Raw genomic sequence first — 72,089 nt, 5'->3', positions numbered from 1 at the left:
TCCATATTTAACATAAACCTTTCTCAATTTTCTACAAAATGTATGTCATTAATTTAAACGAACAATTCTAATGGCATACCCAAAAATCGCTGGTGCACCTAGAATTACAACCCCGAATGTGACCCAAACAACCACCTCGTTTGGCATGTTAAGCCAAGTGGCAGTCACATTCCGAACTCAGTCACAACAATGATTGTTGCCCTTATAACTCATTCAACTCTCTCGTACCCAACGAAATCGAGAAATAAAGCATAGAAATGAGAAAAGGAGGCCAACAAAAATGCAAGCTATAAGAAAATATAAAAGGTATGCGACTCCTCTTGACATTTCAAATTTATAATTGGTGGCAAAAATTGCAGCTGAGGTAGAAATGATGTAACCTCCCATCACTAAGTTTTTTTCGAATTTGTCTTCATGGTCATCATTAGATGGAATCCTATTGTTAGGCAGAGCCCCATTGATAGGTGGAGCCCTCCTTGGTAGAGAGAAGACTACAATTTGAGTTGTTCAAGGGGAGACTACAGTTGGAGTTGGCGGAGGAGTTGGCAGAGGGGAGACTACAAATGGAGTTGTTAGATGGGTGACTATAGGTGGAATTGTCGAGCGAGAGACTGTAGGTGGAGTTGCTAGAGAGGAGACTACAGTTGGAGTTTTCAAAAGGGGAGACTACAGATGGAGTTGTTATAGGGAAGACTACAAGTGGAGTTGGGTTCATAGGTGCACCATTTAGAATTTGATTCAGAACTTCAATCCAATGCTCTTGACGAGACACTGGGTCATAGACCCTAAATTGAATGGAATTGTATCATAAGACCATAAAAAATGAACCTAGACCCCACATACGTTATCACCAACCAGCAAAAATCCTAGCCAACAGGAACAAAAGCTTGTATTCAACACCTAGGGCTTTAATGTTAGTGGTGGTATGGTGGTCTATAGGTTATTTCTTGGTTGGTTTACGAGCGAATGAGAGAGACGACATGACTAGGGTGACTAGGGTTTTCAATGGCATCATGGTATGGTTTGACTAGGTTTTCAATGGCGTCGTGGTTTGTAGGTTCTTTCTTTGTTGGTTTACAAGCGAATGAAAGAGACGAGATGACTGGTGCAACTAAGGTTCTTAGTGGCATCGTGGTCTGTCGATTCCTCTTCTTTGTTTCTTTTAGCGAATGAGAGAAAGACCAAAAGGTTGTATCGGGTTTCTATGCAACCACTAAACAATTCTCCTTGTACACAGATTTCGCTACATATCCTAAGGTTTTACTTTTCAGGATTCAAAGCATCAAAAAAATCCATTTTACCCTTTGACCGTTATATTTAAAGATTTTTTTTAATCAAAATATTATTACTTGGCAATCATGTTGATGTCGTATGATAAGAGCACAAATAAATAGGAAACAAAGCCACAAAATAAAAATTGAGTGCTTAATCTGACTTTCTTTGTTGGAAAGGAACGCTGCAAAGATACAGAGATGTCACAATGTCGAACCCCGTCACAACAATGGTAGTTGCCTTGATAACCCATTTAGCTCTCCCATACCCAGTGAGACCGAGAAATAAAGCATAGAATTGAGAGAAGGGGCCGACAAAAGTGCAAGTTATAAGAAAATACAAAAGGTATGACGCTTCTCTTACATTTCAGATTTACAATTAGTGGCCAAAACTACAACCGAGGTAGAAATGATGTAACCTCCCATCGATAAGAATTTTTTTGAATTTGTCTTCATAGACATCATTAGGTGGAGCCCCACTGATAGGTGGAGCCCTCTTTGGTAGAGAAAAGACTACAATATGCGCTAGTGAAGAGGAGACTATAGTTGGAGTTGGCGGAGGAGTTGGTTACTATAGGTGGAGTTGTCAAAGGGATACAGGAGGCCGACAAAAATGCAAGCTACAAAAAATACAAAACGTATGCCACTTTTCTATACATTTCAGATTTACAATTGCTAGCCAAAACTGTAGCCGAGGTAGAAATGATGTAACCTCCCATCACAAAGACTTTTATGAATTTGTCTTCATAGTCATCATTAGGTGGAGCTCTCCTTGGCAGAGAGAAATCTATAATTTGAGTTGTTGAAGGGGAGACTGTAGTTGGAGTTGGCGGAGGAGGTTATAAGGGAACAGGTAAAGTTCTCAATGGGTGACTATAGGTGGAATTGTCGAAAGGGAGACTATAGGTGGAGTTGTCGAAGGGGAGACTACAGGTGGAGTTGCCAGAAATGAGATTACAGTTGGAGTTGTCGAAGGAAGACAGGTAGAGTTGTCGGATGGGTGACTATAAGTGGAATTGTCTAAGGGGAGACTATAAATGGAGTTGTCGAAGGGGAGATTGCTGGTGGAGTTGCCAGAAGAGAGACTACAAGTGGAGTTGTGAAAGGGAGACTGCAGGTGAAGTTGCCAGAGGGTAGACTACAGGTGGAGTTGGGTTCACAGGTGTACCGTCTAGAATTTGATTCAAAATTTTAATCCAGTGGTCTTGATGAGACTTTGGGTTGTAGACCCTAAATCAAACGGAGTCGTATCATTAGACTATAAAAAATGAACCTACCAAGTCAAGATTTACCAAATCAAAATTTTGATCAAGAATACGTACCCTTTCGATCCTGAGTGATACTTTTATACCAAAGGAACCTTACTGCCATTTGATTTAAGATTAACGTTTTTTAACGAATGAACCTTACTGCTAGGGGTGAGCATGAGTAGCGGGTAGAAATGAAACCGGAACCAGAACCAGCACTGTACGGGTAGGTTCCGGTTCCATTTTATTGGAACTGACATTGTGCGGTTCCGGTTTCGGTTCCGATTCTTATGTGTGGAGGAACCGGAACCGAAACCTGTAAAAAGAACCTGAAACGGGTACCTTGCTTGGAACTTATAGCGGGTACCCGATTTGGAACCTGTTTGGAACCGATTGTTGGAACCTGTTTTGGAACCTATTTTGGAACCTGTTTTGGAACTTGGGTTCCAATGAAATATTTGTGAATAATGGGGGGTTTCATTATTTTACATATAAAAAATTTAAAATAGAAAAAGTTAAAATTTTAGAATAACCTAATTAAATAAATATACAATATTACTTATTACATATAAACTACACCATATTAAAAACTTTAATATATTATAATATATTAATATTAAAGTTTTGATTAATTAAGTATATAATTGGAATTAGGATCCAATTAAAAGTGTTTTAATGTTATTAAAAGAATCATTTTTGAATAAAATAGTATATTTGATTGAATAATAATATATTTAGTTATTTACTTCAATTATCAAGTTCTAATTATATCTATCGTAAATTAGCAATTAATTAATTATATATGATAAATTGATAAACATTAATAAATTTAATTACTAGTTAAATATCATACTTAATCAATTATAACATTACATTATAGTTAAATGATTACTTAATTAATTATAATTTTATAACATTACTTAATTGATTTATAGTATAATTAGGTACGTACTTAATTAATTATAATATCTCATTACAAACATAGTACAATACTTAATTAAATGATTAAAAATTTAATTAATTATAATATTACATTAAAGATTTATAGTATGAATACTTAATTCACTAAACATTACATTATAGTATGATCACATAATTATTATATATTACATAATAATGATTACTTAATTGATTATGACATATATTATAAACATGTAATTACTAATTTATTACATAAACATTAGCATAATACTTAATTAAATGATTAGATATTTAATAATATAACATTACATTATAAATTTACAGTATGATTACTTAATTAATTGTAACATTAATTAAATAATTACTGTTAATTATAATATTCTATTATAAACAAATTAATTATAATATATATTAAAGATTTATAGTATGATTACTAATCATTGTAACATTTCATTATTTATGAACATAATTAATTATAACATTACATAATTAAATGATTATTTAATTGATTATAACATTATATTATAAACATACATTATAAACAAATGATACTTAATTAAATGATTAGAAATTTAATTAATTAAGCATTACATTATAAATAATTACTAATTAAATTAAACATTATTACTTAATTAATTATAGCATTACATAGTTAAATAATTACTTAATTAGTTATAAATTTATAACATTACATTATAAACATTAGTAATTTACTATATTATTACATACTTAATTAATTATTAAAAATTTATTAATTATAAACATACATTATAGAATTGTAGTATGATTACTTAATCAATTATAACATTTCATTATAGATTTATAGTATGATTACTTAATTAATTATAATATTCCATTATAGATTTATAGTATGATTACTTAATCAATTATAACATTTATTATAAACATAATATTAATTAAATGATTAGAAATTTAATTAATTACAATATTAACTTATAGATTATAGTATGATTACTTAATTCATTATACATTACATTTAGTATGATCACATAATTAATTTAACATTATATAATTAAATTATTCTTAATTGATTATAACATTATATTTAAACATTAGTAATTTACTACATAAACTTAGCACAATACTTAATTAAATGATTAGAAATTTAATTAATTATAACATATTAACATTACATTATAAATTTATAGTACGATTACTTATAATTGACATTACATTATAAATAATGATTACTTAATTAAATTATTACGTAATTAATTATAACATTATTAATTACATATATTATGTACACTTAATTAATTATAGCATTACATAGTTAACTGATTACTTAATTAGTTATAAATTTATAACATTACATTATAAACATTATTAATTTACTACGTTAGTCATTAGTACATTACTTAATTAAATGGTTAAAAAATCTAATATTGTAACATTATATTGTAAATTATAGTATGATTACTTAATTAATTATAATATACATTATAAACATTAGTATAATATTTAATTAAATAATTATAAATTAATTAATTATAAATTATATTATATATGTATAGTATGATTACTTAATTAATTATAACATTACATTATAATTAAATAATTACTTAATTAATTACAATATTATTATATTACATTATAAACATTAACAATTTATAACATTAAATTAACAATTTACAGATGAATAATTGTTTGTGTCTTGGTTTTGATTAAGAAAATTTATGTGAATTGTGATGAATTGATTGAATTCAAGTGTTACCTAAAGATTAGAGGATTTATGAGTTACATTGGACACAAATGAATGAGTAATCAAAATTTGTTAGGGGTGTATTTGTAAACTTTTAAGGTATTTTTGTTATTTTTTAAACTAATTAATAATTACTTAATTAATTACAATATTATTATATTACATTATAAACATTAACAATTTATAACATTAAATTAACAATTTACAGATGAATAATTGTTTGTGTCTTAGTTTTGATTGAGAAATTTTATATGAATTTGTGATGAATTGATTGAATTCAAGTGTTACCTAAAGATTAGAGGATTTATGAGTTACATTGGACACAAATGAATGAGTAATCAAAATTTGTTATGGGTGTATTTGTAAACTTTTAAGGTATTTTTGTCATTTTTTAAACTAATAAGGGGGTAATTGATTTTTTATAGGGTACCCGGGAAAGGAACCGGAACCGGAACCTGAATTTTAGGTTCCGGTTCCTTGAATTTAAGAACCTGCACTGTGCGGTTCCGGTTCCGGTTCCTTTTTTTGGGAACCTGCACTGTGCAGTTCCGGTTCCGGTTCCGATTCCGGTTCCCCCGAAAAATACAGGGTACCTGGAATCGCTCACCCCTACTTACTGCCATTTGATCTAAGAGGCAACATTAGATGCTTGAGAGTCTATATAAATTCAAGATCTTGGAAAAATTTGGGAGAGAGATTCATACTTGTTTTCTTGATCTTCCATTACTTGCAGTAACGATGAGTGAGAGAACCCTATCTGGTGTGATTGTGTGCACAATTGACTTAAAATTCAAAATATTTACTAGAACGAAAAGATTTTCCAATTAGAATTAATATGCACCTTTTTAAATTTCTAACAAGCAATATCGAAATATAAAATACGATATTTCCCATTGCCGCCGTCAACAAGCCCTACCCCCACACATACGGCCACACCCAACATGTGTACAACCACCACCTACGCCATCACCACCAAGCAAACATCCCAGCCAAATTAACAAGCCAATATCACAACCCAGTCAACCAGAAAAACCTAGACCCCACATACACCATCACCACCCAACAAACATCCCAGCTAACACGAACAAAAGTTTGTATTCGACACCTAGGGCTTCAATGTCGGCGGTCGTATGATGGTCTATAGATTCTTTCTCTATTGGTTTACGAGCGAATGAGAGAGATGAGATGACTAAGGTGACTAGGGTTTTCAGTGGCGTCGTGGTATGGTTTGATTGGGGTTTTAGTGTCGGGGTGGTCTGTAGGTTTTTTCTATGTTGGTTTACGAGTGAATGAGAGAGACGAGATGACTTGTACGACTATGATTTTCAGTGGCAGCTGTGGTATGGGGTCTGCTAATTCCTCTTCTCTGATCTTTTAGCGAACAAGAGAGACCAAAAGGTAGTATTTGTTTTTCAATGCAACCGCTAAACAATTCTCCTTGCACACAAGTTTCACTACATATCTCAAGGTTTTACTTTTTCATTTAAGGATTCAAAGCATCACAAAAAGGTCGATTTTACCCATTAATCATTATATTTAAAGATTTGTTTTTTACTTAAAAATTTTATTACTTGGCAATCATGTTGATGTCATATGATAAGAGCACAAGTAAATAGGAAAAAAATTCAAAAAATAAAAATTAAGCGCTTAATTTGACTTTCTTTATTGGAAAGGAATGCTACATAGATGCAAAGATGTCACGATGACGAACCTCATCACAACAATGGTAGTTGCCCTGATAACCCGTTCAGCTCTCCCGTACCTAGTGAGACCGAGAAATAAAGCATAGAATTGAGAGAGGGGGCTGACAAAAATGCAAGTTATAAGAAAATACAAAACGTATGACCCTCCTCTTACATTTCAGATTTACAATTAGTGGCTAAAACTGCAACCGAGGTAGAAATGATGTAACATCCCATCATTAAGACTTTTTCGAATTTGTCTTCATAGTCATTATTAGGTGGGGCCCCATTGATAGGTGGTGCCCTTCTTAGCGGAGAGAAGACTACAATTTAAGCTGCCGAAGGGGAGACTGCAATTGAAGTTGGCAGAGGTGAGACAATAAGTAGAGTTTTTGGATGGGTGATTATAGGTGGAATTGTCGAAGGGGAGACTGTAGGTGGAGTTGTTGAAGGAGAGACTATAGTTGAAGTTAGTGGTGGAGTTGGCATATGGGAGACTACAGGTAAAGTTGTCGGATGGGTGACTATAGATGGAATTGTCGAAAGGGAGACTATAGTTGGAGTTGTCAAAGGGGAGATTGCAGGTGGAGTTGCTAGAAGGGAGACTATAGGCGGAGTTGTCGAAGGGAGACTATAGGTGCAATATTAACTTGAAATTCAAAATATTGATTAGAATAGAAAGACTTTCCAGTTAGAATTAATATGCATCCTTCTAAATTTCTAAAATGTAATATCAAAATATAAAAAATGAAATTTCTCACTACCACCATCACCAAGCACCACCCCTAGCCCCACCCCCCATACCCATACCCATACCCATACCCATACCCATACCCCCACCCACAGCCTCACCCAGCATGTTTACAACCACCACCTATGCTAACACCACCCAACAAACATCCCAAGCAACACCAACAAGCCAACATCACTACCCAATCAACAAGAGAAACCTAGCACCCACATACGCCATCACCACCCAACAAATATCCCAGCCAACACTAACAAGCCACCATCACCACCCAGCCACTAACACTAAAACCAACACCAACAACTGCCTAAACCCCTCGCATTTTCAACCCTAACCCTTTTCAAATAGACCATTTTCACACCATTTTTATAAATAAAATTTAAAAAAAAAACAATGTGATGTACTTGGCTACAGACAATGTCGCCATAATCTACTTCTCGTCGACCACTCGCCTTCCTCCAATCGCCAACAGTTCCCTTCTCAAGGACACATTGCCCATGGTTTCAATGGCGTCGTGGTATGGTAGTCTATCAAGTTCTCTTCTTTATTGGTTTATAAGCGAATGAGGGAGACAAAAAGGCTATAATTGACGTCTAGGGTTTCAGTGTCCACGATGGTATGATATTTTGTAGGTTCTTTCCTGGTTGGTTTATGAACAAATAAGAGAGATAAGTTGATTGGGGTGACTAGGGTTTTCAGTGGCGTTGTGGTATGGTTTGACTAGGGTTTCAGTGTCAGGTTGGTCTGTAGGTTCTTTCTCTATTGGTTTACGAGCGAATGGGACAGACGAGATGACTAGTGTGACTAAGTTTTTCAATGGCGGCGGTGGTATGGGGTCTACTGGTTCCTCTTCTTTGTTTTTTTAGTGAACAAGAGAGAGACCAAAAGGCTATATTAGGGTTTCAATGCAAACGCCAAACAATTCTCCTTGCACACAAGTTTTGCATCACAAAAAAATTATTATTCAAAGATTTTTTTCATTACTCAAAAAAATTATTGTTTCGCAATCATGTTGATGTCATATGATAAGAGATAAAATAAATAGGAAAAAAAGATACAAACTAAAAATATAGCACTTAATTTTACTTTCTTCACTAGAAAGGAACGCTGCAAAGATGTAGAGGTGTCACAATTATGAACCCCGTCACAGCAATGGAAGTTGCCCTTATAACTCAATCACCTCTCACATACCCAACGAGATTGAGCAATAAAACATAAAATTGAGAGAGGAGGCTGACGAAAATGCAAGCTATAAGAAAATACAAAAGGTATGACGCTCTTCTTGACATTTCAAATTTACAATTAGTGGTCAAAACTGCAGCCGAGGTAGAAATGATGTAACCTCTCATAACTAAGACGTTTTCGAATTTGTTTTTACAGTCATCATTAGGTGGAGTCCCATTGATATGTAAAGCCTTCATTGGCAAAGAAAAGACTACAATTTGAGTTGCCGTAGGGGAGATTGTAGTTGGAGTTGGCAAAGAGGAGACAACAGGTAGAGTTTTTGGACGGGTGACTATATATAGGTGAAATTGTTAGAAGGGAGATTGTAGGTGGAATTGTCGAAGGTGAGACTGTTGTTGGAGTTAGCACAAAAGTTAGCAGAGGGGGCCTACAAGTAGGGTTGTCGGATGGATGACTATAAGTGGAATTATCGAAGGGGAGACTGTAGGAAGAGTTGTTGAAGGGGAGACTACCGGTGGAGTTACCAGAAAGAGGATTGTAAGTAGAGTTGTGGAAGGGAAAGTGGAGGCTGACAAAAATGCATGCTGCAAGAAAATAGAAAACATATGTTGCTTTTCTTGACATTTCAAATTTACAATTAGTAGTCAAAACTACAGTTGAGGTAGACATGATTTAACCTCCCATCACAAAGACTTTTACGAATTTGTCTTCATAGTCATCATTAGGTGGAGCCCTATTGTTAGGTGGAGTCCTCAATGGCAGAGAGAAGACTATAATTTGAGTTAACGAAAGGGAGATTGCAGTTGGAGTTGGTGGAGGAATTGGCAGAGGGAAGACTATAGTTAGAGTTTTTGGATGGATGACTATAGGTGGAATTGTCGAATGGGAGTCTACAGGTGGAGTCATCGAAGGCGAGATTGCAGGTGAAGTTTCCAAAGGGGAGACTATAGGTGGAGTTGTCGAAGGGAGACAGGAGGCCGACAAAAATGCAAGCTACAAGAAAATACAAAACGTATATCGCTTTTCTATACATTTTTTATTTACAATTTCTAGCCAAAACTGTGAGATAGAAATGATGTAACCTCCCATCACAAAGACTTTTATGAATTTGTCTTCATAGTCATCATTAGGTGGAGTTCCATCATTAGGTGGAGCCATTCTTGGCAGAGAGAAGTCTATAATTTGAGATGTTAAAGGGGAGACTATAGTTGGAGTTGGCGGAGGAGGTTATAGAGGAACAGGTAAAGTTCTCAATGGGTGACTATAGGTGGAATTGTCGAAAGGGAGACTGTAGGTGCAGTTGTTGAAGAGGAGACTACATGTGGAGTTGCCAGAAAGGAGACTACAATTGGAGTTGTCAAAGGAAGAGAGGAGACTGACAAAAATGGAAGCTATAAGAAAATACAAAACGGATGTCACTCCTCTTAACATTTTAGATTTACAAGTGGTGGCCAAAACAATAGCCGAGGTGGAAATGAGTTAACCTCCCATTACTAGGGATTTTTTAAATTTGTTTTCATAGTCATCATTTAGAGGAGCCCCACTGTTAGGTGGAACCCTTCTTGGCAGAAAGAAGACTATAATTCGAGTTGTCAAAGGGGAGACTGCAATTGGAGTTGGCGGAGGAGTTGGCAAAAGGAAGACTATAGGTAGAGTTGTCGGATGCGTGACTATAGGTGGAATTGTAGAAGGGGAGTCTTCAGGTGGAGTTGCTAGAGGGCAAGGTTCCATAAGTGGGTGGAAACAAAAAAGACAAAACAAAAAGTTTAAAGAAGGAAAAATGGAAAGTGGCGGGCCATTACCCTAGAAAAAAAAAAATTCTTTTCTTCCCAGTCTTCACTTGCTGTCTGCCGCTCCAGCCATCTTCTTCTCCCAATCAACTTTGTTGAAAACGTAGCTTGGCACAACTTGACCAACACACAACACACACAACCATATGATGCTAGTTTTTCTAAATCCACCCACTTGCGGAACCCTGCCCACAAATACATTCATAGAGTCATGTCACATACCATTTTCGGGCGGGAAGAAAGTACAAAGGTTGTCAATAAGAGTGAATTTCTGATTTAATTGGTGTGGTCATGGTCCCTCAAATGGGCTAGGCCATGTGACATACCATGGGGTAACCCGTGCTTTCTACTACAAAACTTATTTATTTATTTTTAAAAGCCACGGTTGTGTAAAGTGACATGGGGTACCCTGTGGTGAAGGCTGGACTCTGCAACCTTTTCATCTATCAACATGGCCACGGCTGTGTAAAGTGACACAGAGTACCATGTGTTCTAGTCTGCTCAAAATTGTCTTCTTCTTCTAGCACGTAAGCTTCCCCCAAACTTGATCCTTGTTCTGACGATAACACAACAAAAATAAAAACACAATCAAGCAAAACTAAAATAATTGTAGAAAAGAGAAAGAAACAAAAAAAAAAAAATTTAGTTCTAATTTAGAGTCGTTAGCTTGACTTTCTGCGCTTGATTATTCTGGTTCATGCAATGCCATGGAGATCTTATCTTTTTTCCATCCTCCATCTTCATAATTCTTGAGACGTTGTCCATTCACCTTGAACGTGTCTTTCCCCTCATGGGAAATCTCAATGGCGCCAGAAGGAAATACTTGGGTGACCGTGAAAGGTCTTGACCGTCTGGACCTTAACTTACCTGGAAAAAGTCTGAGTCTAGAATTATATTCGTGATATGCTTGTCAGCTTCCACTCACTTAGAAACATAGTCGACTGCCACAAGGATGTATTTATTAGAAAATGAATTAGGAAAAGGTTCCATAAAGTATATACCCTAAACATCAAATAATTCACATTCAATAATATTGTTCAATGGCATCTCATGTTTCCTAACTATATTCCCTGTTTTTTGGCACCTATCACAAGATGCTACAAAAGCATAAGCAACCTTAAACAATGTAGGCCAGTAAAAACCCACTTGTAGTACCTTTGTAGCTGTCTTGGTTAGCCCAAAGTGGCCACCTACATCTCTGTCATGGCAGTGATGTAGAATGGATGTCATCTCCTCCTCAAGCATGCATCATCGAATACTCTAATCTGCACAAACTTTGAACAAATATGGTTCTTCCCACAAATAATGTTTAACATCAAACAAAAATTTATTTCGTTTGTGAAAAGTAAGATTTAAAGGAAGAACACTTGTGACAATATAATTTGTATACTGTGCATACCATGGAATATATGCATTTAAAATGACAAATAATTGGTCGTTAGGAAACTCCTCTCTTATCAGTATTTCATCTCCTATTTCAGGATTTGTGTCCTCTATCCTAGATAGATGGTCAGCAACCATATTCTCTACACCCTTCTTATCCCTAATTTCTAGGTCAAATTCTTGTAACAACAAAATCCATCTAATTAACCTAGGTTTGGCATCTTTCGTAGCAAGTAAATATTTCAAGGCTGAATGGTCAGTGTAGACAATTACTTTACTCAAAACAAGGTATGAATGAAATTTGTCAAATGCAAATACTACTACTAGGAGTTCATTTTCAGTGGTTGCATAATTTTGTTGAGTCACATTTAAGGTCCGACTAGCATAGTATATAGTTTGGAATACCTTGTTTTGTCTCTGACCGAGGACAACACTAATAGCTACATCACTAGCATCACACATTAGTTCAAATGGAAAACTCCAATCGGGTGCCACCATAATTAGTGCTGTGATAAGCTTCTCCTTTAGAGTGAGGAAGGCTTGCAAACATTCAGCATTAAAATTAAAAGGAGTATCTTTAATTAATAAATTAGATAGAGGCTTTGAAATTTTAGAAAAATCTTTAATAAATCATCTGTAAAATCCTGCGTGTCCAAGGAAACTCCTCACGGCCTTCACTGATGTAGGTAGGGATAATTTTTCAATCACTTCCACCTTTTGTTCTATCCGCTTCAATCCCCTTTTGGGAGATTTTATGAACCAAAACTATTCCTTCCTGCACCATAAAATGACACTTCTCCCAATTTAAAACTAGGTTAGTGTCTTCGCATCTCCGCAAAACTAAAGCCAAATTATTCAAACATGCATCAAAAGAGGAACCAAAAACTGAAAAATCATCCATAAAAATTTCCAAAAATTCCTCTACCATATCATGAAAAATGGACATCATGCATCTTTGAAAAGTGGCAGGTGCATTGCATAAACCAAAAGGCATCCTCTAATATGCAAATGTCCTATAAGGAAAGTGAGAGTGGTTTTCTCCTGATCCTTTGGAGCTATAGCTATTTGGTTATACCCAGAGTACCCATCAAGAAAACAATAAAACTCATGCCCAGCAAGTCGCTCTAACATCTTATCAATAAAGGGTAAAGGGAAGTGGTCTTTCCTAGTGGCATCATTTAATTTTCTATAATCTATGCACACTCTCCAACCTGTGACTATCCTAGTAGGTATCAATTCATTATTTATATTTTTCACCACAGTCATACCTCCTTTTTTCGGTATTTCTTGGATAGGACTTACCCATGAACTATCTGAGATATGATAGATAATACCTGCGTTGAGTAGTTTAATCACCTCTTTCTTTACCACTTCTTGCATGCTTGGGTTGAGTCTCCTCTAATGCTAAATTGTTGGCTTGTAGCTGTCTTCCATGAGAATTTTTTGCATGCAAATCAAAGGACTTATTCCCTTTATGTCAGCTATTGTCCAGCCAAATGCTCATTTATGCTCTTTTAACACCCTTAACAATTTCTCTTCCATCAAACCTGTCAAAGAAGATGAAATAATAACAGGTAAAGAAGAAGACTCATCAAGAAATACATAATTTAAATGAGTAGGTAAGGGTTTCAGTTCATGATTTGGTGGCTCTTCAGTTGAGGGCTTTGTTCGAGACAATATTGGCCTTTCTAATGTTTCAAATTTTTGTCGCACGACCCTTTTATAAGGTGGATTTGCCTCCAAACTCGTTACAATCTCAATTAAGTGCTTATTCTCCCCTCCATCTTCTTTTGAATCAACCAAACAAGCTTCCAATGGATCTTCATACCTGTTATTTTGAAAATACTCACGAACCCAAGGATCAAAAGCATCGACTCTAAAACACGTGTTATCTTCTAAAGGGTATTTCATAGTTTTAAAAACATCAAATGTTACTTTTTCATCTCCTACCCTAAGAATTAACTCACCTCTTTGCACATCAATCAATGCCTTACCTATGGCTAAAAATGGTCGTCCTAGAATGAGAGGTATCTCAACATCTTCTTCCATGTCCAACACAAGAAAATCGACAGGAAAAATAAACTTATCTACCTTGAAAGCACGTCCTCCACTATACCTTTAGGATATTTGATTGATCTCTCAGCCAACTGTAGAGATACTGTGGTGGCCCTTGGTACTCCAAGTCCCAATTTCCTAAAAATAGATAAAGGCATTGGATTAATGCTAGCACCTAAATCACATAAAGCTTTGGAAAATAAGAGTGAACCAATAATGCAAGGTATTGTAAAACTCCCTGGATCTTTTAATTTTGGTGGCAATTTATTTTGCAAAATTGCTGATCATTCTTCCGTGAGTTTAGAGCATCTGCAAATGGAATATTAATGTGCAATTTCTTAAAAATATCTAAAAATTTTGCAAACTGCTGATCAACTTTCTGCTGCTTCAATGCAAGAGGGAAAGGAGGCTGAATCACTATCTTCTTAGGTTCAAACAACTTTTCAGCAATGCTATCTGGTTGCACTTTCAGTGCTTCCTCTCTCTCTTGCTCTTTATGCCCAATTTCCTTGCCACTTTTTAGTGTAATTGCCTTCACATGCTCCTTTGGATTTTTCTCTGTGTCACTAGGCAACATTCCTTGAGCTCTTCCTGATATCAAATTTGCCAACTGCCCCATCTGAGTCTCCAAATTTATGATCGAAGCTTCTTGATTCTGAAATCTTGTTTCACTAGAGCTTACAAACTTCGTCACTAGTTCCTCCAAATTGGGTTTCTTTTCTTGAGGAAAACCCGGAGGTGGTGATTTCACTGCATTTTTATTGCTCCATGAAAAATTCAGGTGATTTTGCCAATCAGGGTTGTAAGTATTGGAGTAGGGATTATTCTGTTGTTACTTGTGAAAATTACCAACATAATTAGCACTTTCAGCCGAATTAGCAAACGGGTTACCTACCTGACATTCATTGCTAGGATGTTCTCCTCCACATAGATCACAACTCATGCTCTTCACTTGCATGACTGGGGCACTCATATTATCCATCTTTTTGTTCAATGCTTCCAATTGAGTGGAAATTGTTGTGATTGCATCCACTCCATATAATCCTAATGCCTTCCTTTGTGGCACTTTATCAGATTGCCATTGGTAACTGTTTGAAGCTATCTCATCCAATAATTCATATGTTGCTTCTGGTGTCTTCTTCACTAAAGTGTCTCTTGAAGCTGCATCAATCATAGAACGGTTAGCAGGAATTAAACCATTGTAGAAAGTTTGTACCTGTAACCAAATTGGTAATCCATGATGCGGGCATTTCCTGAACAACTCTCTATAACGCTCCCATGCTTCATATAATGACTCTCCATCTACCAGCATAAAATTAGTGATATCATTACGCATCCTTGCAGTTTTAGAGGGAGGAAAATATTTAGCTAGAAAGCGTTGAACCAATGCATCCCAAGTTGTAATAGATTCTGTAGGAAAAGAATTTAGCCAATTTTGGCTTTATCTCTTAATGAAAAAGGGAACGGTCTCAATCTAATTGCATCGTCTGTGACACCATTCTGCTTGAATGTATCACATATCTCTAAGAAATTTCCAATGTGAGCATTTGGATCCTCGTGGGCTAAACCACTAAATTAGCAAGCTGACTGAATCATCTAAATAATCGTAGATTTAATTTCAAAGTTATTTGCTGCAATGGCTGGCCTCCTAATGCTAGAAGCAGTGCCACTCAATGACGACATTGCATAATCCATTAAAGAACGTTGGGCTGCATCTTCTTCGAGATTCTCCAAAAGTGGAGGATCCACTTGATTATTATTATTGTCGTCTGTCATGTTCCTTGCTTGCCTTCTTCTCAATGCTCGTATTGTTCTCTCAATTTCTGGATCAAAAGGTTCAAGAATCTCTCATCTTCGTCTAGTGTGTGTCATACACTGAAAAATCTGGAAACAAGAGAACTTGAAAAAAAAAATGATATATATATAAAAAAAATGGAACAAGATCTAAAGTAAAGCTAAACTAATGATTTCAATATTGCCTAACTGCAATCCCCAGCAACAGCGCCAAAAACTTGTCAGCTAATCTCAATTTCTTTAAGCTTTGAATCCCAATTTCATTTCAATGCTCCAATCTACTCAATTAACACCTGAAAATTACAAAAATTCTCCAAATCAATAGCTGACCATTCATATTTCAAACTTAACAAAAACTAACATCAAAACATAGAAAACAAATGAGAAATTAACTAGAAGGCTATAAAAACAAACTTAAAAACACTAAATTTATGCAACTTATCAATAGTCATCATTTAGTGGAGCCCCACTGTTAGGTGGAACCCTTCTTGGCAGAAAGAAGACTATAATTCAAGTTGTCAAAGGGGAGACTGCAGTTGGAGTTGGCAGAGGAGTTGGCAAAAGGAAGACTATAGGTAGAGTTGTCGGATGTGTGACTATAGGTGGAATTGTAGAAGGGAAGTCTCCAGCTGGAGTTGCTAGAGGGTAGACTATAGGTGGAGTTATTGAAGGGAAGATTACAGGTGGAGTTGCCAGAGGGGAACTACAAGTGGAGTTGGCTTCATAGGTGCACCATCTAAAATTTGATTCGGAATTTCAATCAAATGCTCTTTATGAAACTATGTGTCATAGACCCTAAATCAATTGGAGTCATATAATTAGATCATAAAAAATGAACCTACCAAATCAAGATTTTCATCAAGAATACGTACCCCTTCGATTATTAGAGAAACTTTTTTACCAAAGGAACCTTACTGTCACTTTTTTTTTTTTTTTTTTTTTTAGAGAAGAGACGAAGTCACCTGTCCATGAGTTACTTCCTCCCAATTTTATTAATAGGCCTCACTTGTGGCGGAGGAAAACCGCGGTAACAAGCAGGATACCTGGAATTTACAGAAATTCAATAAAAACCATCCCAAATATCAAAATTATAAAGAAAAAACAAAACAAATTAATTTATGAAGTCACCTAGGACTTACTTTCACTTGATTTAAGACTAATCTTTTTTAACAAATGAACCTTATTGTCATTTGATTTCAGAGGCAACATTAGATGCTTGAGAGTCTATATGAATTCAAAATTTGGGAAAAAAATCCATACCTACTTTCTTGATTTTCCATTGCTTGCAATAGCGGTGAGTGAGAGAACCATATCAGGTGAGATTGTGTGCGCAAATTCAAAATATTCACTAGAATGGAAATATTTTCCAATTAGAATTCTTATGCAACCTTATAAATTTCTAACACGCAATATCGGAATATAAAATACGAAATTCCCCACTGCCACCATCAACAAGCACCACCCCTACCCCCCACACCCACACCCACACCCACACCAACATATGTACAACCACCACCTACGCCATCAATACCCAGCAAACATCCAAGCCAACATCACCTCCAGCAAACATCCAAGCCAACATCACCTCCCAGTCAAGCAGACAAACTCAATACCCACATACGCCATCACCACCTAACAGAGTTGCCATGGGGGAGACTATAGGTGGAGTTGTCGAAGGGAGAGAGGAGGCCAACAAAAATGCAAGCTTGACGAGACTCTGGGTCATAAACCCTAAATTGAATGGAGTCATATCATTAAACCATAAAAAATGAACCTACCAAATCAAGATTTTGATCAAGAATACGTACCCTTTGGTTTTCAGCAAAACGTTTTTACCAAAGGAACCTTACTGCCACTTGATTTAAGACTAATCTTTTTTAATAAATGAACTTTACTGCCATTTGATTTAAGAGGCAACATTAGACGTTTGAGAGTCTATATGAATTCAAGATTTGGGAAAAAGATCCATACTTGCTTTCTTGATTTTCCATTGCTTGCAGTAGCGGTGAGTGAGAGAACCATATCTGGTGTGATTGTGTGCACAATTGACTGGAAATTCAAAATATTCACTAAAATGGAAAGATTTTCCAATTAGAATTAATATGCATTCTTCGAAATTTCTAACAAGCAATATCAAAATATAAAATACGAAATTTCCTACTGCCACCATCACCGACTACCACCCCTACCCCCCACACCCACACCCACACCCACACCAATAGCCACACCCAACTTGTGAACAACCATCACCTGCGCCATCATCACCCAGCAAACATCTCAGTCAACACTAATAAGCCAACATCACCACCCAATCAACCAGACAAACCTAGCACCCACATAAGCCATCACCACCAAACAAACCTCCCAACCAACAGGAACAAGCCACCATCACCACCCAATCAACCAAACAAACCCAACACCCATATTTATAAATTATTATTAATTATAATTAATCATTAATTTATTTATTTATTTATTATTTTTTAAAATTAATTAAAAATTTGCTAATCTCTCAAGGTGGAAATAAATTTTCCAGCCCCTAAATGTTACAAAAATCCCCCCTACATAATTGTTTTTGGCCCCCTAAATATAAGAAAAAATTGGGGAGGTGAAAAATAATTTTCCAGACCCATAGGACTAGTCCTAGGGACAGATTTGGGTCTTGAAATTTCTCATGCGCTTGGGATCGGTCCCAGGCCCACGAGCAACTGGTCCCAAATGGGACCAGCCCCGTTGGGATCGGTCCCAATCGGGCCCAAACCCGGGACCAGTCCCAATCAGGCCCAGACCCAGGACCGGTCTGGGCCCGGTTGGGACCGGTCCCTGCCCAGGTCTAGATATATCTCTCGAACATACTCCGACAGTCTCCTTTTTCTTTACCGCTCTTGTCTACTCAAAGTTAGAAAGAAAAATCATTCACCATTTATGAAGTTTTAGGAATTTTTAAGTAAATGCTAAGTTTATAATATGTTAAGAGGAGTATTGGTTATATTTTACCAATCATAATGTTATTATAATTATACATTATATGATTCTATATCAAACACAACTTTTTAAAGACTTGAACATATATTTCTTATAATTTGTTACTGATTGATAATATTTCTGAATTTTTGTGTTTACTTAATTAATTTACTAAAATATTAAAATAAAAGGTAAAATAGATCTTTATTAGTTTTTCTTATCGGTCAACTAGTAAATGTGGTTTCTTACTAATCTTGTTTTGTGGTTACTTTGATGTTTTCCGTTGAATTGATGGTTATTTTGATGGGATCAGTCACAAATTTTGCCTTGTTTGCTGGTTACTTCCTGTTCAATTGACAGAATATTAAAGAATGGTATATTTTTCTGTGTAGGGTATCATTCTAGCGATGATTTCAAGTGAAGAGCTGATTTTAGAAAGATGGAGACATCATGAAGGCAAGGAGATTGAAGTATTCTAGGAATTTACAGTTTTGGCAACATAAATTATTTTCGGGATAACTTTTGAAAGCAGTTAGTTAGACGGGGAAAATATATGAAATTTTTGTAATTTGTGACTACTTGGTTTTACACTTTTGCTTCTCTATTAAATCAACAGTACTATTTTTTTGTCTTTGCACAAAATTTGTGGAAACCTATTTTCTTGGTATTGAATTCCCTATTCTTAATGGGTTTCAATTGACAAAAAATTATATATATATACAGTAAAACCTCTCTATAGTGATACTCTATATAGGAATAAACTCTACATAGTCATAAAAAATTCTAGTCCCAATTTGGAATAGTTATAAATAAGAATAAACTTTACATTGTAATAAGTTATAATTTTTCTAATTCCCGCCTTAAGGAAAGTTGCCTTTACATAGTAATAATTATATGTATATTATAAAAAAAAAAAAATATGTTATGTAAAATTAAAGGTTTAAAATGAAATAAAATATTTATTTATAATTGTTTGGGACAATGATTTATGTTTTAGAGTTGTTATCACATCTTTTACCTTACGAGTACGTAGTAGCTCGTTAGCATGGATACCTTCTTGTTGAAGCCAAAATATTTTTAGTTTCTTAAGCATGTTTAGAGCTTCATGACACAAGACTTTTTGTGTTTCCGTACTATTATCCTTAGGATTATTTCCTTTCTTTTCCTGTCTAATTGCAACAATGATTTCTCCTTTGGTTAAAGTATACACAATTTGTTGCTCATTTGGATAATCGAAGAAGACATTTTTATCCATTCGATTAGTGTAGTGAATTCGTCGAATCTGATCACTCAATTCTATAGTAACTGTTTTGTTCTCCTCATCCACTTCATTTGTAACTTACAATTTATTGACATTAGTGGTCCTAATTTTGCAGCGCTTAAAACCATTGACAATTGTCTGTGGCTTCACATCAATTGACCATACATCAACTGTATTTACAGTTTTATCAATGACACTTATTTTTGTTGGTTCTAAGAAACGATATTTTATCTGTTTCAAAAGTAGGTAATTGAAACGTTATATTGAAATCCTAATATTACTAAAATATGAATTGAAATCCTAATACTGTGCTATTGAAACATGAATTATAAAATAAGAAATCAAAAACAATAATTTTTGTAACTACACCTCCATTAAGTTATAATCTCTTTATAGTAATAAAATTAGTTAGTCCCAACATTATGACTATAGAGAGGTTTTACTGTATATGCACTGCAATTTTACAATTTGGATTCTTATTTTCAAATATTAGTAATGCTAGTACTTTGTTTTATTTGGGTTTAAATTGACAAAATTTAAATATAAATGCCAATTTAGGGTTGCAACAACTATAAGGATAAAATGGTAATTCTATAGGTTTTAATTTTTTAAAAATCCAACGGTAACTTCATACATTGAAAACATTATTTTTGATTGAAAAAAGGACAAATTGGTAATTTAATTTTCATAAAAGTTGAGGGCATACTAGTGATTTCATTTTTAAAGAGTGGGTAATTTGGTAATCGATTTTGTTGAAATGACAAAAAATTATAAAGTCAAATATGTAAGGGTATTTTTGTCTTTTTAATCAAATATTAACAAAAAACACTAATAAAATCTGACGGACGGTGAGAAAATGTCGTTTTGAAACTTAATGGGTGGAAAAGTGTCATTTCGCCAAACCTTAGGGGTGAAAATGTCATTCTCCCTTAAAGAAATAACTCCCTTTTTTTTTAACCGTTTATGAATATTTCAACTAATTCTCCATAAACTTTAAAGTTCACTGCCGAAATTACCCATCTCCAAATTGCTTTACATTTTTTATTCAATGAATCAAAAATATTTCTTTCTTACCACTGTCGCCCTCATTTGTTAAACTTTACTTCTGCTGGCCCCAAATGCAATTTCACGACTCTCCAAATGTTGCTCAAATTGTTTAGCCAAAACTAATGTTTTACAGCTTTGGTTGATGGCCTACAGAATATGAGGTCCAGAAATCATCATGCCCAATAGTCCAATACTTGGGGATGTTCATGTTAAGTTAATATACAGATCAATGAAAGTCGCTTAAAGATCAGAAATAGATAAGAATGTCACAACGAACGTCGGAATCATTGGAATATGACAGTCCCTTCCTAGATAAAGAGAAAGAAAGCAATGAGCAGAAATTTTCAATCCGAAGACCAAAGTAAAACTTCTGTCTGTTCTTCAATCTATGGCCAAAAATTGCCAAACGGTGGATCTTCCTGACAATTATAACAACGGTGGTGAAGCAAAGTAATGAAATAGATGTAAAGTGGAATAAAATGAGCAGGTCGAATTGTTAAAATTAATTCTATGATTCTGTATGCAGCTGGAAAATCCTCTACAGTTCAATACAAATAAATTCACTTCTACATGGAAATAAAATGACACGAAAAAATATGCTAAAACAATTACAATGGCTATTAAAAATTAAAAGCACAGAATTTGCCAGAGCCAAAACCCCTAGGATGTCCAAAAGCAGTGAGAATGATCTGCAAGTTACCTTAATATTCCCTCCCATTGGGGGCAAAATCTAATGAGGTGCAGATAGCCATAACTGGGCTACCAGCTTTCTGGCAAATTACTTTACACAAATATACAGGTATGCAGAGAGAATTGCCTATGGTAAGATGATCAAGTTTTGTAAGTTGCTGATCAATGCTCATGCTTGACGCGTGCTTTTAGTATACCAGGGATCGGTGGTGAGGTTGGAGGCCTACTCGAGGTGTTTGATCGTGGAGGAAGGAGTTGTGACTGGTACATACCTGATGACATGCTAGAACCTTCACCACCATCTACAGGGAAACTAGGTACCATATTATCACTTTGTGGTCTCTCACAAAACTTCATTGCCTTAAGAACATAATTGTCATCGTGGAGTTCAAAAGGGGTGCTGCAATTAGAATAATGAAAATTTTAGGATGAATAAAACAGTAAATTGAGTACAGATAAAAATGATCAACTTGTCAAGCAAGGGGTTATCGCAATGTGAACATGAAGCCTCAACCACCACCCCTCTCCAACCCTTCCTTCCGCTGCATTTCTTTTCAGTTGTTAACCACATGCTACAACATTGGCCTCTTGACGACATTAACTTTAAATGAGAATCACTCAAAACCGCCCTTTATAAGCAGAACAATGAAACTCTTACCTATTAAAGTCAAAGTGCACCAGCTGCATATCTTCTGATATTTCCACTTCAACAGTTGCATGAGGGCGTGTCTATGGTTTCCATATGTCAATGAAGAAAAAGAAAAATGAGAGATATCACAATAAATGCAACTTAACATCTAGGTGATAGCTAAGAGCATGATTGTAGTACAGCAAATAAGTGTACAAAAGAGCCGAAAACTCTAGCTATATGCAATAGACATCAATAAAGTAATATTTTATCTCCCATTTCATTTTAAATTGACACATCTATAATTTATCTAAGTGTGCTCTATAACTGAGACATGAACTGAAGCATACTTAGAGTCTCCACAGTATAGAAGGTAAGGAAAAAAGAAATGAATTAGCAAAGTGGATGTGCATATATACAAAAGCTGATGTCCTTGCAGAACAGCATTCCACTGGCACTAGATTGAATGAGGTTTTTGGGAAACCATAGCCCTTAGTTTATTACATGCTAAAAGTCAATTCATGAATATGTTTTTTCTCTCTATATTGATAAAATAATGTGAAGAAAATTCTACTTCCCCAATTCAGCTTATAGCAATCCATATTTCAGCTTAACCACAAGAGACATAAATCTCACACTGACAATATAAAAATTCATCTCTATTAAATTGCTCTGGGTTACAATACAAACTCTTGTGCAAATATTATTTGTTAAGCAAATCACAGCTTCAAAAGGTTACGGCAAAGTTGAGAATAACTATATGATTGAGGGCAAATCGCAAATCAGCTAAGGCAAAAGTGTACACAACGGAATCGTGCAATTCATATTAATAAGTAGTTGAACTTAAATTTTCTTTACCACAAAAAGAGAACTATATTTTGAACCAATGTTTTAATAACTAACTAGGGGTGAAACCCAGCAAAATGGCCGGGTCCCAGGTTGACCGGTTGAACCAGTTTGACCGACGGGTCAAACCAGTGTCCAAAGGTTTGAAATTCAAAAAAATACTCCTGAAAATTACTATAAGTCCCTAACAGGTTTGAAATCTTGCAAAAACACCCCAAACACCATCGCCAGCGTCGACAACCCAGGTCAAATAGGGCCTGTTTCCAGCAACAACAACACTCTCCATCACCACGAAAACACTCCCCTCAGCCTTCTGACCAAAACCCATCTCACCCCTCCCCCATTTGCTCCGCCAATCACCGGCAACAGGCTACTGTTTTGGCCGATTGATTTTTGCCTTTTCCGGTTGATTCACTCTCCGAAAATCACTCCCTTCACCACCTCTGGACTCACCGGCACTCCCTCTCTAAAAGCTCCAACATAATTCTAGGGTTTAGGGTGAATAGTAAAAAGTGATAACCTGCTCGGCGAAGGCCCCGGGTCCCGATTGAACCGGTCAGGCCGGGTATCAAAACACTGTTTTAAACGCTCAACTATGTTTTCTACATTTAAAAAAAAAAAAAAAAAAAAAAAAAAAAAAATTCTCACTCCCCACTAAGAAAGAGAAATATATGGTTTAAATAGAAATACACAATAGCATATGAAATTACAATTCCAAGATCCACAAATTTTACATCCTTATGCTTTTGGTCTAACAAAGCTATAATGGGTGGAATCAAAATTTTAATCATTTGAATTAATAGAACCGTGGGATAAAAACTACTGGAGTAAAACTCGATACTACATATTTAAGCATTTTTATATACTAAATAATTGTAGACTACAAGAAAAAACCAAAAGTTGCAGAAATGTACGTACAGGTCAAACAGCAGTACATCATGCTAATCTCCCGGATAAGAAAAAAAGATGTGTAGATATAACCTATTTATTATACTATTACAACTGAACCAACAAAAGCAAGAAAGAAAGATATATTAAGATGAAGAAATTGATGATCTTGAATACCATCTAGGAAAATTGTAGTGTGAAACAGTAGTATAGAAAGAGAAGAAAATTGAACAAACAGACCAAAAACTTAGATTAGGAAAAATGCAAAACATCAAGGAAAGAAAATATATTTGAAACTAGAAGACCCCAAAACTACAGTCCAATAAACTTAGTGAGCAGTTACAGCAGTAATCAGAATGACTACTTAAAAGCTAATAGCACTTGTATTAAATGGCAAAACAATACTGCAAGCATTTTTTAAGAGTGAGTGGTCATGAAAAACAACAGAACTTTCATGTACCACAGGAAGTAATCCAAACTTCTGATAAATCTGGCAAGCAAGATTGGAATCTATCAGATGGCGAAACTTAGGTCAAGACTCACCTCTTTAGTATCTCTTCAATACATCTCACATCATGAGTCAATTACTGTTCAAATTTTGTATTCAGGCTAAGCAGCTGTAGACTGAAGACCAGCCAAATTATAGTAATAACTTGTATAGGAATTATTTTAAAAATTCTAGAAACTCATTTGTGGCTAAACTTCAGTAACTGAATTTCTGAGATTTCACTAAGAATGAATCGAACCATGAGACAAGAAACATTGAGAAGCAAATCTACCTGCACAAGAATAAAAGGTAAAGCAACACCACCGCTGGGAGCATCTCCAGAACTGTATAACTGCTCATTCCGTTGTATAAGGTTTTGAAGTCCTACAAACTTGATAAAGGGGTAGATAAGTTAGACCACAGAAACCAAAATTAAATAAAGGTCAGTCAAAACATAAGTCCTCAACCTAACTGCATTCAGCGAACAAGCTCATGCCAGGATTACAATATGGTAACAGACAGAGGAACTAAATAGCAACTCTTACTTGCTCCTCTAGTTCCTGGAGATAAGCAGCTTTCTTTTCAATTCTATTTCTTAGTCCAAGACGCTCAGTCTGCATTTAATACAAAATGAAATTGATAAGCTCATATCTTATTCAGAACAGACCACTCAGAATTTTATTAAATGTACAAGACAACAAAAATAACTACATTCACACCTTTAATTCTTCGATATCATTCAGGCTAGTACGAGGGAGACCCTTCCACTGTATTTCCTTTTTATCCTTTGATATAATATCCATGGCCATGAGTACATTTAGAGCATCATATACCCTTCGTCGAATGTTTTTCTCGTCATATTGTTGCTGTTAAACAAGATATATTACAATATAAGAACACTCACATGGTTAATGCCAATATAAGCAAGCAAATGACATTAAATATCTATCAGCTTGGTTGAAGAATATAAACCTGATCTGGGGATGCTAAACTATTACTAGGATCAGCAAATTCAGCCACAAGTTCATCTGCAACCTGAAAGTACTTTCAACTCTCAGATATAGGCATATATTTATAAAATAATTGGTCTAAAGTAAATAGAGAACAAGGAAGATAGGGGCATAAGAAAGATTGAAACTCGGAAATAACAATTCTGATGCACATATAAAATATTAATCCTCAAAATCTTAAAATTTGAGGGCATAACTTCTTTGAGAAATTGTGTGCTGAGATAAAAAGTAAACAAGTCATATAAAACCTTCGTTTTGACTAAGTTACTGGAATTACGATTAANTTACTATAAGTCCCTAACAGGTTTGAAATCTTGCAAAAACACCCCAAACACCATCGCCAGCGTCGACAACCCAGGTCAAATAGGGCCTGTTTCCAGCAACAACAACACTCTCCATCACCACGAAAACACTCCCCTCAGCCTTCTGACCAAAACCCATCTCACCCCTCCCCCATTTGCTCCGCCAATCACCGGCAACAGGCCGCTGTTTTGGCCGATGGATTTTTGCCTTTTCCGGTTGATTCACTCTCCGAAAATCACCCCCTTCACCACCTTTGGACTCACCGGCACTCCCTCTCCAAAAGCTCCAACATAATTCTAGGGTTTAGGGTGAATAGTAAAAAGTGATAACCTGCTCGGCGAAGGCCCCGGGTCCCGATTGAACCGGTCAGGCCGGGTATCAAAACACTGTTTTAAACGCTCAACTATGTTTTCTACATTTAAAAAAAAAAAAAAAAAAAAAAAAAAAAAAATTCTCACTCCCCACTAAGAAAGAGAAATATATGGTTTAAATAGAAATACACAATAGCATATGAAATTACAATTCCAAGATCCACAAATTTTACATCCTTATGCTTTTGGTCTAACAAAGCTATAATGGGTGGAATCAAAATTTTAATCATTTGAATTAATAGAACCGTGGGATAAAAACTACTGGAGTAAAACTCGATACTACATATTTAAGCATTTTTATATACTAAATAATTGTAGACTACAAGAAAAAACCAAAAGTTGCAGAAATGTACGTACAGGTCAAACAGCAGTACATCATGCTAATCTCCCGGATAAGAAAAAAAGATGTGTAGATATAACCTATTTATTATACTATTACAACTGAACCAACAAAAGCAAGAAAGAAAGATATATTAAGATGAAGAAATTGATGATCTTGAATACCATCTAGGAAAATTGTAGTGTGAAACAGTAGTATAGAAAGAGAAGAAAATTGAACAAACAGACCAAAAACTTAGATTAGGAAAAATGCAAAACATCAAGGAAAGAAAATATATTTGAAACTAGAAGACCCCAAAACTACAGTCCAATAAACTTAGTGAGCAGTTACAGCAGTAATCAGAATGACTACTTAAAAGCTAATAGCACTTGTATTAAATGGCAAAACAATACTGCAAGCATTTTTTAAGAGTGAGTGGTCATGAAAAACAACAGAACTTTCATGTACCACAGGAAGTAATCCAAACTTCTGATAAATCTGGCAAGCAAGATTGGAATCTATCAGATGGCGAAACTTAGGTCAAGACTCACCTCTTTAGTATCTCTTCAATACATCTCACATCATGAGTCAATTACTGTTCAAATTTTGTATTCAGGCTAAGCAGCTGTAGACTGAAGACCAGCCAAATTATATTAATAACTTGTATAGGAATTATTTTAAAAATTCTAGAAACTCATTTGTGGCTAAACTTCAGTAACTGAATTTCTGAGATTTCACTAAGAATGAATGGAACCATGACACAAGAAACATTGAGAAGCAAATCTACCTGCACCAGAATAAAAGGTAAAGCAACACCACCGCTGGGAGCATCTCCAGAACTGTATAACTGCTCATTTCGTTGTATAAGGTTTTGAAGTCCTACAAACTTGATAAAGGGGTAGATAAGTTAGACCACAGAAACCAAAATTAAATAAAGGTCAGTCAAAACATAAGTCCTCAACCTAACTGCATTCAGCGAACAAGCTCATGCCAGGATTACAATATGGTAACAGACAGAGGAACTAAATAGCAACTCTTACTTGCTCCTCTAGTTCCTGGAGATAAGCAGCTTTCTTTTCAATTCTATTTCTTAGTCCAAGACGCTCAGTCTGCATTTAATACAAAATGAAATTGATAAGCTCATATCTTATTCAGAACAGACCACTCAGAATTTTATTAAATGTACAAGACAACAAAAATAACTACATTCACACCTTTAATTCTTCGATATCATTCAGGCTAGTACGAGGGAGACCCTTCCACTGTATTTCCTTTTTATCCTTTGATATAATATCCATGGCCATGAGTACATTTAGAGCATCATATACCCTTCGTCGAATGTTTTTCTCGTCATATTGTTGCTGTTAAACAAGATATATTACAATATTAGAACACTCACATGGTTAATGCCAATATAAGCAAGCAAATGACATTAAATATCTATCAGCTTGGTTGAAGAATATAAACCTGATCTGGGGATGCTAAACTATTACTAGGATCAGCAAATTCAGCCACAAGTTCATCTGCAACCTGAAAGTACTTTCAACTCTCAGATATAGGCATATATTTATAAAATAATTGGTCTAAAGTAAATAGAGAACAAGGAAGATAGGGGCATAAGAAAGATTGAAACTCGGAAATAACAATTCTGATGCACATATAAAATATTAATCCTCAAAATCTTAATATTTGAGAGCATAACTTCTTTGAGAAATTGTGTGCTGAGATAAAAAGTAAACAAGTCATATAAAACCTTAGTTTTGACTAAGTTACTGGAATTACGATTAAAATATGGATGATAAAGGTTAGCCAGCATAAATTGCTATGCTATTCACACAAATATTAGTTAATAGAGGTACACACATAATTTGTATCATCATGGAGCTTAATTGATGAAATGAAAATGCTAATTAAGAAGAGATAATAGGCATAGTTCTAACCCTTACAAGCCCCACACCACCCTTACACGCAAAACTAAAACCCGAAGGACTAGGGGTTCAAGAACCATGAAAACAAGAAACAAAATTGGAAGCATCAACAAAGACATGAGAAATTTTCGAAATTATAACTACCCAACACTGTTACTAGGTCATTGACTTCGAAAAGATTACTCCTATGTTAACAGGAGATTCACAACTATGACATGAATTGAAGCCTATTTCCTACCATAAGACTCTTGTAAATCAGCACAAAGGAAGAAATGAAAACAATATTAACCAATCCAGGTTTCATAACAATAATAATTCAAATGCAAAAGCGGCCCTTGTAAGCACCAAAACTCATCCATGGGACCAAGTAATTCAGATTTTCATCATGTTTTCATACTATAACAAGTAAATACAGTGAAAACCACTCATAGAATAAGCATTAGAAGAACCATTACAAACAGTGAATGCACATAAATGAATCAACTTCAAGAAACCACCTGACCTCATTGTATGTGGTTCTTCCCTTGCTTTCTACTTTCTCACACACTGGAAACAACCAAAGGGAGTTCACAAAATCAGCAAGAAAAGTTATCACTACTCATTCCTCAACAATAATCCCCATCTTAGGAAAGAAAAGCATGAAACCATTATTTCAACATGAAATACTATATGAATAAGCTTCTCAAAAACTAGCACAATTTAATGCATCTTTTATTTTTTTTAGACTGCAATCCCCAGCATGTCAGGATCAAAATTTTATTTTGAATATAATAAATTCAGAAAAAAGGAACAGACAGAAAACGTTAATCAAGCACCTTTCATGCTAAATTGGCGAAGTCCTCTACCACTCTTATCTCCTCCAACCACCCGTTGCCCTCGCTTTTTCTTCTTGCTACTACTTATAAACCAAAAATTAGCAAGAATACATATAGGAAATTAAAACTGTAGCTTCTGAAGAAAAATGAGCCATACTAGAGTGCTACGATAATGGTGCAGTAACTTCAAAAAATTATAACTGACTTTAGTGAAAAAAATCGAAGACAATGCCAGGACTTTCAAAGTGAACTCTCACATTTTACAACCACTTGATCAATTTTTCCGAGCAAACTCAAACTATAATCAAAATTTTGATAAGTAAGAAACTTTATTCAGCAAACAATTCACAATTTACCTCACCAATTAACAATTCAATCATAATAAACACCATGTAAAGATAAAACATCAAACTCAAACTACAGCAAACAACTAACCTATTTCAATACTCATTGCAACAAACCCACAACCCACAATTCCCAAAATAACCCTCAAATACAAAACCCCAATCAAACCCACAACCCAATTCACCAGTCAAACAACTAAAACCCCAACCTCTAACCTCAAAAAAATAAAAACGCACTCAATTACTCACCCAACAGCGCCTTGAGAGCCAGCATCATCCCCATGAATGTCAAGATGGTTCAGCCTCAAAAAAGTATTGTCACTCGCCGGCGTGGCCATACTCTGCGACGGCGACCCCACGCTGCCGCTAGTGGACACCGATTGGCCGGAGACGGTGGTGCCCCACGACCGCGTAGCCCCTCCTCCGCCTCTAGAAGCGGCGGTTGCAGGTGGGTTTCGGTCCCCATCGTCTCTGTGAATAGTATTCCCAGTAACCATAAATACCCAATAAGGAAAAGTAACACAAGTAATTAAATAATTAATTAAAGCAAATTGTGGGTAATTGGGGATGGTGGGTTATGAACATAATTGAGGTTTTGGTTGTTAGTGAGAGTGTGAGGGTTTTGTGAGGGTTGATCTGAGAAATAGAATGAAGATTGGAGCGAAAGAGAGGCGATGGAATTGGAGGGTTCAAGCACGAGAAAAAGAGGGAAAATACTGGCCGAGAGTTGGTTTTATTGTTTAATATTTAGTGGGAAAATTATATATATATATTTTTTTTAATTTGACTTATTTTTATCGGATGTAATTAGAGTTAATTTTAGAAAATAAATTAATATATTTAATAAGTGAAAAAGGGGATTAATTAATATTTAAATTTGTAAAATAAAAGCTGATTAGTAAGGTTGAATGAGTAGAGAGTTAGCAATTAATTAATCAAAAATAATATAATCAAATATGTTTTACGGCAATTATAAGTGAGAATCCTATGGAAAATCTTCTTTGATAAAAAATTATAAAATTTAGAATGATAAATTCCTCATTTAATTAAGTAAAACAATTCATGTCAATTTCTGTAGCGACTCAAGAGTGAATGAATAGCTACAAAATAGATTGACAGAAGAAAAAAAGGAGATTCCATTCATTTTTCCCAGGAAGCTTCAGTTTCACAAAAGTTAAAAAAGAAAAGTGGTTCTGATCTGCAAATACTGTTGACTAATTAAGCATCATTGAAAGTGGGACAAAGAGTGTTTTATTTCAATCATTTTTATCAAGCAAATGCAAATCAAAGAGTGGCATTGTACCTTTAACTTTTAATCTTAATGTTAACCAACACACACAAGAATTCTGTTCCAGTAAGTAACAAACAGATCAAAATGGAAGAAATACTAAACCATTCAAGAACATCAAGTCTCATTGTTTAACATTAAATAATACTCCAACATTACAGGGCTGGTATAAATATGATATCAAATGAAGCTTTGCACAGGCAACAAGTACTAGAAACCAAATTTCATTGAATCTACATTAAAACAGTAATTGTAGAGATGAATTTAATCTAATTAGAGAAACCATCACTAAACATGAAAGTCTACCAGTATCTAACCATAGACAACTAAACCCAAGGAAATATTTCACAACTTAGTTCTAAACTACGGACCAATGATTAGAACTAACCTTGAATCTTTTAGATGAGATGCAAAGCCTTTGATGTCAAATCACGACCTACAAAGATTTGCTTTTTAATTTCACGCTTGCCTCATTCACCCAAAATACGTTTACTTAACTATAAGGATCCAAGACTTGTAAATGGAATGTCAAACTCCTTTGTAACGATGTGAGATATGACATTTGGCATAGTTCCCATTAGCCTTTTACAATTCTATACACCTCCACGCATAGCTCCTCTCAATCCAGATTACACTTGTTAGGTTAAATGTAATCTATTAAGCTTGAAACTTGAAACCACATAACCGAAAAACGTATAGGGGGAATATTGAAAATGGAAACAGAAATTAACTGAAGATGAAATGTATCAATATCACTGGACTTGTTAAAGCATTGACAACAATTTTATGCATGATACATGATTCTTTCCAGAATGCTCATTTTATTGCTCAAAATATTTTCAAATTTGACACAGAATTCTACAGCAAGAAAGCAATCTTAGATGAATCATGTCACTAGCAAACTGATACCGTTACAAAAAAAAAAATGCAGATCTTACTGGTGGTATTTATTTATTCAAGTTTTCAAAGAAACAGCTAGAATTAGAAGCCAAACAATGGCATTGAAGCACCGATCAGAAATTAATACTACAAATGCATTCATAAGGAAACAGACAGCATAGATGAGATGTAAACTGTTACTGTCTGCATTCAACATTGAACACAATCCATGTTTTGTTTACATGTGTACACACAAATCTAAATGAACTATTGTTTTGCCTATCGCCACGTGTGCGAAATATCTATAGCAGCTATCTGAGCTGGACATTAAACAGTTTTNAGCTAGAATTAGAAGCCAAACAATGGCATTGAAGCACCAATCAGAAATTAATACTACAAATGCATTCATAAGGAAACAGACAGCATAGATGAGATGTAAACTGTTACTGTCTGCATTCAACATTGAACACAATCCATGTTTTGTTTACATGTGTACACACAAATCTAAATGAACTATTGTTTTGCCTATCGCCACGTGTGCGAAATATCTATAGCAGCTATCTGAGCTGGACATTAAACAGTTTTCTCGTTTCCAAATTTCAAGGTCAAGCCTCAACAGGTCAATCTTGATTTAGTATGTTAGCATCCCAGTTTCTTAAAAACACATATCATTGAATTCATATTCACTGTTCCAACATGCTAACTCTGAAGATTTCTGGGGTTTGATGATCAGTTCTTCATTTATTTTTAACTGAATCATTACAAAAACCCATAATTTTTTTAATCTCCGACTAATTACCAACATTAAAGCATCTACATCCTTACAACCACGCTGAAGAATAAGACCAAAATTAGACAAATGAACCAAGAACACATTTAGACAACACAGAATAAATAACACTTGGAGAGGAAACAAGAAATGCCAGCTTTAAAACTTTTGATCATCCAATTGACAAGTAAGGCCAGCTTTCCAGCTATGATACGTAAACGGTGCCTCTAAATATATTAAGACCTTCAATTTAATGATTCAATATCCACAATATTCCAACTCTAGAATCCCATATTCATCCTCAAATGCTTCATGTTGCCATCTTTTCCAGTCCAAGTTCGGGCGCTTGTTTCTTTCACAACTAAAAAGCTGAGCGACAATGAAAAAATTAATTTTTCAAGAGCCTAATCGGCCGAGATCAGTGACAGATGTTACAAGCAACATAAGCTATGCCTGGAACTCAATAAGGGTTCCAATGGGTGTGCCACTTCTTCGCCTGGCAATCATCTTGTGCTCAGTTATGTCTGTCATGCTTTTCATTGAACGAGTTTACATGGCCACTGTGATCATGTTTGTAAAATTGATGGGGAGAAAAAGATACACCAAATATAAATTGGAGGAGATGAAAGAAAATCTAGTGCTTAAGAAAGGCTACCCCACTGTGCTGGTTCAGATTCCTATGTATAACGAGAAGGAGGTATTGGTGAAAATGATGCATTAGTATTCTTCCATATTCAGAAATTGTTAGACTAAATTTTTTTTCCTATCTATTCTGTTACATATTTTTTTTTTTTTTTTAAGGTTTACAAGCTCTCCATTGGGGCTGCATGTGGACTTTCATGGCCTTCGGACCGTCTGATAGTCAAGTTCTTGATGATTCGACCAATGAAGTCTTAAGGGTATTTCTTCAACTTTAAGCTCAATTAAATCTAAACACTGCATCAATTTGAGAACTGCAAGTAGCTTTTAGAATTCATGCAGAAACTGGTGGAGCTGGAGTGCCTGAAATGGATAGAAAAAGGTGTGAATGTGAAGTATGAAACTAGGAACAACAGGAATGGTTACAAGACCGGTGCCCTTAAAGAAGGTTTAGAGAAGCAATATGTGAAAGATTGCGAGTTCGTGGTTATACTTGATGCAGATTTCCAGCCTGAGGAGGACTTTCTATGGAGGACCATTCCTTATCTGCTTGAGAACCCAGAGTTGGGTTTAGTTCAAGCCACATGGAAATTCGGTAAGAACAAAATAAAGTCTTTGTCAGCTTCAATAACTGCAGAATATTTACATTTCGGGCATCTGATGAATTCTCTCCAGTAAATGCGGATGAATGTCTTATGACTCGGCTCCAAGAAATGTCACTAGACTATCACTTCAGTGCCGAGCAAGAAGTGGGCTCCTCAACCTTTTTCTTCGGGTTCAATGGTAATTAAATTCAGCCAAAATATTCATTGTCTACCAGCAGAACAGAATCTCAATAATAAAACTCGAGCGTTTGTGGTTACAGGGACAGCAGGCGTTTGGCGAATTCAAGCCATAGAAGATGCTGGTGGATGGAAAGACAGAACCACAGTGGAAGACCTGGATCTTGCAGTCAGGGCTAATCTCAAAGGCTGGCAATTTGTCTTTGTTGGAGACCTAGGGGTGAGTTTCCCATCTCAGAGATTATGTCAAAACTTGTACTTACATCTTCCAGTTTCAACAAATTGTTGATTTTTCTTCTCTGCCTTCTAACCTGCAAGGTCAAAAATACCTAGTACCTTCAAGGCGTATCGCTTTCAATGGCACCGCTGGTCGTGTCGTGTGGCCCCTCTAATCTCTTCAGAAAAATTACCAGAGAAATCATCCTTTGTGAAGTGAGTGTCAAACTCACTCAGCTGGAAAAGAATGACATTTGATTCATGAAAAACTAACTTTTTCAAGGAAAACTCTCACACAGCCCCATCTCTTATGCAGAGGGTCACAATCTGGAAGAGACTGCACCTTATATATGCATTCTTCATAGTGAGGAAGATAATCGCGCACTGGGTCACTTTCTTCTTCTACTGCATAGTTATACCAGCTAGTGTTTTGGTTTCCTGAAATCCAACTCACAAAGCCTATTGCAATATACATTCCAGCCCCCATTACCTTACTTAATGCAGTCTGTACTCCTAGGTACAAGAAATCAGAAGTTTTTTCACCATCATTTATTCTTATTTATGATTTTGTTATGTCATTTCTGTGGGCAGGTCTTTTCATCTAATTGTCTTCTGGATTTTGTTTGAGAGTGTTATGTCTCTGCTTCGAACTAAAGCTGCAATCATAGGCCTCCTGGAAGCAAATCGTGTCAATGAATGGGTTGTAACTGAGAAACTGGGGAATACCATGAAGCAAAGAGCAACATGAAAGCATCAAAGAAGCCAAGATCTCAAGTTGGAGAAAGGTATTTTCCTTTTCTCATCATATGAAAATATAATTCACTACCACCAAATATGGAAAACAAACACATCACTCAAACAAACGTAAGTATGCAATTTGTGATAAATTTAACATGTAGTTTTGGCTTTCTCATTTAAAAAAAAGGATCCATGTATTGGAGGTGATAATGGGGATGTTTATGCTATACTGTGCAATCTACAACCTGCTCTTTGGAAATGACCATTTCTTCGTGTATCTGTTACTGCAAGCTGGGGCATTTTTACAATGGGGTTTGGATACGTAGGGACATTTGTACCTAATTAGAAGAAATTCCAAACCAGGGAAGGAGGGCTAATATACCTTGAACAATACTACTGTTGTATATGCATGTGTATTTAGAATTGTTTTAAAGAGTAATGCTAGACCAACAACACCTTCTCACAACTTTTTCTCACAATTCGCCACATGTCTATTTCCTATTTGTCAACTACAATGATTTCACTTGATAAAATTGCAATTGACAAATAGCAAACTGACACATGGCAGATTGTGAGGGAAAGTTGTGAGAAGGTGTTGTTGGTCTAGCATTTTTGTTTTTTAAAGGATGAAGCATATGAGTATCAACTAAAATAAAAGTGCATATACGTTTTAGGATAATGTACAGGAATTAACTATATCAATATCACATAATTGCACTGCCCATATGGCTTCTCCTTCTAAATTGTGCATAAAAATATTCACCATTTCTATTTTCAGAGAAAGCTTGCTTGGCTAAGAATTGTACACAAAATTAAGCTTCTAAATCGATAATTAATCATGTACACAAAATACNCTAAAATAAAAGTGCATATACGTTTTAGGATAATGTACAGGAATTAACTATATCAATATCACATAATTGCACTGCCCATATGGCTTCCCCTTCTAAATTGTGCATAAAAATATTCCCCATTTCTATTTTCAGAGAAAGCTTGCTTGGCTAAGAATTGTACACAAAATTAAGCTTCTAAATCGATAATTAATCATGTACACAAAATACGTCATAAACGTTTATACTCTTATCGATATAAGAGTATAAACGTTTAATACTCTTATCGATATAAGAGTATAAACGTTTATACTCTTATCCATATAAGAGTATAAATGTTTATCTCTTCTACCAGCAACCACCGTCAACCGCCAGCGTTGGAACGACACACAACAGGCCGGATTTGACCGACGACATCGATCTAGTTGAAAATGACCAGATCTATAGCCAAAGATTTGGCCATTGACAACGGCCATAAATCGAACTTTTTCCTACCAGATACATAGTGGATCTGATAGAAAAAGACCAGATTGACGCACGACCAACTAAATCCAACTGATCATGCGCCATTCCAACAACTGTCGTTGCCGTCCGACAGTGGTGGCCGACTGTCGACAATAGCTTCGATGGGTGGAGGTGTTTTTATTAATTTATAACTTTTACTGTGAAAGGTGTTTAGCTAAATTAACAAATGTAAAGGATTAAAAAATAATCTAAATATTTTTAAAAAAATGTTCTTAAAAAATGTACCAAACTATTGTAATTTTTATCCAACTCTAATATAATTTTCAGGTATTATACTAAACATATTCTCATAATCATATCCTATTTGATTTAATTCTATTTTATCCTATTTAGATAGTTTTTCATGATAACATTTTTTCAAATAACCTATCAAACAAGCCCTGAGTGTTGTGTATTAGGGCTCGGCTCGTTTAGGAACATTGAGTGTTGTGTATTAGGGCTTGACTCGTAAACGAGCCGAGCTCCAGCCTGGGTTTCCAAAGCTCGCCAAGCCCGAGCTCAAGCTCGAGCTCGAGCCTGGGTTTCCAAAGCTCGCCGAGCCCGAGCTCAAGCTCGAGCTTGAGCCTGGGTTTCTGGAGCTCAGTTCATTTTTCACAAGCCAAGCTCGAGCACCATGGTGTTCGGTTTGGCTCGTATACAACCCCAGTAGCAAGCCACCATGAGATCACAAGTCACAACGCAAAAATTGATTTAATTTCACTAATAACTGTACAAGTACATAAATTGGATGAAACCAATAAATAACTATAAATCCACTAAAGCATTGACATCATAAGTACATAATGATCACAAAATAATTCCAATTTTATCACTCTAGCTCATCAAGTTTAATCTCATATTGTTCACCAGAAGAGAGGATTTTTACACCAACCATACCCTTTTGCCATTCAGTATTCCCCACCAAAATCAGCCTTTGAGCATTTATCCGTGCTGCCCGTTTGAACACCCTAAAAGAAAACATATCATAATAAAATATTTTGAACGTTGATCATCATGCCTACAAATGTCTAGCATAAAAAAAGATGGAATTAGTACCATTTAAGCGGTTTGCTCTCCAAGACTAAATCAACACTTTGACCTTTTCCCCTGAGTATTGTTGCAACTGTAGCAGCCGCTCCTTGAAGATTATGATCCAAAGCACACACAATGTTCTCCACCTGGAGGTCGAGTTCTGGTAGAAGGCCCTTCTCCTTAAGCAACTGCAATCCATACCCCCCAAAAAAAAATTATAAGCAAACAAATAAGTAAATATAAACATAAACATAAAAAATATACCCTTTCCTGAGGTTCAAATTTTACAAAACTTCTCATATCACATCAGTATTGATAGAGTTTAAGGGAATAATTTTCACCTATTTCCTTTCTTTATATTTCATTATTATATAGAATCTAAATGAGGGAGAGTAATAACCCTCCAAATTTTCCTTCCAATTACTCTCATCCAAACAAACTGCAAATGTATAATGCACTTCATTGATCATTTACTTAAACATAACTAGAAAAAGAAAAAAAAAATAAACGTAATGATGTAAAGAAATCTTCAACATACTTCTACAATCACCGCATCACCAAATCCAAAGCCACAAGCCGGAATGTCATCACCACCAAAAGTCGAGAGTAGCCGATCATAACGCCCACCTCCACAAATAGCTCTCAACTTTCCATCCCTATCGAAACACTGAGACAAGGATTTTTAAGTCATTTCAGAGAGTTAAGGTGGCAATCCTAATTTTATTTCTATCAACAGAAGAGTATTGGCAGGTGCTAATAAAAACTACCCAAAATTTCTAGTCAAAACTATAGAGTCCTATTTGGCTGATGTTTAGCCAATTTTCATGCAAAGTCATGTAACAGCTTCTGTAGAATTTTAATCTTAATGATGAAATACTGCTACCCAAGGAATAGCCTTCTATAATCTGCTTAAGATTCCATATTTCCAAAACATAGGACCAAGTATACAGTCAATTTGACTGTATCCATAGACTTTTGATCCTCATAAAGAAATATGATAAGTAATATAAGTGCTGTTTTTAACTAAAATTTTCTGAAGTGTCCACATTTGGGTTAACAAAGAAAAAACTACATCAATAATCTAACCTCGAATACAATACCAGTGTAGTAGGCAAGGCCTCGGACAACAGATGCATCAAACTGAATCCAATCAGAATAACCAAAATTTTCCACAAGCGAAAATAGTAGTTTCAGATCAGCAACGGCTTCCCCTGCACCTCCAAGTATCTCTGCAATCACATAGATATAACATACAAAACTAGAATAAGCATTACCAACATAATACATCTTTCTGCTGTTACTCAAAAGTCTAACTGAGTATCCATAGAAGATTGTTATGACCTCAAGAACAGTTTAAACATGAAAAAAAAATTCTTTAGAGGACATCTGATAGTGATGATCATTCTGCAATCACTTCTAATTATGGATTGTACAGTGTGGCTAACATCTTACAACAACTTCCAGTACTCGAAAGACGAACAGAATGATGAAATATTTTATGTAATTTAAATAAAAGTCATCTGCAATATAAAAAGAGAATCCACCCATACAAGATATGTGTTCCATGAGTGATATTAGGAAGAACTAATGTTTGCTAACACTCAGAGAAAATACTAAATTATCGTAGTGGTAGTAAGGTAATGACATGCTTTAATCCAAACAATAATATAATAAAATATAAATAACAAATAATACTTGCAAAAAGCAAACTAACAAAAACAAAATCAGAGCAGCATACAGATTAAGCTGCTTTGGAACAAGCACCAACTTTCACCCACAGTTTCTAACTTATATGACCTTGTTCCCAATCCCTAATATCAGCTTTCTCTACATTTCAAATAATACCTCTATACCTATACATCTTGTGCAAGTATTACCCGAAAAGCTTACTATGCATTAAAGTCAATATTGCAAATAAGCAATCTTGCATCTCCATTGGAAATATGCCAACAGCTTTTGGCCAACACAGTACATGGAAGAGCAATGCCAATGGCTAACTACCAAGCAAACAGAATATATGCTAGACAATAATGAGGAAGATTTTTTTTTTTTTTTTAAATTAAATCCAATTGTTTTGTCTAACACATATTTAGATTCACTTTTTACTTTACATCTTGTCCCTTTTAGAAAGAAAAATACAGATTCCACGTTGTTTGGGTAAAAAACAATAACATATGACTTTTCACTCAATATGTCGTTAAAACCAACCTTCCAACTCTGTCAAGGACTTTATGGAGAGGACCCTTAATAGCTCCTCAATAGCTTCTTCTGATATCCCAGCAGACTTCAGATCATTCTTAATTACATCAAGTGGTAGCTTCTCTATCTGTTCCCCAAATAAAACCAACACCACTCAGTTTAAAATAATGATACTAAATCAGAAGATGATGACACATTTATAAGTGAGCACCCACATTGGTTTTTTTATCAAAATAGTGTGTCGAAAACAATCAAGTAATACAATGTCTTATAAGTAACAACAGAATAGCCTCCATGAGGAAAACAATGAACTTTGTGCATCACATCTGAACATATGTCATGTAACCTTAAACAACTAACCTTGTCTATGATGATGCAAACCTTGCCAAACAAGTTTTCAGGTATGGAGTAGCACCTCAAAACTTCTTGCAAAACCTGAAAAGGAACACAAAAAAATATATAGAAACATATGGATTAGCAAGATGCACATTCTGAAATAGTTGTCACTGCATGCAAATTATGATTTTATTTAGAAGCTCTTTGATGGCGATTTTAATTGCTCACAACAGAGCATCAAACAATCACATAAGAGCATAGTGAAATTTTATTTCCTAATTAAATCCAACAGTAGTGAACCCCCTGCAGTTGCAGAAGTCTGCAATGTATTACTACCATATTTAACTATGGTGAGAGTTAGAAAGATGCAAAAAGTCTTGTCTCAAGATAAGATCCAAATCTCACCAAGGAAAGCATACAAGAAGCAGTGCAATTTATAATGCATTTCTGATGAAAAGCTCTGGTAAGAAGTAAAGAGACTGTTATGTTTCACTATGGCTCCTACCTCCTTCAAACCATGTTCAGCCAGCAAAAGGGATTTTTCCATCAACCAAGTTTCACCTTTGTAGAAACACTTATACAAATTTTCAAAACACTTATATACTTGTACAACATATTCAAATTAAGTTAGGTAAGTACACATTATAGTACAACTGAAGTTGACAACTTATTTTGATGCAGGGAACAGTTGTATGGCTATGGGCACTTAACAAATCATTGAAACAAACTAAATATTAACCAGTAGAAAAAATATTGACAACATGGCAAAGAAGAACTTAGAGAAACACTGATCAACAAAAACAAGTTTACTTAAAGGCATATAATGTGTAAGGAAGAAATGTTTGCACCTTTCGACTGGAAACCCTAAATCCAACATCCGATTCACTGATTCCAATTCGCTTGAAAAAAGTGATGATAGAAGAGATTAGTTCTGCTTCAGCCTACAAAAATCATAAGCTTCATGAATAGAATGAATGGTCATAAAGACTATAATTCAAAAATCATATGAAGTGCATCAGAACAAACCAGCTCAAAAATTAAAATAAACAGTGACTTTAAGAAGAAAGAGTAGAAGAGAAGGCAGCACAAATCTGTGTGTGCGCATGCAACATATGGTCATGTGAATGATTGTGTCATCAAGTGTTGAAACTTGTTATCTTTGACAAGCATCTCATTGTTATTACTGCTTTTATCACAAGTGGTAAAATTTCATGCTAAAATATTAGCATAATATTGGTGTTACCAAAAAGTGTTAGTTCTAGACGAGTACTGAAAATTGTACAAGTTGAAAAACCTTAAACAGTGTTAAAGTTGAGTATGCAGATGTGTGAAGCGAGAGGAAGAAAAGTACCTTTAGAAAATAAAATTTTAAATGAACCTTAGAATGTTACAGCAAAATTGCTAAATTAAGGATGATATAACATTCAAAAATTACGAAAAAGGAGCATATAAAGCCCATGCCATTCGAATTGGCAACAGAAACTGTAAATATGATGGCTTCTAGAGCAAACAGAGTTGGCAACACATACCGTCACTTCAGGAACACCAATGATATCCATATTCCATTGGTAGTGCTCACGACGCCGTCCCCTTGTCATTCTCTCATATCGCCAGCACTGTCCAACAGCAAACCATTTCAATGGGAGAGGCACTGATTTTCTAGACCAAAAAAAACATGGGGATCAAATTCTGACATCCGGACCTGGATACAAAAATCATAAGTAAATAATTATGTAAACACCTAAACTTTCACACATTCAGGAAAAAATAATGAATAATAATACAAAAGATACACTGCATAATCAGAATTTTTAGTACCCCTTCTGTATCACCAGCCTTGCTAAAGATGGAGTCAGCTCCGGCCTCAATGCAACACGACGATTTCCCCTATCTTCAAAACAATACAGCTGCAAGAAAGAATCTTTTAAAGAGTACACAAGCACATTATATCATGCTTAAAGGACATCCATCATTATCATTTTCATCGCTCACACATACAAACTTTACTTTGAGGAAAAATGAAATAAACCTGGTCTCGAATCTCCTCCCCTGCTTTTCTAATAAACAGAGCCTCTGACTCTAACACTGGAAAATCAACTTCCTCAAATCCAAACAAACGTGACACCTGAAAAAGAAGATTATTTAATCACAAAAACGGAAATGCATATTCGTTTACACGCTGTTTTAGAACCCTAACCTCTCGGAAATTGTGAAAGAGCCAATTGCGAAGTCGCATATCCTCGGGAGGGAAGTCTCTGGTCCCTTTGGGAGGATTGACGTCAATTCTCTGCAACTCCTCCGTGACCGTAGGCGGAGAGAGCGCACCTGACCTACCTCCATTGTGGCTGGCGGCGGATTCGGCAGAAGCTAAAGCACAGAGGTTTCTAGGGCTGAGTACCTGTTTGGGGATTGCGAATTTGCTGAAGGAGATAGAGGAATGAGATAAGAATAGAGGTTTGAGGTAAAAGTTGAGTGAAGAGTGAATTGCAGGCATTTTGTCGTGTGCTGCGGACGATGAAGAACGCGTATACTGAATGAAGCACAGTCACAGGCTCACAGCACACCCGAGCTTCGGTTTCTCTGTTTCCAGCTTGAAGCCATAAAAAGATAGTGCTTTGTTGGGTGTAGAAAAGATGGGCCTCTGTTTGGATCAGCCGGGATTCTGTTTCGGGCTTTGAGACTTAGAGAAAGCTCAATGGACCTAATCCACTGTAAATGGGTCGTGGTAGGCCCATTGTCATGCTAGTTAAAAAGAATGTGAAAAACATCTTAATAAAATAAATAAAAAAACTTTTTCTACTCAAAATTATTTAAGATTTGATTATTTTAATTATAATTTTTTACATAAATCCAAGACCATCCATTATGTTTTATCATGATGTAGATAAGAAAAATATGTATTATTTTTATGATGGTAGTCAAATTTTGCATTGAATAAGTTGTGTAGAAGTTTATACAACAATAATTCATAATCCCATAACCAAAGAAAATATGACCCTTAACAATAATTTATATGATTAAACTTTATAATTAATCAGAGGAAATTTTATAATACAGACAGCTTTGATACATTAACAAATCCCATTAGTTGAATATTAAAATTGCAGTGGAAGTGGATGGTAATAGACCCAAAAAGTATAACTGATGAATTAGATATAAAGCAATAGAGTCAAAAGAAACATCATTATGGGTAACTATGATAGTCAATTAAAACATTATCATTGAGGGGAAATTTTGGGCAAGAGAGTCAAAAAAATCTGGTTTCTGTCCATTAACTAAATAATATTTGATATGATATTTCAATATTCACTATCATCCTGCTTTGCTATCCATACTTCCAAAACGAGGGCAAATGCCATATTAATAAACTTTAGGTTATAGTTTAGATGTATACATTTTCATGGCATGCGGTATAAAAAAAATCTAATTTTAAAAGTTATTGATGGCAAATATTACCTAAGTCCATAAGAATCAAAGATCGTTTCTTGTAGCTTTACCATAAACGACATTTTAATTGTCGTTTCGCTCATATTCTTAATTTTAATTGTAAATTTTGAAATGCAGGGTATCCCACAAGCTGACTCAGTCTGCATATTGTTTGTATGATATATACTTCTTTTACACTGTAGAAGTTGAACTACCTCCATTGTGGGTGGTCGGAGTCGGCGGAGTCAGCGGAAGCTAAAGTACAGAGGTTTCTAGGGTTGAGTACCTGTTTGGGGAGTGAGATAAGAATAGAGGTTTAAGGATATTGTTTTGTTGGGCCCATATTCTGTTTTGGGTTTGAAGTAAATTCAAATGAGCCTTATCTTATTATACATGGGCCGATATAGGCCCATTGTCATCCTAGTTAAATAGTATGTATTATTTTTCAATAAATTCGGCCATCATGTACGTAAGAAAAATATGTATTATTTTTAAGATAGTCGTCAAATTTTGCATTGAATAAGTTGTGTAGAAGTTGATAGAGCAATAATTCATAATCCCATAATCAACAATATTTTATATGATTAAACTTTATAATTAATCAGAGGAAATTCTATAATACAAAGTGGGTAACGTTGAGATTGTAAACTTCCATTATATTTTTACTTTTTTTTTTTTTAAGAGAGAAAAAAAAAATGAACAGCTTTGATACATTACCACTTCACCAGAATCCATTAGAAATATTAAAATTGAAGTGGCAGTGGCAGTGGATGGTTGCTTTTGTCAATGGAGTAGAAAGTGGAAGGTAATAGATTCAAAAAGATGAATTAGATATTAAGCAAGAGAGTCAAAGAGACATTATTATGGTTTATTACGATAGTCAATTAAAAACATTATCACTGAGGGGAAATTCTTGGCAAATAGAGTCAAAAATATTATTATCACTAACCAAAAATTCTGGTTTCTGTCCATCGTCTAAATTTTATTTGTTTTTGATATTTCCATTATTTACTTTCTTCATGACGCAATGCATGATCCATGCTCCCATCCCATATACGCCTCTTACTTTCACACCTTATTTTAATGCTTCCAACGTGGGCAAATGCAATTATACTTGATTAACCAAATCATTTATTAAGATTTAAGAAAAAAAAGCTAATATTTTAATACATATTTTGTGATTGCTTTTCAAAATTTTTTTATATATAATTTACATAAAAATAAGTAAATCTTTTATCTTCTAATAAATATGCTTTAAAACAACCTTTTAAAATATAGATACGCGAAGTGTAATTAAATAATAATTTTCTCTTTTAGTTATTTGAAATAACAATTTAAATTTACCCTTTTGTAATCAATAAGGTTTCACTATTTTTAATTTAACAATTTATGTCTTACCATCAATATCCCGTCAAAGTTTTACTGTTTAATTTAAAGAAACAAATATTGGAAAAAAAAAATGTATGAATTAAGTACAAAACACTAATAAAAATAAAATTTCATAATTTCAGATACATTCTATTATACTTGGAGAGAACAATAGTAATTAACCCTTAAAATATATGTAGAAGTTTGAAATAATTTTAAGAATCTCATGAGATTCTAGAGAAGGCAAAGAGGAAGTTTCCAGATTGGTAATTGACCCATGTGAAAAACAGTTGAGCACTCGGGCATAGTTGCCAATATAAAACACATAACTTCAGCGTGCATTCTAAATTTGTAATCAAAAAAGGTGGTCCATATCCGTAGGAACCTGTCTCGAACCAATGTATTCGTTCTATTTAGCCATACAAAGCGGAATTTATCTGAAACTACAACACTAAATACTTGATCTTTTGAATGTTGTTTTTAACGACTTCATTTCATGAATATAATCTTGACTTATTTGACATTATTGTTTCCTTCCTATATTTGTCATTTTATGTTAATCATCTAATATAATCCAAATTTATGTATCTAGCCCATTTAGTGGGTTTTATATCCACCCATCAAATTTCCTTTGAAATTTCAAAAAGGACATAAATCACCATGCCGTTAAATTTCATAACATAAGGTTTTAATACAATATGGGTTATATATTAGTCATTTTATGTTAAATCAAACCCTTATGTCTATGTCAATAAAAAGTCCTATGGTAATCGATTTAGCGTAATTCAAAGTAATATTAATTATCTCAAAGAAAATATGGCCATAGCTGACAAGAAATATTATATCTTGTGAGAAAAGTAAAGAAGTGGAAAATTGAAGGCCATAAAATTGACTATGACTTAACATCTTCCATCCCAAGGGCTTGGCCCCTACCCGCTTTTCTTTTTATTCAACTAATAATTATTAAATATTTTTATTGGTAGGTGGTTTTTTTTTTCCCTTCAAAAAAAAAAATTGCAGTGTTTGAGGTTAATTTAGATTCAGACATGCTGGGTTGCGTCATTGATGTTGTAATGGTAATAAATGGAAGCTGAAAGTCAAATTGAATACAAGCATGTTTGATTAGAAAAGTCGTGTTTCACTCCTTGCCTCGTAAGGGGCGGATGGCATTTAAAATTGGATTGGTTTAGAGTTTAGACCTTTCCTATATGATTTCAGTGCACACGATTCCTCTAGGTCTAGGACTAGACTTTTTATACATTCATTATGCACATATCATCATTAACCTTTCAGCCAATCATTCTATAAATATATGTATATAATAATGTATTATGATGTTTAAAATGTATATGGTAAATATCAGTATAAAATCAATAATAAATCTTGTTAATGTAAGAAAATAGTTTATTTTTTGTTACAATTAAAAATATATTTTTATTTAAAAATAAAGATAGATAAGAAAATAGCCGGGTTACAAGTTAAATTCATTATGATTTTGTTGAGAGAGAAAAAGTAAAGAAAGAATATAATGAAAATTTGTCATTGGGAGATATTGTTTTTGAAAATAATAAACAAATTTTACAAAATACCAAAAAGAAAAAACTGTAAAATTTTAACTTAATCATACCCGATTAATAGTTATCAGGTCGTAAAAAATTAAGTGAAGTTACGGATATCCTGACAAAAAAAACATTAATAATCAGTGTAAAGTAGGATAAGGTTGATAGGACGGTAGGCTNTTACAATTAAAAATATATTTTTATTTAAAAATAAAGATAGATAAGAAAATAGCCGGGTTACAAGTTAAATTCATTATGATTTTGTTGAGAGAGAAAAAGTAAAGAAAGAATATAATGAAAATTTGTCATTGGGAGATATTGTTTTTGAAAATAATAAACAAATTTTACAAAATACCAAAAAGAAAAAACTGTAAAATTTTAACTTAATCATACCCGATTAATAGTTATCAGGTCGTAAAAAATTAAGTGAAGTTACGGATATCCTGACAAAAAAAAAAAAAACATTAATAATGAATGTAAAGTAGGATAAGGTTGATAGGACGGCCGGCTTTCATGAATATGGTTAATGAGGCTAACCCAGGCAGGTATTGGTTAAATCAGATTGGGTGAGTTGACATGTGTATAGAGCTATTCCTATCCCCTTTTCCCTATACATAATGTGACATGTCACCATAACTCACTCCGATGGTGCAGAAGATTTTTACTTTATTACGCAACTTTACCGCTTTCAAGTGTCATAATTAAACATAACAAAATAGATTTGCTTTCAAAATTCTCTCATTAGTTTTTACGTTTCTCAAGTTATTGCGCTGCCTAACTTCATCAGGTAAATAATGCTTCTACCAAATCATTAATACCTCTCAACTTAATCTCTATCTATCTCACAAATAATTTGCAATCCCCTCCGAATTAACCTACATATACGGATCATCAAATTAAACTCTAATTAATTTTATGATTTAAATCAATGGCCTTTTGCCTTGATCCACTGGAAATGCATCTTTGAATTTAATTTCATATTTTTTATTTTTTAAAAGTGAAATCAAATAAAGATAAGATATTAGTACATCTTAATTAATTCTAACATTTCTTGTAATCAATGGATGGTGAAATCAAATTTTCGTAATTATAACTTGATATAGTACACATATAAAGTTATGAAATCAGCAAATTAATTTATTAATTACCTTTCTCTTTGTGATCGATGACAAACTCTTTGATAATTGCGATTAGTTATACTCAAATGATTTTGTATTCGAGTCACAAAAAAGGTATTTATTACATTTATACAATTATTTTAGTCTATTAGTCGACTTTAATATGTGTTTGAATACTTAAGATTCCTAAAAATAATATTAAAAAAATAATAAATTAATTAATTAATAGAATACCGATGAATTGTACTAAGAAAACACTCGAATGCGTGCTAAATATTAATCCCTCTTTCTCACTCTCTCAACATTAAGCATTGTTGGCTGTGACAAATTAAAAAGCATGCGTAGATTCGTAAATCATTAGAACAGTGACTTAGTCTAATTCTTATTCTGCAATATTATAAAAAAACAAAAACATAAAACCAACTACAAAATTTATCCATAAATAATAAAGAAAAAAAAAATTCTTCCTTCAATTGAAATTCACACTTTTCTATACCAAATCGGCAGCTTTGAATTACTGTGGGCGCCACTAAATCTCCCCAACCATTTTGAATTTTACCAGACTGCAACGGAAGCCGTCATGCAAAACTACAGTACTACCCTTGAGGGTCATCGAGGAGTAGAATTTTCTAGAGGGGTAGTATAGTGATTGTGCATGAATGGTCACGGTCAAGTCAAATTTGGATAGGTTGTCATGATGCCGTCGTTTCTAAACAACCATTAGTCCAACACGGCGGCAACACTTATTATAAGCGTAGCAGTCACATACTGAATACATCGCATTCATAATTAACATGTATCATCATCCAACATGCATACATACATACACATAAGACATACCAAACGTAATAAACAATTTTTCATTGGCCATTGAAAACGCAACGACCTGCCTTATAAATATCCGCCTCTCTCTCAATTTCTATCTTCAAAGACAATCCCCACAACCTAAAACCAAACCAAACACCACCACAAAAAGAAAATATAAAGAATTTTTCTATATTCCAATGGGCGAGGTTAGTATCTTAGTGATGCTTACTCTTTCAAGGCTTGGAGTTTCTTATTCTCTTTGGATTAGTCGGTGATTTATCTTACGTGTTTTTGTTGTTGTGCAGCAAAAGGAGGCTGCTAAAAATGACGGTGAGAAGAAGCCTGCAGCCGACGCCAGTGCGAAGAAAGATGACGGAGTTATCACCGTCGTCTTGAAGATGGAATTGCATTGTGAAGGCTGCGCTAAGAAAGTCAAACGTGCTATGAAACATTACGAAGGTAATTAATTATTAATTATTTAATTATTTGTTACGATAATGTTGTTGTATTTGATTGTTGAAGTTAATGAGATTGTTTTGTTAATTGGTTTAGGCGTTCAGTCGGTGAAGACAGACTGTGATGCTAATAAAGTCACGGTGGTCGGCAAAGTGGACCCGGCGAAAATGAAGGAGAGATTGGAGGAGAAAACGAAGAAGAAAGTCGAGCTCATTTCTCCTCAGCCAAAGAAAGACGCGGCTGCCGGTGGCGGAGATAAAAAACCGGACGAGAAGAAGGCGGAGGAGAAGAAACCGGATGAGAAGAAAGCTGAGGAAAAGAAAGCACCAAAAGAGGTAATTATTTCTTGATTTAACATGCCATTTGTCAAGTTGAGAAACTATTTTCAATAATTCAGATTTTGAATTGATTGATTTGTTTCCGAGATTTTGATTTTTGACTTCTTCGTTGATTACCCGTTAATTACGAAGCGGCCTTGGATGGTTAAATTTCACTTTCGAATATAGTATTAGTACAACTAATTTTAATTAATATTTTTGGGTCATGCAGAGCACCGTCGTTTTAAAGATCAGGTTGCACTGTGATGGTTGCATCAGTAAAATCAAGAGGATTATTAAAAAGATCAACGGTGAGTATAACACTTAAATGGTGGGATTAATTATTATTTAATATTGATTAAATATTAAGTGCGTCGGTGGCAAATTAGTAAATTAATTAACTGACGAGGATCTGACGTGGCGTAACTACCAGGGGTTGAGAATGTGACGGTGGACAATGGGAAAGATCTGGTCACGGTGAAGGGAACTATGGATGTTAAGGCGCTTGAGCCTTATCTGAAAGACAAATTGAAAAGGAACGTTGAGGTTGTTCCCGCCAAAAAGGACGACGGAGGTGAGAAGAAAGATGCCAAAGCGGACGGAGGTGAGAAGAAAGATGCCAAAGCGGCCGGAGGCGGAGAGAAGAAAGATAAAGGAGCCGCCCCAGCAGCGGCACCAGCCGCCGAAAAAGGCGGAGAAAAGAAGGAAAAAGAAGCTCCTGCTGGTGGCGGTGACGCCCCTAAGATGGAGGTGAGCAAGATGGAGTACTTCGGTTACCCTTACCCGCCACCGCCTACTTACTGGTACGACGCATCAGTGTACGGTCACCAGAGTTACCCCATGGAGCAGCAGCATCAGCAAGTGATGTACGTGAACCAGGGCTACGGGATGGAACACCATAACCCTCACATGCACGCGCCGCAGATGTTCAGTGATGAGAATCCGAACGCCTGCTCCGTCATGTGAATGAAAAGACACGACAGTCGAGAATCAAACGGTGGATGATGTGACAACATTACTAGTTAAGGCTGAAAATGTATATAACGAAATGAACTGGGAGAAGAAAGTAATTAAGTAAATACCAAAATTTAACTAGAATTTTGGAATTATTGGGGTTTAGAATGTAGTTGAGTATTATTAGACCGGTGCCGTCTGTATATGCGGTTCAAAAATGTATATGCGGTTCAGTTGGTTGATTGGTTGTTGGACGTTGTATTTTGTTTGTTCTTTTAATATGAAATATTAAAAATTTTGTGTTCTACTTCTAATATTTTTTTTAAAATATTACATTGAATTGTTATATTTTTCAATGGCGCGCACGAGGCCACCTGGTTGGGTGATGATTTAGTTAGTGGCGTGATTAGTGGCTATGGTGGGCATTGGATATGTGGGTCAAAACGTGAACGTGGTGGTAGTTTTAGTTGTTGACGAAGCCTTGTTCTTAAATCAATAGATAGTACTAACTGATTCAGTAGTACTAGTACTAGTACTACTTCTAATACCACTGGTAACTCCAGTTATAGTACAGGGAGTTAGGTGTAAAAACATTTAAGGGGTAAGCAAACATGTAGCTTGAACTATCATAGGAAAGTTTGAAAGTCATTATAAATGATTTCCATTCATATAATAAGTTTTAAAAAATCTACATCTAAAACATGTTTGGTTTTGAAAACAAGTGTAAATATCATTTTCTTCTTTTTTGACGAAGAATTAAACTTTAATCCCATATTATTTTATATAAATAGATTAAACCCATTCATAGCATTAGACCACAAGTACATAGATATAAAATGGAGGGTCGAACATTCGACTTCGAGACTTCGAGTAGCTTCCATAAGACATATCCATGCATGCAAAGAAGTGGTCAATTTCTTTGGTGAATTAAGCTGGGTTTAGCGACCCACCACACTTTGTATTATATATAAAAGCTGCTTTAATTACTTTTTTTTTTTTTATAGGATTATCATCTTCAAAATGACCTTTGTAAACCACAAGCAGCCGAGGTAATGCAATCAATCAAAATCCAAAATCTGATTCATCTTCATCATGCACGTTTATCTTTGCTAAAAGGCCATGCCTTTTCATGGCAATAAAGAGGCTGATTTAACTGAATATTTTTTTTAACCTTATTATAAGCTTTATACTAAAGTTTAATTAATAAATATTTAATTGCATGTGAAAGTGAAAGAACTTAATACAGCTAAAACTTAAAGACAAAAGTGTCTTTTTGAAAGACTGATATATAAATTTTTTTTACTTATTCTTTGGCTTTTACTTGATTTTTGTTTTGTATTTTAGTTATACATTTGACTCCAATTATATTTTGATCGCTGTCTCATGGACTGAAAATTAAGTAATGGTTTAGGCATGATTTATTCAAGAGAGTTGAAGATTGACTTGTTCTTTAAGTTGTAAAGAGAATTGTACATAAAGAATTCAAGTTCTTTAACAAATATAATATAAAACCTTAAAAGGATAAACATCTTCTTTTTTGTCAACGAAATGGGTAAATAAACTATTATAATTATATAAAAGTGGGGCAGAATTCAAAAATATTATATAAATGAATTAGATTTTATATATAATTTGATAGATTTGATATATTATTGAATTGCAGTTGGAATGATGAATCAAGAAACCTACAAATATAGACATTACAATAGAGTAAAATCATATACAAAGTTAACATTATATTTAACCATATTTAGAGATTTGAATAATTAGAAAAATCATTAACATATGAATTTTATATTTTGTGTCAAAAAGATGTACCCTTTGAATTCTTGTTGGGTGATCTGATGATAAAAAAGTAAAAGAAGGTTTTATGAGCTTTTGAGTTCGAGTTCTCCCCAGACACTAATAGAAGTGGTTATTAGGGTTTTTACCCGATTGATAGTTTCAAAGCCTTAAGAGATTAGTTGAGGTGCGTCCAAACTAGTCCAGACACCTCCGATGATTAAAAAAAAAAAAAAAGATGTACTCTTTGGTTAACTTACTTTTAGGGTTGAGAAGTAATTGATTTTGCTTAAACCCTAAAGATATGATTAAATTAAATAATATTCATGGATTTATGTAAATGAAGTATCATCAATTCCAACACATGTAAAAGTTATTGAAATCTGAATTCTCAAGTTCTTTGAAGAAGGCAAGTAGTGAGAACAAGTGTTTGATGGAAATTTACGCAAGTCACGGAGTAGATGCAGATGCAAATGTGATACATTAACATACTTCAATACAAAAGCGCCAAAATATAAAGCGCCATGAAAGAGACGAGATTTCTTCAAGTTGAAAAAGTAAAAGCTTTCCTTTGCAAAGCAGCCAAAATAATTATTAGTTTATTCATTATTTGATTGCAACACATGAATGACTGAAACAACGTGAAATTAACAATGGCTATTAATAATAATTAGATTCCTTTTTAATTATTTTTATAGTGATGCAAGGACAATAAGGTTACGTATTTGCTTCGATTTCTTCTCCATTGAAAGGAAGAAGAAAGCAACCAATCATTTTTAAGATAAGACAATGACGCACTCTTAACTTTTCATGCCTTTTTCTTTCTTTTTAAATTTCTTTTAATAGTGACCCCCTCAAAATTACGTCATATTTATTATTGATTTAAACATTTTTTATTATGATGGGTGATGAGATAGGTATATACTTTTTATTTTATTCCTTTATTTTAAAATATCTCAACCGGTGATTCAATTGCATTAATTAATTTAGTAACTTTAGAATTAATTTTAAACTCCAATATTTTGGTTTTAACTTCTACAATACATATAATAACGTCCAAATTTGTATTTGATTTTTATGAGTTTGATGTTACAACTAAAAAGGAGTCATGGGTTTCTCTTGTTATCTACAAAAATAAATAAATAAATAGAGCTTAACAGAATATGCTATGGATATGGATGTCTCCAAATATTCAGAAATTAACCACATTTACTAGCTTTATTATCTAATTTTATGTAAAAAGTAAAAGAAGATTAGAAAGAGATTTTGAGGTGTAAAATGGGTTTAAAACTTTAAATAGCGAAAAAGAAAAGTGCAAATAACTACAAAGAAGACTTTTGGCCCGGAGTTGGGTGGTGGCAATTATGAACAAACATTCAAAAGCATCAAACTAAAAAGAAAATCTTGGAAATTTCAAGGTAATTTCGTTTTGTTTCTTCCCAATTCTGGTACCAGACCACATCATATCTATGAAATCAATAAAATGGCTCCACTGCAATCAAATGATGAACCTCATTGGACACTCATGTATCTTCTGTCTTCATAACCAATAACTAGCCTGTATATTTTGTGGAGCATATAATTCCCCTTGGCAGAAACTTCCGGAAAACACATGGGGTAGCCACAAAACCTTGAGGAAGTAATCATTCAATAAACATAGTTTTAATAACTTATTCGTACAAAAATAAATGAAATAAATCAGCAGGGAGAGAATAAAATATTTAGAAGAAGATGATGCGGTGAAGAGAAGAAAAAAGTGGTAAAAAGGGACAAAATTAACAAGGCTGTTGCATGCACAACTCCGTGGCAGAATACCAAATCCATATTTCAAATGTTCATACAAGGAAAGGGGTATATCATATGTATTATAATTTTCTTTGCTAGTATTTTGCACTTGTCGTTATCGTAATCTCAGGTTGTATGACTAGATCTTATTATTAGAAGAACGAGCAAAGACCATCATCTAATAAGATGCTTAATTAATGTTTTAGGTTGATAACAAATGTCTTTTCTCTAATAATAAACATTAGTGAACAACTCTTTTACATGACAATCTTTCTATTATGTTTGTCAGGATTACACGTGTATTAAGTATAGGATGGTGGGTTGTTTATTAACCTTGGACACTCTCAGGTTGAAAATGTCAGACCACTTTAGAATTAATTTGCCGTATTATTTTAGTCTTGAAAGCAAACAATAGGATAAATTACATTCATTGTAAATAAGAAAGGTAAAACAATATAATAATAATATTAACTCAACTAAACGTAACATGTTAATTGGATGTAAGTTTTACCATTGTCAAAATTCTTGCGTGCACCGATACAAAAACTGATGTCGGGAGCCAACATTGGGCTCCTAGCTACCACTACACAGATGCGTACATGGTGTAAGTGTAATTGAATAGGAGCATGAGTTTAGATGGAGATGACAGCATTAGCAATTGTAGAGTGGAAACCAGATTTCAATTGCTGTTTGTAATGGACTCCACCTCAGCTCATATGTCATGGGTCATGGCTGAATTAAAAATAAAAGGCATGCAGCATATTGGGTTTTGGCACCTACAATTAGCAAGTCAAGTGATCATATATTATACATTTAATTAATTAAATCAAAAACCCCCACCTAACTTGTTAGCTCACAAGTTGTTTTTTTCTCAAGAGAAAAACCAGCACATATATTTTTGACAAATTATGCATCCAAAATTGGCCACATTTTTATTTAATTAAAACATACACTAATTAAACTATATGGGTTCTGTGTTGTATATCACCTAACAATTTTATTTTTTAAATAATAATATCAAGCTTCCAGCATGCTCTTTAATTATCTTGTTCCTATTATTTAATTACTAATGATCAGAAATGCTTTAATTTATTTTATATAGAATAAATTATTTTCTTTATTTCTTAGAGGATATGTGACAACACCCACCTCAATTTCCAACTAACTTTGGAGCCATTAGATGTTTATTTAATCAAATGATTTCCATCTGTCTTTTAGCCCTAAATTTGCTTTGATCTTTGATGTCAATATTTTGATCAAAACAATGAAATAACAAGATTGGTTTTGTTGCTTTGTTTCTGTCATAGATCATAAGGTCCTACCATTAATAACATAATTTGTTATTGTTTGTATAATATATTTTCTTAAATTAACTTACAAAAATAATTAAAAAAAAAAATACTAAAGTAAAAGAGATTGTCAATTTACTATAATCTATTTCTTAAACCGAAAGCTATGATAATTTTAACACTATAATGTCACAAATATACTTCGTTAACCGAATATTAACACAAACTTTTTAACATATATCATTTAAAATTAAGAGATAAATCATCTAAACATCATCAAGATATAAATCATTGGATGTTTCCACATTTTAACTGCTCTTTGATTAATTAATCACCAGACAATCTTAGTTTAAACTTAATTAACGTCCCCATAGTATGTTTTAATCACACCGAAACCAAAGGATTTGCTCACTCTTACGTGCCATTTCACTCTCAACTTATTAATTAATAAATGCTTAATAAAACAAAGATAACGAAACCTTATGATTAATGTTTTTACTTTTTTTTTTTTTTTTTAAAGCGTGCATATGGTCAATTTTATAAATAAAAATTAATGTTATCACATTGTTGTCACATTCTAAGGGCTCGGGGTCACGACTCGATCACAAATGTTAATATAATGTTTTAATTGGTTTCGAACAGAATCAAAATTACAATATTCTTCGGGATTCGATGATTGAAAAAGTTAAATCAAAGAACTGAATATCCTTAAACAAATTAGTAAAAGTCAAAAGAATCAGTATTTAACATGATTAATTATGTTATTAATTTAGAGTTGTATATTTAGTAGTTTGATTACAGGCCAAGTGTCCTATGCTTAAGTTAAGATCAAATTGTGCCATTCCAGATTCCCTAAAAGGGATTAATATACTGAATAAAAATTATTTTTATTGATATAAACAGATTCAAAGATTTCCATTTTTGTTTAAAATCTTATAACTATTATAAAACCCTAAAATGAATATTCACACCTTTTTAAGTAAACAATTCTTAATTAACTTTTACATTGTAAGAATATAATTTCCATTATATGACAATCAATCAGTTGTTGAGAAGTTGAAATTAAATATTCTGATTCAAAACCATTGGATTGCACAGAATTAATGAATAAAATTTATATAAAAAAATTGTTTTACAATTTTATAATTCATTTCAAAAATCGTCTCAATAATATTCAAGATTCGCTAAGGATCCATTCAATAATATTCCATACATTTTTTATATGAGTAAACCACTTTTTTCCAACCAAATAATGGCTTGATGACACTTTTCCACCCCTAAACTTTTATAATACTATTTTTCCGCAAAAAAAAATATATTTAATGACACTTTCCTGCCGACCCCACCAATCATCAGCAAATTCTAGTATTGTTGCGACTCCACACCACTACCATTCTCTTCCCCAATCATCACTAACCAAAACTCTTCAAATCTTATTCTTGTTGACCTCNTAATCAAATGATTTCCATCTGTCTTTTAGCCCTAAATTTGCTTTGATCTTTGATGTCAATATTTTGATCAAAACAATGAAATAACAAGATTGGTTTTGTTGCTTTGTTTCTGTCATAGATCATAAGGTCCTACCATTAATAACATAATTTGTTATTGTTTGTATAATATATTTTCTTAAATTAACTTACAAAAATAATTAAAAAAAAAAATACTAAAGTAAAAGAGATTGTCAATTTACTATAATCTATTTCTTAAACCGAAAGCTATGATAATTTTAACACTATAATGTCACAATTAGTGGCTTAATCTGAGCCACGTTGACATAAATATACTTCATTAACCGATTATTAACACAAATATTTTAACATATATCATTTAAAATTAAGAGATAAATCATCTAAACATCATCAAGATATAATTCATTGGATGTTTCCACATTTTAACTGCTCTTTGATTAATTAATCACCAAACAATCTTAGTTTAAACTTAATTAACGTCTCCATAGTATGTTTTAATCACACCGAAACCAAAGGATTTGCTCACTCTTACGTGCCATTTCACTCTCAACTTATTAATTAATAAATGCTTAATAAAACAAAGATAACGAAACCTTATGATTAATGTTTTTACTTTTTTTTTTTTTTTTTAAAGCGTGCATATGGTCAATTTTATAAATAAAAATTAATGTTATCACATTGTTGTCACATTCTAAGGGCTCGGGGTCACGACTCGATCACAAATGTTAATATAATGTTTTAATTGGTTTCGAACAGAATCAAAATTACAATATTCTTCGGGATTCGATGATTGAAAAAGTTAAATCAAAGAACTGAATATCCTTAAACAAATTAGTAAAAGTCAAAAGAATCAGTATTTAACATGATTAATTATGTTATTAATTTAGAGTTGTATATTTAGTAGTTTGATTACAGGCCAAGTGTCCTATGCTTAAGTTAAGATCAAATTGTGCCATTCGAGATTCCCTAAAAGGGATTAATATACTGAATAAAAATTATTTTTATTGATATAAACAGATTCAAAGATTTCCATTTTTGTTTAAAATCATATAACTATTATAAAACCCTAAAATGAATATTCACACCTTTTTAAGTAAACAATTCTTAATTAACTTTTACATTATAAGAATATAATTTCCATTATATGACAATCAATCAGTTGTTGAGAAGTTGAAATTAAATATTCTGATTCAAAACCATTGGATTGTACGGAATTAATGAATACAAATTTACAATTTTATAATTCACTTCAAAAATCGTCTCAATAATATTCAAGATTCCCTAAGGATCCATTCAATAATATTCCCATAAATTTTTTTATAAGAGTAAACAACTTTTTTTCCAACCAAATAATGGCTTAATGACAATTTTCTACCCTTAAACTTTTAAAATACTATTTTTCACCCAAAAAAATATATTTAATGACACTTTTCCGTCGATCCCACCAATCATTGGTCAATTTCGGCATTGTTGCGACCCCACACCATCATTATTCTCTTCTCCGATTATCACTAACCAAAACCGCTCAAATCTTATTCTTGTTGACCTCACCAATCGCTAGCAATCTAGCATTAGAGTTTGCATAGCCGTTCCTCCAAAGTCGAATTTTGACCAATCACGACCACCAAAAGACCCACAAGAATAGACCGAGTTTGTTCTCTGTTTGCCGCTAAATCGAAAAATGTATTTGTTTGGGTGGGAAAGTGATGTTTTAAAAGTCAGTGGGTGGAAATGCGTGATTAAGCTATTATTTAGATGGAAAAAAGTCTTAACTCTTTTTTATACTATAAAAAAGATTAATATATCAAATATATATTATTTAAAGAGTTTTGCACCGTGAACTATAAGCCATTTGAACTGATTTTTATTTTAATTGATATAGATGAAATCAATAATCTCCATTTTCTCAAATAAAAAATTCATAATTATTATAAACTGTACATTAATCTAAGCTTATTGAATATTCGAACCTTTTTAAGTCCACAATTCTAAATTAAACTTTTGGGTTGTACGAATATAATATTTTCCATTCAAATCAGGCTAGTGTATAATACAAATTTTGTGGGTTTTATTTTATAGAAATTCAATGTTTGAATAGTTGATATTAAATATCAATGAACAAGAAAGCTTAACCCACTTCAAACTCTTCTTTTCTAGAATTAATGGTATATATATATGTTGACTCTTTAACGTTTGAAAATTCTTGTATATACATCGTTCAAAGGTAGTTAAAAGCAGATTAATTTCATTTTTTGTGTTCAAATTCTAACAACAATTTTCAGCAATAGCTTGACATTTAAATTCAAACAGTTCGTAAATGACTGAATCGTCAATAAAGGCTAGCAGCTATATTATAAAATCTTTAGAAACCAATCCATGCATCAACAAACATGTTTTGCACTGATCTGGCCGTGACTCCAACAGTGTCATAAATCTGGCCATGGTCGTTCATGGCAAAAAATGTAGCCGTAAAATGGCCACAAATCTGGCCGTTTTCAACCATGGATTGCATGATCGGCTACATACGACCAATCGTATGCAATTATGGTGACTTTTGACAGCCTCCGATGGCGATCCACGGTGGCTGGTGGTGATGGCTAGTTCTGGGTACATTGGCATTTCTGTAAATAATGATAATAACGAGGACAATGTCGTTTGAAAAATTTAAAAAGTGAAGGCATAAGGGTCTACATGAGTGAATTTGGTGTTTTGTAAATTTTAACAAATATAAGGCTAATTTGGACCATATGCTCAACTATTTAAGGGTAATATGGGAAACAAAATTATACTACCTTGGGTAAGTTTTAATAACAATTTACCCTCCAATTGCCACTGTTTGTCATGAAATATTTTAGGAATAATTTTTTACAAATCAACCAAATATTGTCATCTGTTCAATTTAAAAAATATTACCTCAGTTATCTAATATTAACCACATCCAAACGGCCCCGTTGTTATATAGTGCCACTATCTTCAAATTTTGTTCTCAACTCGAATTTGAAATTAAAACCATTGTTGACCTTACAATCTTTAAGAAGTGGAAAATTGATTTTAGTCATTTGAAATACTTGAGAGGGAACTTAAACCCTGAATCTTATTCGAACAATCTAATAACTCGACTTATGAAGAATCTAACAGCTCCAGTAATCTCGATAGTTGCTATAATACAATTCATTCAATTTTTTCAATGACATCTTCATTAAGATATAGTTATCAAATCAAATTATATACTTTTTCTTTGCACTTGGACAAGGGAAAGAATATTAGAATAATTGATCGATGTCCAAAGTTTTGATCATACATAATTAAGTAGGTTAGGTAGCTAGACTCCGAAAAGGTGACACCGTTATTTGTCTTAGGATTTAAAAAAAAGAAATTGAAATCATTCCCCATAGTAACCTAATTCAGCAATAACTATGGGAAGATAATGAAATTAAATGGAAATTAGAATGGGGGAATTAATTTGTCACCATCATTATTCATAAAGAGACAACACCATTTCTGGAATGAGGAAGGTGAGTCATGAATGAGGTCCCAATTTCTGACTCAGCTCCGACTATTACTCAAAAAAAAAAGCTGGCATTGGATTTGCCATCACCCCTTTCTTATTATTATCACCATTAATTAAAGGGTTATTATCCCTATTGAAACCCCATAAGTTTAAAACAACATCCCTAACATAGTAACATTACATGGAGAGGATAATTTCAAACTTTAAGGGTTTGAATGTAATTTACCATGTGATATGATGCATGACATGCATGTATGTGTGTTACATACATAGACATAGATGAAGAGGAGGATGATGAGGTGGATGGAGTTTGAAAGAGGTTTGGCTTTGAGAATCTTGAAATGAAGCCACCAGACATGGAGGGTCGTTGGTGGGACCGTTCCACGTCACGAACACATGGCGCCGTGTTGGATTATTGAGAATTTGAAATTGCACGCCACGAATTTCAAATACGTCTCTTCACAAAATTCATGTTTCTTCTTTCCCCAAATTTCAACTTATGTTATCATTTTAGTATGACATTTTGTTTTCAATACCTTTATTTATTTATTTTTTTTTTAAATTTCTTCAACAAAATAATATTAATTAAAAAAAAGGAGCACTTTTAAGAAATCCCACAATAAAAAAAGGTTTATAAAAAAATCTTTCACGTGTTTAGTTTAAATAGTATTTTTATAAATATTATTGTGTTTTTTCATCTTAATTTTAGTTATTATTTATTTGACATGTCAAATGAAAATGAAAATATAGTTATAATGTTATTATTGAAATATTAAATTTTCCCGTAATTTATTTAGAATAATCATGTGACTTAGTAGTGATTTTTGATTTTAATGTATTGGAAAAATAAATGATGGGTGATTGTAAATATAACATTTTAAATTAAGATTTTATATCCAATGACAAAAATGGTGGATCACGGGAATTTTGTCTTTAATAATATATACCCAAATCTGATTCGACTACCAGCATCCAAAACCTAATTAATAGATGATTAGGTTTTTACCCCACTTAATCATAATTATAAGATGCTAATTATTTCACTTTCATATTATTCTTATGTCTATCTTAATTCATCTAATACAACTATGCAATAAGATGGTGGAATAAAGTTGTCAAAATTCTCAACCAAATCTCCAAATTAGGTTGTTTCACGAATTTAATTGTATTAAAAAATGATCTATTATTTTTATTATATTATGATACCATTTAATTGATTAAATTAAATTATTTATGTATTAAGAAGACCGATGTATTATTGGATTGGAAAATATGAAGTTAAATATATATAACTATTCCTTCGTTAAGAGTAGTTAGTTTGAATTGAATTCTTCATTCTATTTTTTAAATTTTAACGGGACATACAAAGAATAAGATTTTAATATAAGAAATTGTCCTCAAAAAGCCCTTATATTGTTGCTATTCACACCCACGTGAACCTTCCTTTTCTGACATTTATTCAACCTCTCTTTTGAACACTTGGAAAAGTTTTCAAACCGCAAATTTCTAAGATCAGGAAACACAAATCTGTTTGATTTTCTTTTGACTTGCCCGCATGCTTCTATATCATATTTATATGTTTTTATTACCTGCATTTTCTTCGGCGGCTGACACCAGAAATTTAGTGATATGGACTGGAGATGATCATCCTAAAAGAGTCGAACGGGTCATCTGAGCTACCCTTTTTACATAAATGGTGTTTAAGGCCCACGTTCGGCCCAACCAATTTTCAGAAATAGCCCTCTTTGTTTTCGGATTCCATATTTGAAACTAAAATAATTAAATTGATTTAAAAGGGTTAGGTTCTTCAAAATATTTGAACTTATTCCAAATATGGGTGGTGAACTGACAGATTAAAGCAATAGTAACATTGTTTACAAAGGGTTTATTTCATTTTCAAGAGGTGAGGCTTACATTAGAAAACAAATTTAAACTGCTTTGATGGAACCTTGTTTGTACTATCATAAGATTTTTACTATTAACATTCACAAAGCATGTATACTGATTTTTGATTCTTTTTAAAAGCTTCAAGCTTTTTAATTACTTCATCAAAATATGTATCTCCTTATATGATAATAAGTACACTTTATATGCTTTTTGAATTCATAAGAACAAGACTTTGAGCTATCACATTTTCCTCCTGACTTTCTTCAAACTCATTATCTGATTTTGCCATGAATAATTTAGATTCTGGACGAATTACTTGGCTTCTTAATATTATCCGTCTCTATAAGAGCCATAGATATCTCATCAATAGTTAACATCGTTCTTCCAACAAAGAGTGTAGTCACCAAAATTTCAAAAGAATGAGATAATTTTAACATCAAAGCTCAAACATTGAGTTATAACCTTGTTAAACATGTTATTTGCAACTCATATGGTTTTTTCTTTTAATACAAATTATTTTCTAAGGACTGATGTGTATAACTTCTCTAATCTTTTTCAAAATTTAGAGAGAAATGTTTCATTCTAAACATTAAAATTTATATCATAAGCCAAACTCAATGGTATAGTATTAACTGCTTTTGCTTTAACTTCTTCCCAATCAACGTCCATTTCCACACTCTTGAGTTTTCCCTCCTACAAAGCTTCGTGAAACCCTATTGCAGTGGAATTTTTATAATAGTGCTAAGCCAGGGATCGAATTATTCTTTTCATCAAAAAGTTCAATCTCTTACTTTGTAATTACTATATTCGAATTTGAAACCTTGCTCTGATATTGTTTTGTTGTAAAACCGGTATATTTTACTACTTGCTCAAAGTAAACGTGTAGTCAAAATGATATAAAGGGGGCGTTTGATTAAGGGAATATTGAATTACTGGAAAGTTAGATTACCTTGAAGATTACTGTGAATTTTTAGGACAATGTGTTTGGTTAATTGGTGGGTATGTTATATTAACATGTTTGGCTGGGAGGAATAAATTGGTGGCTATGTTATTTAAATTACTGAATTGTCCTCTAATTAAATATTATTATTATATTATTTTTTAATATTGATTATTATTTGGATTATTATAACCCCCATGCATTTAAAAACTTAGCAAAAACAACCCCATAATAAAAGTTTGGAAAATCAACAAAGCACCCTCACCAATCTAACCATTGTCGGCCACCGGCAACCACTGTAAGTTGTCGGCAACCTAACGGCGCATGGAAGGCAGGAAATGGCCTTCGTGCGCCGTATGGCCATTTTCGGCCAGAGACCTAGCCGGAAATGACCAAACATGACAGATTTGGCAATCTGGCCATTTCCGGCCATATATCTGGCAGAAATGGCCATATCGGTGCACGACGACCATTTTGAAGCCTTCCGTACATCGTTCCCGCTGCGGCGGCGGCTGATCGCGATGGTGTTTGCCGGCGTCAGTTAGGTGGGGGTGGTGGCTTGGGTGGGTTGCAATTTGTTTTGAATTCAAGGGTAATTTTGTCCAAAAAGTGAATTAATTAGGGTGAAATAGTAAAAGTCATATTCATATAAATAAATTTAAAAATAAGGGCATTATTGTCCTAAAATTTTATTAATAAGGGATAGAATTGTAACAAAAAAAATTACCCTGGTAATCTTAGAATACCTAAGAAAATGGAGGTAATCAGATTACCTCCAATATTACCAATAATAACTACTATTGATATTTTAAGATTACCGAAATCTTATATTACTTGACAACCAAACGTGACAATCAAGTAATATAAGATAACATAACCCCAGTAAACCCACATAAGCCCCAACCAAACTCCCCCAAAAGAGTAAATAATAACACAATCACTCACTAATTTAATGTGGTTTGATAAAACAAGACCTACCTCCACCAAAGGAAATCACTAACGAAAATACATAATTTGTAGAGCCTATAAATTAAGTTTAAACCCAATGACCAAGACTTAGGCCCTTAACCCTTGTACACCTTCTCTCTTCTAGCTTTCCTTTTTTTTAACTCTTTTGCTCTCTAATTCTCTAACAAAATATCAATACCCCTAACCTCCACTTCTTTGGACCTACTTGTAGTTGTAAGGCGGTGGTAAATCTTCTTCTATTAATAAGAAGGATCTCTCTCATATTGGGAGACAAATTTCCCCTTATTAAAATAAAATCCTATTTCACCAGAAATTGGTTTTCAATCCTAACACAATAATATTCTTAATTTCAAAAGGACTTAAACTATAATTTTGAGCCGAAATCTAACATACCTTACGTTTTAATTTGCTAAATCCTATTGAAGCTATTTTTTTTTGTCTCTATTGAATGTCCTTTAACTTTGTGACCCAATTTGTGACTATGATTGTGCATGGAGGGGCGGTCAACAAGGGTCAGTTGACCCTCCTCAAGTTTTTTTTTTTTTTTTAAAAAAATTACCAATAACAATTTGGTATAGTTATTAATGTGAACGGTAAATAATAAATCAAAATAGAAAACATATTCTATCATTTTGTAGCAAGTATCTTCCACGTAATCATAAGTTGAATGACAGGTTGTGGATATGCTTATCATACGTTTAGTCTTACATAAGATTGAGATTGAAGAAAGGGCAGGGCCTCATTTTCAGAATCTATATTCTATAATATTTAAACTTATGAGACACTTGGTTATTTCTCATCCCCTCAATTTGGCTGTTGATTTGTATATCAATTCTTAATCATAATGATGGACCCTTGGTAACCAAATGGTAAAACAGAAAAGAGAAAAAAGGGAAAGGAAGGCTTGACAGGTGGCAAGGAACCAAAATGGCACAATGAAGGGTTGACAGATGACAAATTGGCATAGCGAATGTGATGAATTTGTTAGAGTTTGTTAGAGAGGGAATCTAGAGTGAGAATAAAAGGAGAGCAGGAGAGTAGTGAGAGATCATGGAAAATTAGTGGGGCATTTGTGTAGGAGGAACTGACCCTCGAAGATCAGTGTGTTATCTGTTCTTTCTTTAAACTTCCCATTTTCTGTTTATTCCAGTGTTTTTCCTTAATACAATAGTCATTTCTGCTTTATTAAGTGTTATGTGGCTTGATTAATTGTGTTTTGCGTGTTGATTGTGAGTTTGGGAGGTGGGTTTCCATCACATTACTATTGAAATTTAACATTACAACAACTTGTTATTTGATTTTGATTTGATGTTGTGTTTATTTATTTATAGGATTGTGAAAATGAGGATGGCAATTATGAACCATTGGATTAACCTATGAATTTCGACCCTACACTCTCTTGCTCATGAATTTCATGTTTTTATTAACATAAGTACCACTCCTAAATTCTTTCTACATTTTAGAGGGCCTAATTTTATGATCCTATTTCTTTATACAGGTTTTGCTTATTCCATCACTACTTTTTTTTTTTTTTTAATTCTTCCTTATTATATATATCTTATTATCAATTATACCATTTTTCTTATTATTTTTGTTTTAGTGTAGAGAGAGCATTTACAACAATAAATTTTGTAAAGAATCGTTTGCAAAATAGAATGAGTGATCAATGGTTGAATGATAACTTAAATGTATATAGAGAGAAAGATGTATTTGATAGTATTGATAATGAAATCATTATACAATGCTTTCAAAAGATGAAATCCCGTCGAGAAAAATTATAAATATTGTATTAGTTAATAAGATAAATACAAAATTTGTACTTATTTTAGTTTAAAATTGTATTGTTCTTCCAACTTTGACCCTCAACATTTCATTGCTATGTCCTTGATTGTGGTTTTTCATATTAATTTTTACCTATTTGTTTCAATAAATTTTTATTGACATAACAAAAACTACCAATCAAATGACAATTAAAATATAGTATTAATGTTAAATAAAATTTATTATTAAAAGACTAAATCAAATTTCCCCTATTTCATTTAGACATGCGATTTAGCAGTGTTTGATATTAATTTATAAGAAAAATATATTAGGGGTGATTATATACATCATAATTTTAAATAAAGATTTTATATCAGTAGAATAACAATTTCATCGCTAAGGTTTGACTTAAGTACACTTTAGTCTTCTAAAATTTTTTGGTGATATTTTGATCCCTAGTAGTAACGTTTTGGCCCCTATTATTATTAAATCTTAGGATCAAAATATTACTGACGGTGACAGGAACAAAAACCTTACTAAAAATTCTATGAACTAAAGTTTACTTGGACCAAACTTTAGGGATGAAATTGTTATTATCCTTTGTTGTATTCGATGGAAATATGGTGGATCACTGAAATTTTAATTTTAATTAAAAAAGAAAAAAACCAAAAAACCTCAAATTTGATCTCGTTGTCAACTAACAATTACAATAAAAACCTAGTGAGTATAGGATTTAATCATAATGTATAAGATGTTGATTGTTTGTGTGAAAAATCGACTCAAGCAAATTTGATGCGTGAGAAGTTTGGCGAATCGATATTCGCTTAAACCAGGAGATTCTTGTAGACCCTACAATCACTTATACAAAGATTCGCTAACCTCAAAGGGGGCTAGAGTTTTCCAACGTGCCCTTTCGATGCTTAAGTTAGACATAGAATAAAAAACGTAGCAAAAATGGAGAGAAAATGATGGAATTAAGTGATTCTTATAACCAAGTCTTCCACTTAGCCGACCCTCCTTATGGGGATTTATATAGTCTTTGTCCACTGAACGTGATGAGGATTTTAAGGGCTGCATTTGCCATGATTTTGGTGGCATGATGGCGCCTACTATGGCAGCTAATCACCATGTTTTGGTTGATAATGTTTGGATGTTTTAGATATAGGAAATGGAGTGTGGATTAAGTAGATTATGGATGGTTTGGGATATCATCTCTATGTGTGCCACGTGTCCTGTCGCATGCTCCACAAGATTGATGGGTTTTGGGCCAGTCTAGGGCCTGCTTTCCTTGGGGTAGACTTCTCAAGTTTGGCCTTAAGCGACCCAAACTTCCAATCTAGCCTGTTTTCGGTCATGAGTCTTTATTTAGATTTTCCCTAACCCATTTATCTTGGGTTTCGGTGCTGGGTTTCATTGATTTGCTTATTTTATCCCCAACACATCAGTCAAAAATATAGGGGAAGTGATTTTAAGACCCTATTTTTCTTTTTCTTTTTTTATCTTTGGCCCCGAGCTTCCATTTTAGATAAAAGTACAATGGTATTTAAAAAAGTTATTAAGAATGGTTCTTAATTCTTATACATATTCAAAAATTTTAAGAAGAATTTATAAACATGTTTCTGCCTAAGATCTGAAATCTTTCTTAAAGTCTCTTGTTTCTACAAAATTATTAACTCGAAAAAGGGTAAAAAACTATCATAAACAGCCTGTTTAATTTAAGTTATATTATATGATAGTTTTCCATTTAAACAATGTAATTCATAATTGGTTCCAAAAAATAAAACTTAGAAAACAAATTAAAAAAAAAAAAAAAGAGACTAATGAAGAACTCACCGAAAAAGATTAGTTGAGTTTTCTTTAGGTATAGAAAAATATGAGATCTGAAAATTAATTTCTTTCCTAAAGGAGAAAGATTAAGTAATTTTGATAACTATCATAAGCTTTAATTTACTTGTGAAATTATGAATTTTGATTCACCTAAATTTCTTTTAATTTTTCTGTAACTTCAAATATAATGTTTTGAAAGAAAAGTATGTAGGCGAAGAATAAATTTTTTAATGGCAACTATAACCTCATTAAAATTAGATGATGAGAACTAAAGATGAAAATGGTGGGGGCCAAAATTCATTTCTGAATTATAAGCCTTATAAGTGCTTGGAAAAGCAATTATACTTAGTGATTTATCAGTATCATTTGTGGGAAATTAGATTTAATTTGTGCAATTTTACTTAATTGCTTTATAAATGTGTTTTTCAACATTATGGGTATGTTTGGTGTATTTTCAAGTCATAGGTGCTTAAAAATAATATTTGGATGAAGAATAATTTCGACAAGGAAATTTTTGACGGCTAGGAACAAACAATTCGTGAATTGAAGTTGAAACGAGGAAGTTATAGTTCTGAATAAAATAAGAAGATTTGAGTGTAAATTGCAGAGTTCTAGAACATGTTTTAGTATTTTTATGATAACTTAAGCTGTAGACCTCGGATCTAGATGATTCTTAATGATTTGAAAAACTGACTTGAAGAACTATAATTCATATGTTAACAACTTTGCCATATTTTAGACATCTTTACGCGTATCGACATTCAAAATCTTTCGCCTTGGCGGTGATGTCTTGGGTTTTCATCAGAGATGAAGACAGATGCATGCTGCGATATAGAAAAATGAGTGCTGTGGCCCGTGTGGAGGAGACTGAGTTCTAGGTGTTTTCTATTAAGTTTTATCAGAATTCTGTTAGTTTAATTCACCTAGAATTGTTCCAAATCTATCCTCAGAACACTAGCACTATAAATAAATGTCTTTATCAATTTTCAGAAAGGGAGAGGAATTGAGGTACGAAAGAAGAGATGTTAGAATAGAGAGAGTAGAAAAGCATTTAGGAGAAATTCTGTAGCACACCATTGATCAACCCAATTTTCCTAAGTTTTTCTACTCCCTTCTATTATTTGTCGTCATGCATAATATCTTGGATTTATTATTTTCTATGGATAGCTAATTTTCTTGTGGTTGGGTGATTTCAACCTAGGCATGTTTTGTGATAATTAATAGAATTTGCAATTTCCTTTCTTACTATTACTTTTGATAATGTGTTTTATTCTCTGTTATTAATGCCTTAGTGGATTCTCTTGATTATTTAAGTGCAGAATTGAATGATTGAGTTAGGCTATCTAGTACTAGTTTGGATTATTAAATAAGTAATCGCTTAGTTAATCTAGATATCTAGTGGTAAATTACTTGTAATGGAAATAAACACTCAAGATAACTAAACCGAGCTTGTGAGTTTAGCCTTGATTCAGTATGTTTCTTGTCTTTTAATGTTTTTATTAAATAAAATCTAGAGAGCTTATTCTAGGTTGTTTGATAGATAGAGAATTGGGTTAAGAGCTTGTTCAATACAACAACACAGTAAGGAGAAATTACATATATCGAGCTTGTGATATTTTCTGAGCTGTTATAATCAAAAGGTAGGAAGTTAGGAAGTGCTTTTGTTAATTTGCAATGTATGTTTAGTGGTGATGAATGATCCTTCGGTCTCGTTATTCTCATATTCTTTCGACCTTGAATTTAATTTGCTTGCTTTTAATTAATTGTTTTTATTTTATGCACTATCAATCAAACAACCCCCTACTTAGTATAGAAATAGTTAGTTTGAAAAACCTTCTATGGGAAAGACTAACAAACAACATTTTAGTGAAATTTAAGTAAGGTTTAAATTGGTTGTTGCTTTTGCATGCATCAAAGCCTGCTTAGCGTTTTACCTATTTCACTTTCATATTATTCTTACGTCTATCTTAGTTGATCTAGCAAGTAGCAACCAAATCTCCAAACTAGGTCTTTCCACAAATTTCGGTTTTAAATTTGGGCGAAAATGTGACATTCTAAAGTTTGGGGGTTTATGTTATTTTTGGGCCAAAATGTCATATTTGAAAGTCTGGGGGGCAAATTTTTTTTTTTGTCCACTGTTTGGTCATCTGGATTGGGCAAAAGCCATATTTTGGGCTCTACCATTCTGGTTGACCAGTTCAGTAGTTGAATATTTCCAATGGCTAATACCACATGGGCACCACATAGGTGCTACATCAAATTCGAGATAGTCAACTGAATTCTGTGCTTTTCAAGTTTAATTTCCAGGCACAACGGCTCTATTTTTGTACACTCCCTCTATAAACCCAACTAAACCTATTATGAGACAACTTTTGTGTAATATTCTCTCTAGCTAGTAATTCTTTAAGAAATATATGACAAAATCCACTAAATAACTTTTGTAAACATATATACATATAGGTATATAATGTAAAATCTGAAAGTTCTAATTTTCATTCATATAAATGTATACACAAAATAACTGATATACTTTAATAAGTACAAGATGTCTTGGACAGTGCCGCCAAACTCCTCTGCTTCCTGACATCCCACTCGACCGTAAATCATCTAGCACCTGCAAAACAGTAAAATAATGGAGTGAGCACTAATTGCTTAGTAAGTAAACCAAATTGCACTACTGTTTTTCCTTCGTTACTCATATTTTGACTTTCCTTTTCTGACTTTTATTTTTTTCAGATATGCTGCATTCTTTTATAATATTCTGCATTTTTTTTTCTGATATTCTGATTTGCTACTTACTAATGTGCAAAGACAATTAATAAAACTGTACATCGTCGAGCACATAAGAAATGCTAAATCATGCAAGTAGCATAATACATATGCAGAATAATACACTTTTCTGAGAAAAGAATTTTCTTTTCTTTTCAGTTTTCTGTCTCTTATGCTATATCTCTTTCTTATCTTTTTTGTTTCTCTTTCTTATTCTCTTTCTCTTTCTCTTTGTTTTCTGTTCTGGTTTGCCGATCATACTAGGTTAAGGCATGGATTTGGAACCCTGGCCATGTGAGTGTGTACTGGGTACAATCCTCATCTACATGCACTGCTGATGAACTGTACTAATCATGTTCTGTTATGCTGAGGCTGCTCATTGATGGCGGTGTGCATGTAGGTATTTTTTGCTGGGCACAGTCCTCATCCACATACACTGCTGACAGACTGTACAACTTTTGTTCTGCTATGCTGAGGCTGCTCACTGATGGCGGCGTGCATGTGGGAATTTTCTGCATCTCTGTCACTCACGGGTTCCCCATTGCAGCAACCTTATAACATAACATGCTATAGAAAGATAATAGAAAGAGTTACTATACACATTTCTAAATGAACTTCCAAGCTATGGAAATTCTATACTTGCATTCTTTAGTAAATGAGAAAATATACATATTTGCATGTTAGCTTTAAAAGAATCTATAAGCCATTTTCTTTCTTTCTTTTCTCATTCTTTGCTAACATTTTCTTTAATATTCTCAGTAACCAATTCAATGTTATAATATATATATTATATATATATATTTAATTATATATATATCATAATATAGCATGATCAAGCCCATTCTTTGATATTCTTTCCAAGTTCACATCCACAAACTTAAAACTCATTATTGCATAATATATGTCATGACATATTCTACCATCCTCTACTATCACAAATGCCATATCAAAGTACACTTAACATGCATTCTTTTCTAACACTTTCATTGCATTCAAAGTAGTAAAGGTTCAAGTACAGAACCAAACACTAAGGGCCATTCTCTCATACAACATGACCAAGTGATATTCTAAATTTTGGCATAACATATGCACTCTTGAATACTAACATTACACTTGGTCAAGCCCAACATAATCTTTTTACTTCAATTTTGCCTTTCCTAACCCTTTCTTCAATAGGGTTTAGCCACTCATGCATGCATTTTCTTTTTGATTTTTCATCAAACACTTCATATGCACATGCAACTACTAAGTTGGCTACACTTCCACATCTCTCTAAATCCACCAAAATTTGAGCAAAAACTCACTAATTATAGCCATAAACCTAGCCGATTTCAACAAATCTCAACACTTCAAAATTTCAACACTAATTCTTCCATAGTTCCACCAATTCATCACATACTTAAGCACTATTTCTCATGGCTGGAAATTATACATCATTCAACATAAAAAACAGCCAACAATTCTCACATACAAACATGCAAGAATCATTATACACAAGTCTTGCTCAAATCAAGGCTAAAATTGGGTTTACTTACCTTGAATGTGTGATATAACCTCCCTTTGCTAAAAGTCTCTTCCTCTTGGACCTAGATCATATAAAAAACATAAGAATTTAAAACTTTAAAGTTTAATCACACTCCTTGTGCTAGAATCTTACCTTTGGATGCTTTAGGATTGAAAATCTAAAAATCGAAGCCAATCCTATGATTTCCCTTTGGAAATTAGTGAAGAAATTTGAGAGAACAAGGGGTGAGGGTGGTGTGTACAAGGGCTGAAAATAGGTTAGGGTTTCTTCTAATGAAACCTTATATCTAATAATATATCCATGTATTCCCATTTTGCCCTTGCACTTTCTATGAAATTTCATCTATATCCTTTAGGCAATTGATCAGCTTGCAATGGGTCCCACTTGCGAGCTAACACGTCGCGCTTGTGATAGAAAGTTAGTGAAAAGCATTTGTCAGTATAGTATTACTCTTTGTTTAAAGGTTTAGTTGCATCTTGGAAGCCTACGTGTATGAGGAAAATCTTTGTCTTGGATGAAGACTAAGAAAGATAGTGAAAATCTTCAAGGGGGATTCTTGAAGGAGTTGACATAGGTAGGTTTGCGGAACCACTATACATTGCGTGTTTGATTTCTCTATCCCTTCTCTTTTATTTGTGTAAATTAATTGTTTTGACTT

The 72,089-nt window shown here is 33.6% G+C and overlaps 3 protein-coding genes, 1 non-coding gene and 1 pseudogene across 4 annotated transcripts; 3 read left to right on the top strand and 2 right to left on the bottom strand.

Moving 5' to 3' along the window:
• Positions 1-15,237: 15,237 nt before the first annotated feature.
• On the top strand, positions 15,238-15,344 carry LOC116114574. The gene has a single exon (XR_004125572.1). It is a non-coding gene; the product is annotated as a small nucleolar RNA R71 (small nucleolar RNA).
• A 6,186-nt stretch (positions 15,345-21,530) lies between these two features.
• Positions 21,531-30,436, bottom strand: LOC116114563 (transcription factor-like protein DPB). Its single transcript, XM_031400707.1, has 9 exons — positions 29,950-30,436; positions 29,357-29,436; positions 29,044-29,087; positions 28,081-28,143; positions 27,828-27,974; positions 27,654-27,722; positions 27,401-27,499; positions 22,420-22,490; positions 21,531-22,161 (listed from the first exon to the last, which is right to left on the bottom strand). Exons 1-9 carry the CDS (start codon positions 30,195-30,197, stop codon positions 21,924-21,926), a joined length of 1,059 nt encoding a protein of 352 aa, XP_031256567.1. The 5' UTR covers positions 30,198-30,436; the 3' UTR covers positions 21,531-21,923.
• A 2,508-nt stretch (positions 30,437-32,944) lies between these two features.
• LOC116114568 lies at positions 32,945-35,357 on the top strand (annotated as a pseudogene).
• A 1,693-nt stretch (positions 35,358-37,050) lies between these two features.
• Positions 37,051-42,486, bottom strand: LOC116114564 (histidine--tRNA ligase, chloroplastic/mitochondrial). Its single transcript, XM_031400708.1, has 11 exons — positions 42,110-42,486; positions 41,942-42,037; positions 41,731-41,819; positions 41,442-41,571; positions 40,761-40,853; positions 39,937-40,011; positions 39,586-39,703; positions 38,464-38,606; positions 37,916-38,044; positions 37,402-37,565; positions 37,051-37,313 (listed from the first exon to the last, which is right to left on the bottom strand). The coding sequence occupies exons 1-11, from the start codon at positions 42,404-42,406 to the stop codon at positions 37,175-37,177; spliced, it is 1,473 nt and encodes a 490-aa protein (XP_031256568.1). The 5' UTR covers positions 42,407-42,486; the 3' UTR covers positions 37,051-37,174.
• Positions 42,487-48,235: 5,749 nt separating this feature from the next.
• LOC116114561 (heavy metal-associated isoprenylated plant protein 6-like) lies at positions 48,236-50,178 on the top strand. Its single transcript, XM_031400704.1, has 5 exons — positions 48,236-48,396; positions 48,496-48,649; positions 48,743-48,981; positions 49,196-49,274; positions 49,397-50,178. Exons 1-5 carry the CDS (start codon positions 48,388-48,390, stop codon positions 49,927-49,929), a joined length of 1,014 nt encoding a protein of 337 aa, XP_031256564.1. The 5' UTR covers positions 48,236-48,387; the 3' UTR covers positions 49,930-50,178.
• Positions 50,179-72,089: the final 21,911 nt, after the last annotated feature.

This window comes from Pistacia vera, unplaced genomic scaffold (assembly GCF_008641045.1).
Source record: "Pistacia vera cultivar Batoury unplaced genomic scaffold, PisVer_v2 Contig713, whole genome shotgun sequence".
Taxonomy (NCBI): Eukaryota; Viridiplantae; Streptophyta; class Magnoliopsida; order Sapindales; family Anacardiaceae; genus Pistacia; species Pistacia vera.
Note: the sequence above shows the minus strand (reverse complement) of the source record. Positions and strands in the feature narration are given on the sequence as shown.

What these genes read in the sequence shown, in the direction of transcription:
- LOC116114564 (XM_031400708.1), bottom strand. Translation starts at nt 42,406, where the DNA reads ATGCCTGCAATTCACTCTTCACTCAACTTTTACCTCAAACCTCTATTC. An exon ending in GGGAGGAGATTCGAGACCAG is followed by an intron (nt 41,820 to 41,941) that starts GTTTATTTCATT and finishes TCTTTCTTGCAG; the next exon opens with CTGTATTGTTTTGAAGATAG. An exon ending in AGGCTGGTGATACAGAAGGG is followed by an intron (nt 41,572 to 41,730) that starts GTACTAAAAATT and finishes TTTTTGGTCTAG; the next exon opens with AAAATCAGTGCCTCTCCCAT.
- LOC116114561 (XM_031400704.1), top strand. An exon ending in TGCTATGAAACATTACGAAG is followed by an intron (nt 48,650 to 48,742) that starts GTAATTAATTAT and finishes TAATTGGTTTAG; the next exon opens with GCGTTCAGTCGGTGAAGACA. An exon ending in GATTATTAAAAAGATCAACG is followed by an intron (nt 49,275 to 49,396) that starts GTGAGTATAACA and finishes CGTAACTACCAG; the next exon opens with GGGTTGAGAATGTGACGGTG.
- LOC116114563 (XM_031400707.1), bottom strand. Translation starts at nt 30,197, where the DNA reads ATGGTTACTGGGAATACTATTCACAGAGACGATGGGGACCGAAACCCA. An exon ending in TCGCCAATTTAGCATGAAAG is followed by an intron (nt 29,088 to 29,356) that starts GTGCTTGATTAA and finishes GGTTGTTTCCAG; the next exon opens with TGTGTGAGAAAGTAGAAAGC. An exon ending in GTTTAGCATCCCCAGATCAG is followed by an intron (nt 27,975 to 28,080) that starts GTTTATATTCTT and finishes CTTGTTTAACAG; the next exon opens with CAACAATATGACGAGAAAAA.